Raw genomic sequence first — 72,089 nt, forward strand, 5'->3', positions numbered from 1 at the left:
TGAAGAAAAGAAGGTAAAATTAGCTTCATTTCAGTTTTCTGACTATGCTACTATTTAGTGGGAAGATTTGCAGCTTAAGAGACGCCTTAAGGGAAAAGATCCCCCTCATACGTGGGAGAAGCTAAAGAAACTCATGCGCAAGAAGTATGTTCCTAGTTTCTACTATCGAGAGCTTAATAGAAAGTTACGACTATTTAGCCAAGACTCTATGACAGTAGAAGAGTATGTACATGAGCTTGATCTTCTTAAGATGCGTGCTAGAGTACAAGAAGATGAAGAATCAAGCATGAGTAGAATTATTGATGGTCTGAGACATGAAATTAGAGACAAAGTTGAGATGTACATTTTTGTTGATAAGGAGGAGTTGGTGCACAAAGCCATCAAAGTTGAAAAACGGTTTAAAGAGAAACACTCCAAACCCTCATCCTATGGCTGGAGGGACTCTAAACCAACCTCCAAGTGGAAGGATTCCAAGGCTAAGGAGCATGGACAACATCTACAAATCTTGTTAGGCATGTTGCAAGAAAAGTAATTATATGCTGAGTAAATGTGAATTTTGGTTGAATAACATAAAGTTCTTGGGTCACGTTATTACCCAAGATGGAGTAGCTGTAGACCTAAGTAAAGTAGAAGTCGTGTTGAATTGGGAACGGCCCAAGATGGTAACTAAAGTGAGAAGCTTTCTGGGACGGCAGGGTAATATCAGAGGTTTATTTGGGATTTCTCTAGGATTGTCCTACCGCTGACTAAGCTCACCCGAAAGAATCAACTGTTCAACTAAGATGCTAAGTGTGAGGATACTTCCAAGAGTTGAAGCAGAATTTAACCTTGATGCCTGTGCTGATAATCCCTGATCCTACATTTCCATACATGGTGTATGCAGACGCAAGCAAGCAAGGATTGGGATGCGTGCTGATACAGCAGAGTCGAGTGGTTGCTTATGTCTCACGATAGTTAAAGACTCATGAGGAAAATTATTCCACGGCCTTGAGCTAGCAGTGATTGCATATGCCTTAAAGATCTGGAGGCACTGAGCCTGCTTGGCTAAGCATTTGGAGGCAAATTGATAACATACCTGATGGAGGAGCATGGTGTGATCAAGAGCACGAGCAAGGAGCCCAAACAAAGAAGTCCAACATTCAAAAAGATCCACTACAAGGCATTGGAGGCCCAATGACAAGAGCAAGGACTAAAGCTATGAAGGAGGCCCTAAATTGTCTAATAAGAGAGCTAAAAGAGCTGGAGCCCATTTATTTGGAAGAAGCACATTTTAATGAGCCTAAAAAGTCAAAAAAATGGTGATCACATTTCTAGAAGCCCAACAAGATGATGTACAAGGCCCATGTGAGGTTCAGATTGAAGAATTCACTAAAAATACCATGTGACAAGCATGTGCTTTGGACAAGGATCATAAGTGAAGCCCAAGAATCTTCAAGAAGGCATCATTATGAATTGATTTAAATTCATTTTTTTTTGGATCAAGGAGTGTTCTAGAAGATCATGTTTTGATCTACTTTCCTATTTTTAAATAGCAGATTTGTTCTTGAAGTTTAAATTATTTCCTTTTATTTCTATGTAATAAATGGTGCCTTCCATAGTCAAATAATCATTAATGAGGTATCATCCCTAGCATTTATGTCTTAGGATGCTAATTCTAGAGTGTTCTATTGTTGCCTATATATAGGCTATGTTTTTGTAATTGAAGGCAGATTTAGATGAATGAGAATTGAGTTTATTTCTCTAAGTGTGAGCTTTGCTTGCATCCTTGTATTCTCATGAGAATACTCGACAGTATCAAGGGATTGATCAATCTTGCGGTGTCTTCATGGCTAGGGTTGTAAGAGACAGGTTCTCTTAAAGTCCTACCTAAATCAACTGTCTATTTGTTACTTGATTCTAACCGGTTCGTACATCCCCTCATATTAAGTGGTATCAAAGCTAAGGTTTGCTAGATTTCAAGTTCTATCTTTTGGTGTTTTAATTTTTTTTCTTTCTCTATTGCTTCTATTTTCCTTTCGTTTCCATTTTCCTTATTCTATCTTCCTCCTTTCTTCCTTATTTCCATCCCTTTTTTTTTCTTTTCCTTTTCATCTCCTTTCCACCCTTTTTTTTTCTTTTCCTTTTCATCTCCTTTCCACCCTTTTTCTTTTGTTCATTTGACTTGCTTTGTTCTTTTGAGTAGCAAAAAAAAATTCATGAAAAAAAGAGAAAAAAAGGTGCTGTTGTGCTGGAAAAAAAAAAAAAAAGGCTGCAGAATTGCTGAAAAAAAAGGGAAAGAGTTTCATATTTTGGAGATTACAGCATAAGAGGCAAGTTTCCTAATTTGAAAGAGTTTCCATTGCAAGTCACAATTAATTTCCTAAATCTTGATACTTGGGTGGTAAGATTCCTACTTTCCTATTTCTACTTTCCTTTGTTTTATCTAGTTTTCTATTTTGAATTCCTTTCCTTTTCATATTACTTTCCTATTTTCTTTCTTCAAGTTTCCTTCTTTCTTTTGTTTCCTATTCCTTTTCCTTCCTTTTCATACTACTTGCTTAATTTCAGTTCTTTTCTTGCAAGGCACTCATTTTTCTAAAGTTTTCTCAAGGTACTACCTTTTCTAATTACTTTGTTTCCTATTTTCCTTTACTTTCACAACCTTATTTTCATTTTGCAATTTCTGCCTCCCTTTTCCACGTTTTTTTTCTATCCATTTTTTTCATCATAAACTTCTTCTCTCCTCATTTTTTCCCCTCCTTTCATTCCATCCTCACGTTTGGCCTATCCTTCTTCTTTCGTCTCTTATCTTTTCCCCTCTTTCACATAATTGCTGGATCTTACAATTTCTGCTTTCTAATGTTGTCTCTTGGTTTTTGTTGAGTTTCAATCAAGAATACTATAGGAGACAAGCTTGAGTGGTAAAAGGCAAGAGTGTTTTACTTCAATATAAAAGCCAAAGTTGAGAGAAACACGAGTGGCACCAAATTGATTGAGTGGAACACGTGAGCAGAGTGGTGAGGTCCTTTATTTCTATTTCTTTTCTCTTTGCTTCAACTAACATCTCAGGTTAAAATGAGCTGGAAAGAATCCAATAATGAAGAATTCAACATAGATATCAAAGTATTCATGAGGGCTATGAGAGATGAATTTCTCAGAACTCAAGATGGAAATGGAAGAGTTAAAGATATCCAAAGCAGATAGTAGTGATGACGGGTGATTAGATCTGGTTCGTCAACTTCAAAGAGCAAGAGCAAACATTCCAAAAATGACACGGCCATAATTGATCCTCAGATCAAGTATCCTACTTTCAAGGGTAATACCGATCCACATAAATATCTTGATTGGGAGATGAAGTTTGAGCAGATTTTCAGATTGAATGATTGACTTGAAGAAAAGAAGGTAAAATTAGCTTCATTTCAGTTTTCTGACTATGCTACTATTTGTGGGAAGATTTGCAGCTTAAGAGACGCCTTAAGGGAAAGATCCCCCTCGTACGTGGGAGAAGCTAAAGAAACTCATGCGCAAGAAGTATGTTCCTAGTTTCTACTATCGAGAGCTTAATAGAAAGTTGCGACTGTTTAGCCAAGACTCTATGACAGTAGAAGAGTATGTACATCAGCTTGATCTTCTTAAGATGCGTGCTGGAGTACAAGAAGATGAAGAATCAAGCATGAGCAGAATTATTGATGGTCTGAGACCTGAAATTAGAACAAAGTTGAGATGTACACTTTTGTTGATAAGGAGGAGTTGGTGCACAAAGCCATCAAAGTTGAAAAATGGTTTAAAGAGAAACACTCCAAATCCTCATCCTATAACTAGAGGGACTCTAAACCACCCTCCAAGTGGAAGGATTCCAAGGCTAAGATGCAGCAAGATTCACCCCTAAGGCCAAGGAGGAATCAAAGCCCAAGGGTATGGTGGTAAGAAACTTGACTCTAAAACTTCTTCTACTGATAAAACCTCTTCTCTTCAATGTTTTAGATGTCATGAAAAGGGCATATTGCTTCCAAATGTCCCAATAAGAGAGCCATCATTATCAAAGACAATGGTGAGCATAACAATGAACATACTAGTAATGATGACATGCCCTCTTTGGTGACTGACTCTGAATTGGAAATTGATGAAGCTGAACCTGTTACGAGAGAAGCATTGGTGGTTAGAAGATCCCTAAATATTCATGTAAAGGAAGATAATGAGAAAGAACAGCAGAGCTTATCTTCCACACTAGGTGTTTCATAAAGAATAAGGTATGCAGCATGGTTATTGATAGTGGTAGTGTTACAATGTTGCTAGTACCTTACTTGTTGAAAAGCTGGACTTGCCTACTATGAAGCATCCTAAACCTTATAAATTGCAATGGTTGAATGATAGTATTGAGGCTAAAGTCACTAAGCAGGTTTTGGTTTCTTTTTCTATTGGGAACTATCATACTGAAGTTCTATGTGATGTGATTCCAATGCTTGCTGGACATCTCTTACTCAGAAGGCCATGACAATTTGATAGCAAAGCTCACTATGATTGCTGCAAAAATTGTTATTCTATACCATTCCATGGAAAAATCATTGTATTGAAGCCTCTTAGGCCAAAAGAAGCTTATGAGGACCAAGTGAGGATTGAGCAGGATTGCAAAAGAATGAATGAGTTGAAAGAAAAGGAGAGAGTGGAAAAGAAAGAAACTAAAGAGAGAGAGAAAAGAAAAAGAAAGAACATGAGAAAAGTGAAAAAAGATAGAGAGTTTAATTTCTGGAAAAAGTGAGGTTAAGAGAGTACTGTTGAGTGAGCAAGTCTTGGTGCTTGTGTGTAAGGATGCTTATTTTTCCACTAACGATCTTAACCCCTCTTTGCCCTCTAGCATTGTGTCTTTGTTGCAGGAATTTGGTTATTCATTCCCAGATGAGATACCTGATGGGCTTCCTCCTTTAAGAGGAATTGAGCATAAGATTGATTTTATTCCTGGAGCTTCTCTACCTAATAGACCTGCTTATAGAGCCAATCCTGAGGAAACTAAAGAAATTCAATGCCAAATAGATGAGCTTATGAGGAAAGGCTTTGTGAGAGAAAGCTTGAGCCCATGTGCTGTTCCAGTACTCTTAGTGCCTAAGAAAGATGGTTCGTGACGAATGTGCGTTGATTGTAGAGCCATAAACAAAATAACAGTTAAGTATTACTACCCCATTCCTAGATTAGATGACATGTTGGATGAGTTGCATGGTGCTACTTTATTCTCTAAAATTGATCTTAGGAGTGGTTATCATCAAATTCGCATGAAAGAGGAAGATGAATGGAAAACAGCATTTAAAACTAAATTTGGATTGTATGAATGGTTAGTTATGCCTTTTGGGTTAACTAATGCACCTAGTACTTTGATGAGCTTGATGAATCATGTTTTTTGTTCATTTATTGGGAAGTTTGTGGTTGTCTACTTTGATGATATTCTTATCTATAGTAGAACAATAGATGACCATGTTATTCACTTGCGTGAGGTGTTTCAAACTCTTAGGAAGAATAGCTTATATGCTAATTTTCAAAAATACTCTTTTTGCACGGATTCTGTTGTGTTTCTTGGTTTTGTTGCAGGTGCTCAAGGGATCCGTGTGGATGAGGAAAAGGTGAAAGCTATAAGAAATTGGCCAACCCCAAAGAATGCCAATGAAGTCAGGAGTTTCCATGGACTAGCAAGTTTCTATAAGAGGTTTGTCAAATATTTTTCAACTATTACTGCGCCTCTAAAAGAGCTTGTTAAGAAGCATGTGACATTTAAATGGGGTGAAACACAAGAAACAGCTTTTAATACCTTGAAACAGTTTACCTGATTTTAATAAAGTTTTTGAAGTTGAATGTGATGCTTCCGGGATTGGTATTGGTGCTATTCTAATGCAAGAGTCTAGGACTATTGCTTACTTCAGTGAGAAATTAAGTGGAGTTTCTTTGAATTACTCTACTTATGATAAGGAACTCTATGCTTTAAAACGAATTTTAGAAACATGGCAGCATTATATATGGCCCAAGGAGTTCATTATTCACTCTAATCATGAAAGTTTGAAGTTTCTAAAGTCTCAAGGTAAGCTTAACAAGAGGTATGCTCACTGGTTGGAGTTCATAGAGACGTTTCCTTATGTGATCAAGCATAAGCAAGGTAAAGAGAATGTTGTTGCTGATGCTCTTTCTAGAAGGTATTCTCTTATCACTTCTCTTCATGCTAGATTACCTGGATTTGAATTATTGAAAGGGTTGTATGACTCTGATTGTGATTTTTCCAAAATTTGGCTTTCTTGTGAAAAGCATGGGATGAATGACTCATGGTGGTGGTTAATGGGTCACTTTGGTGTTGACAAAACATTAGCTATTTTATATGAACACTTTTATTGGCCTCATATGAGGAAAGATGTCATTTCTATTTATATCAAATGTGTCACATGTAAGCACGCAAAGTCTAAGGTTCAACCTCATGGCTTGTATTCCCCTTTACCTGTGCCTTCCCAACCTTGGGTAGATATTTCTATGGATTTTGTGTTGTGTTTGCCTAGGTCTCAATCTGGAAAGGATAGTGTCTTTGTTGTGGTTGATAGATTTAGTAAAATGGCTCATTTTATTGCATGTTCTAAAACAAATGCTGTAGTCGATATTGCTGACTTGTTTTTCAAGGAAATTGTTAGGTTGCATGGATTGCCCAAAACCATTATGAGTGACAGGGATGTGAAGTTTCTTAGCCATTTTTGGAGGACTTTATGGAGTAAGCTAGGAACAAAGTTGTCATTTTCTACTGTGGCACATCCCCAAACTGATGGGCAAACTGAGGTAGTCAACAGAACACTTACTACCTTGTTGCGTGCAATAATCCAAAAGAACTTAAAGAATTGGGTTAATTGTCTGCCTCATATTGAGTTTACATATAACAGAGCTGTTCACTCGTCTACCTCCTTCTCTCCATTTGAGGTTGTCTATAGCTTTAATCCTTTGTCTCCTTTAGATGTATTGCCATTGCCTTCTAATGAGCAAGCAAATCTTGATGGCAAGAAAAAGGCTGAGTTTGTGCAGGGATTACATGCTAAGGTGAGAGCCAAGATAGAGAGGAAGAATGAGCAATATGCTAGGCAAGCTAACAAAGGTCATCAGAGGATTGTCTTTGAGCCTGGAGATTGGGTTTGGGTACAGTTGCGGAAGGAGAGATTTCCCGATCAATGCAAATCTAAGTTACATCTAAGAGGAGATGGCCCTTTCCAAGTCTTAGAGAGGATCAATGACAATGCTTATAAAATAGATTTGCCTAGTTCCTATGGTAATGTTAGTGCTACTTTTAATGTTGCTGATTTGAGGACGAATCCTTTCGAGCAGGGAGGGAATGATGGAGGAGCATGGTGTGATCAAAAGCACGGGCAAGGAGCCCAAACAAAGAAGTCCAACATTCCAAAAGATATGAAGGAGGCCCTAAATTGTCTAATAAGAGAGCTAAAAGAGCTGGAGCCCATTTATTTGGAAGAAGCACTTTTTAATGAGCCTAAAAGGAGTCAAAAAATGTTGATCACATTGCTAGAAGCCTAACAAGATGATGTGCAAGGCCCATGTGGGGTTCAGATTGAAGAATTCATTTAAAATACCATGTGACAAGCATGTGCCTTGGACAAGGATCATAAGTGATGCCCAAGAATCTTCAAGAAGGCATCATTATGAATTGATTATGATTTAAATTCGTTTTTTTGGATCAAGGAGTGTTCTAGAAGATCATGTTTTGATCTACTTTCCTATTTTTAAATAGCAGACTTGTTCTTGAAGTTTAAGTTATTTCCTTTTATTTCTATGTAATAAATGGTGCCTCTCATAGTCAAATAATCATTAATGAGCTATCATCCCTAGTATTTATGTCTTAGGATACTGATTCTAGAGTGTTCTATTGTTGACTATATATAGGCTACGTTTTTGTAATTGAAGGCAGATTTAGATGAATTAGAATTGAGTTTATTTCTCTCAGTGTGAGCTTTGCTTGCATCCTTGTATTCTCGTGAGAATACTCGACAGTATCAAGGGATTGATCAACCTTGTAGTGTCTTCATGGCTAGGGTTGTAAGAGACAGGTTCTCTTAAGGTCCTACCTAGATCAACCGTCCATTTGTTACTTGATTCTAGCTGGTCCGTACGTCCCCTCATATCAATACCGAGAAGTACTCAATATGGAGGTCTTAAAACCTAAGAAATGCTCATCCAGTTAGTGGCCCAACTAGCCATCCAAATTGTTCAAAGAATTTATAGCTTCAGAATGCTTATGTAGAGGAAGACATGGATTATTGGTTGGATGATGATGTGGACATATGCAGAGCTTAATGTGACATATGGAAGGCCACCCTAAAAGCCACCATGGCATATAAGTCATTGGAGTATGAACACTTAGACCCTGAGGAAGACAAGAACACATTCTAAGAGCCCAAAAGGAGCATTTGAAGTCAATTCCTATGTTATTAAAAGCCCAACACAATTATATGTGCCAAAAGGATTCCATTGAAGATATAATCTTTTAAATTGGGGCCCAAATGCATTGTGTTATGGACCATAGGAGTTCCAGAACGTGATTCAATCATATTCATGCCCAAATGGATGTCAAAAAGATCCATACATGCTTATGGACGTGAATAGCATTTATGAAGATCCATTTGGAAGGTCTAAGAAGATTCAAGAAGCATCAAGAGTGATCTTACATGACATTAATTAGGATTCTGTTTGTTTCAATTAGTTTCCTATTTTGTATTGATTGCTTCTTGAACGTAAAGACTTACCTATTTTGTATTTCATTAATTAGCAAAGAGTCAAATAAGATCCTCGTCATTAATAATGGCATTCTCTTAGGTCGTGAGTGATCTAAATTATTCTATCTTGACTAGCAACTTAGGGTATCCTAGATGGTCTTTTGATTTTCCTATTTTTTATTGTATTTTCGCATCTATTTTTTATGCATTCTATTTAGTTAGTGGGCTTTTAGGGCTTAGGTTGTCAATTAGGGTTTTCATTTTAGGGTTTTCAAGGGTCTTAGTCTATAAATAATTCAGTATGTACTAAGGGGAAGAGATGATTTTGAATAATATGAGAATTTTATTTCTCTTTGTGTGTGAGCCTTGCTTGCATCCTCGTGTTCTCGTGAGAATACTCAATAATATCAAGGGAGTGATCAACCTTGTGTTATCTCCATGGCTAGGGTTGTAAGAGAAGGCTCTTAAGGTCCTATTTCGATCATTCGTTTGGTTTTTTTCATTGGGGTTATAAGAGGTAGGTTCTCTTAGGGTCTTATCCCATCCTAACTTGTTTCTAGCCGGTCCATACGTCCCCCTCATATCAATAAACGAACCGACTATAGTCAAGTATAGGATGGAATGAGACCCCAAAGCCCAAACAAAAGAAATCGAACAGAGGATCGAGATAGGACCTTAAGAGAACCTATCTCTTACAACCATAGCTGTGAAGACACCACAAGGTTGATCACTCTCTTGATACTATCAAGTATTCTCACGAGAATACGAGGATGTAAGCAAACCTCACACAAAGAGAAATAAAATTATCATATTATTCAAAATCATCTCCTCTAAAAAGAGTACACACTGAATTATTCATAGACTAAGACTCTTGAAACCCCTAAATGATAACCCAAGCCTAATATAAGTTTTTAGAGCCTAAAACACTAACTAAATAAAATGCATCAAAAATAGATGCGAAAATGCAACAAAATTAGGAAAATCAAAAGAATTTCTAGAATATTCCAAGTTGCTAGTCAAGATAGAATAATCTAGATCACACGCTACCTAGCAGGATCCCTTCATTAGTGAGAAGGATCTTATTTGACTCTCTACTAATTAATGCAATACAAAATAAGTAAATAATACAAATAAAAAACTGTAAAATAGGAAACTAATTAAAACAATTACCAGGTGAAAATGCTAGATTTATTTGCCTATAAATACCCCCCAAAATACAAGAAAATGATAAAAAATTAGAATATAGGGGGAGGTTCTGTCACTTTGATTCCAGCACTAACCAACCGAAATTCTTGAAGAGTTTGGACAAGAAATCATCTAGCTTTTGTCAAGGAAACATCAAGGTATGTTTGTCACATCCCAAAAAATTTTACCTAGATATAGGGAATTAAAAATTAGAATGAGGGTCAATGTAGAAAATAGACGGGGAGATGAAACAACTTTTGATATGAAACTTGATAAGGTCCGGGCTGGCATTTTCGTAATTATCAGTCTAGGAAGGGCAAAATAGGAAAATTTGAGAAAAATTCTAGAAAATTCCCAAAAATGGAAAAAAAAAGTATAAATTAGAGGTTTTCAAAACTCAGTTGAGGCCCGAAAGATGGAATTATGTTAAAAATAAATTATTACAGAATTTCTCGTAAACGGAGGTTTTTCAGAAAAATATTAGAAAATCAGAGGAAACTAATTATTTTAATTAGTTAGAGGCCTCAATAAATTTGAAAAAAGATGGATAAATCATATAAATATTTATTTGAATTTATAAAATTGGTTTTAGGTCTTGGAAGCTCAGGAATTAATTTTAGGGAATTTATGTTCTTGCAATGACATCTTTTTCAAACAATGTTCTCATATTAAAAGGTAAATTACTATAGAGAGAAATGAATTTTTGAAGGTTGGAAAAATTATGGAATGTTATTAGTGAATAGTTACCGATAAAGTTTCAAATTGGTTTGAGATTTTATTTTGGATTGTGGGCCATCTTTTTGGACCAGCCCAAGCCATTTGTGGGGCCCACATTGAGCTCAATAAGGGCCTAATTTCGTTGCCTTGCTCCCTACTCCAGAAATTAATTAAAATAAATACAAAATTAACGGATAAATACTTGGAAAAATCTAGAAATTAGCCACTTGTTCAAATCTGATTTCTTCTAGCATTTGATGACTGCCACATAACCCCCCATAAGGTGGCAAATTTCAGCCCAATAGGGAAAGGGAAGGCAGATCAGATTTTTCTATATATACCCCTTTGGAAAATTGGAAAAATAAGGGGAGACTTTGCCACTATAGCTTAAGTGTTTTAGGAAAGGAATCATCCAACTTACACCAAGAAAACATTAAGGTACGCTTAAGCCCTCTTGTTCCTAAGTTTCAAGCTTGATTAGTAAGAGTTTTTGGCTTGAAAAATTGAGGGTATATGCTGCCAAATTTTTGGTCCATTCATGTGATGTTAAGGAAGGACAGGACCTTAAATACCAAGTGGAATAAGTATATATAAGTGGTGTATAGATTGATTTTTAGAAGAAACCAAGTTAGGGTTTTAGAGCTTCATTTCGGCCTAGCACTGTTCATGCAGAAGCAAATTGTTTTGGCTTGATTTAATGATTCCAATGGGTTTAGAATGTGCTTTTGTGTAGGGATATGTTGTTGGAAAGTGTTTAAAATCATTAGAATTAAAAATGGAATTTTTGGAAATAAATACCCCCTATTCGGCCAGCTACTATTCATGGGGAAGGAGTTTGATTTTTGAAAATCTGATTCCATATTTGAATTCCTCATGAAAAATTATGTAGCAATGAGTCATGAGGTTATTGATTTTAAAGGAGGAATCATTTTATGAAAAATCAAATAAAAAAGGGGAAAATGTTAAGTTAAGGTTAAAGTTTTGTGTTGTGTTGTTTAAGGGTTAATGTGGCCTACGTTTATGCTTGATTTAATAGGCTTTGTGAGGAGAAGTTAAGGAGGATATTTATCCCTCAAGGAGACAAAGTTATGCAAGTGATAAAAGGTAGCTTTGAATTATAATTTGATTGTTTATCTTACTTGTTTAATGTGATTTGTTGTTGCTTGGATTAGAGGAACTTGTGTTGTGATTTTGGTTGATTGAATAACCTTGATGTATGATTTGGCCAAATGCATTGAATTGTGTTAATGTGGAAGTGTTGATATTCCTCTCCTAGAATGAGAGTCAGCATGATTTTATGTGACTTGAAGATGTCTTGAAGTTCTATAACATGTCACATTGTAACTTGCTTGATTTGCATGATAATTGTAATTCAATTGCTACTAAGATTTCTATGAAATCTCATTCTTCCTATGTTAAATTATGTCTCAAATAGGGAATGGCTCATCCATGGATCAAGGCAAGGAATTTGTGCTAGGATGAAAGAGTATTGTGAATATTATGTTGACTTGGATTATTATGTAATGTGTTATCAAACTTTATGTTAAGTTTGTAATGAATTATGAAGGATAATATGATGTAAATTAGTTCTATATGACATACCCTAATATTGAAAATTTGAATGGTATAATGCCAAGAGGATATGGAAAGAGGAGAAAAGGAAATAAATTCAACAAAATGGAGTTAGGGGATAAAAATACCCTAAAAGAGGCTAAACTTGTAACACATAAAATAATAAGCAATTGTTGGAATTTGGTATGAAATTTTACACACTTATAAATCTCATTTTTAGTTTTAAAATAAGTGGTAAACTATTAAAATTGGAGTTTTGTGCTAAGAGTTATGCCCTTCCAAAGTTGGGCTAAAATACTGCAAATTCGAAAATTGATCATATGAACAGTGCACCTTGTCGAATTTTCTGATACTGTTCTGGATGGAATTCGATCCAATGAGTATTTTTTTCTCTATAGAAATCTTAGAAGCTTTGAGTAAAAATTAGAACCACCTCGCTTTGATTTTTTTACAATTAGTTATGAATTTTCAAAGTTGGTCCAATTTCGAATGAATAGTGTACGGACAGAATTAAATGTGAAATTTTGAAGTTGAAAATTTTCATCCAAAAACATTGGGAACACTTATAATAGTTCCAATTAATGTATAATAGGGTAATAAAGGAGGTGTTATACTTTTTGGTGTTAGAGCAAAGGTTTTGGTTTTGTTCTCATGCACTATGTTTACTATTATGTATTGTGCACAATAACTGATTATTGTTGATTGATTGTGAATGTGATTGTCATTATTGATCATGAATTATGATTGTTTGATTGAATGCTTTTATTTGGGATTATACCTTGTAGTGCATTGGTATATTATAGATTGAGTTGAATATAGGAACATTATGGCCTGCTGTAATGATGATTCCGGGGAAACGATAAACTAGAGAATGTCGAGGGAATTGTACCTAGATTGGTACTATCCGCATGTTTCTGACCTTGATGATTTGACTCCACCACCCGGATATTACCAGCTCCTTAGTGAGATAGAGGACACATTCTCTGTGGAAGACTCTAACGATATCATAAAGCTGGAAAAAGGTGATGCCCAGAGTACTACAAGACCTCAGCCACACCTTGATGAGGCAGGCCCAGTGCTATCATGGCAGTACCTATTCAGACTGTGAAGCCAGAGCAAATCAACACCCAAGATCTGCCAATCAAGAAGAGACTGTTGTTAGTAAAGAAGAATTTAAAGATCATAATAGTCTCTTCAAGGAATTCATTGAGCTGGGTAGACATATAGATCCAACCCAGAACCAGTATGCTATGATCTACCTGGACTACTTCTATTACTTGAGGTTACTACATAATGAAGTAGTCGAGGAAGGTCAGCATGTGGATGACGTGTTATGGTGTCGTGTGCTATTAGAGACACTACCTACTACCTAAGTTTAGCAGACACAGATCCGGCAGCTCTACAGATCCTCAATGCCAATTGACTTCGATCAGCTACTAGATGACTTAAAACTTTTTATAGCCACTTTATTTCCCTCTTCCTCTGCTGGGTTGTAAATATAGGATGACTGTATGCTATGCTAACTGTGGTGGGTTGTGGCCCTATATTTTGTTGACTGTGCCTAATGTATATATTAACTAAAAAGTAATATAAATATCATTTATGTAAATTAATGATTCTATTCCTCTTGTAGTTAAGACGAAAACAACAAAATGATAAGAGGAAGACGAGGATTAAAAGGTGGGGGAGCCAGTACAAGGGAAGAGTCATCAAGGCTCCCTATTAATCCAATAGAAAGAATAATGTAAAGATTGGAGGAACAACAGAGAACGATGACTAAGATACAAGCCACACAAGCTAGGCAGGAACAAGAGAGGGATGTTGCTATAGCTATAGCAGTAACAATAGTACTGACACAGTTATAGCAACCCAGGCAAAGAATAGCTGGGATAGCCCAACCATATCACCACATCAACCACATGGCACAGCTCCTGGAGACCCCAACCCGCTACAGAACCTGATACACTATAGCGGTGGATTGTTAAGTTCAGCAAGCACAACCCTTTTGCTTTTGAGGGAAACTTTGATGTGCAAGTAGTCGAGGACTGGATAACCTGATTAGAAAAGATTTTTGCTATTTTGGAATGTCTATCTGAGAGAAAGGCTCAGATAGCGATATACAAGCTAGAAGGAGAAGCAGATAGATGGTGGAAAAACACCAAGCTGGTCTTTTAGGCCAACAAAACCGTAGTCACATAGGAAGTGTTCAAGGACTAGTTTTTCCTAAAATACTTTCCTTGATCTGTCAGGGACGAGAAAGAAGTAGAGTTTCTCACCATAAAGCAAGGTACATTAAGTTATCCAGGTCCTCTACTTCTCTAGCACATGAATGTTGAACGCTGGTTCAGGGAGAAGATGATTAGGGGGTTGAAGCCTGAGTTGAGAGAAAAAGTGGCCCTAAGACAACTGGAAGTTTTCAATAAGGCAGTAGAAGTCTGCCGTATCACTGAGAATAGCCAAAATCATGTTGAGTTGGCTAGAGCAACCCCACGAGCCGAGAAGCCTGGGGCAAGAACGAGACAGGAAGGTACTTTCTTTAGTGGTAGCCAGAAAAGGAAGAGATTTAATTGGAGCAGGAAGTCGAGGTGAGGAGCTTGATGAGGAGGTACAGAGAATATCTATCGGGGAGTAGAGACTGTTCGCCAAGAAAGAGAATGCGAGCTTTGTGGCCACGATCACGGAGATAGGCTATACATGATGGGTCAGAGCATGTGCTTCAGGTGTGGACGACCCGGACACTTTGCTAGGGAGTGCTTGCAAGGTGCCAACAGCATAGGGAGACCTCAGTCTCAGGGCAAGGTGTTTGCCCTAAATCAGGAAGAGGCTCGTAAGTCATCCGAGATGATCCAAGGTACGGTTACTGTGAATTGTTACCTTGTGGATGCTTTGTTTGACTTGGGTATATCCTATGATTGCGCTAGGCGGTTAGGTCTTGCTGTCGACACATTGCTGTATGATTTGTGTGTTTCCACTCCTGTCGAAGTGAAAATTTTAACTTCTGCTGTTTGTTTAAACTATATTGTTCAATATGCCCACTGTTGCACTACGTTAGACCTGATATGCATGCTTCTTTGTGATATTGATGTTATCCTTGGTTCAAACTGGTTATCCTCCTAAAATGTCCTTCTTAATTGTAAAAACAAAATATTGATCCTTCCTACCTGAGAGTTAACCCCTATGACAGAAGTGAAGTTAATCATGATTTCAGTGGCTCAAGCAGATAGATGGTTGAAGCAGGTTTGCCAGGGTTATATGGTGTTCTTCTCGGTGAAGGCTTCACAGAAGAAGGAATTTTAGATATTCTTGTGGTTTGGGAATTCCCTAAGATATTTTCGACGGAGACTAGCGGATTACCCCCTAAAAGGGAGATTGAATTTTCTATTGATTTGGTGCTTGGAACGAATCTGATTTCAAAGGCTCCATATAGGATGCCCCAAATGAAATGGCAGAACTAAAGAAGCAGCTAGAGGAGCTATTGGAGAAAGGGTTCATACGCCCTAGTGTATCTCCATGTGGTGCACTAGTATTGTTTGTGAAGAAAAAGACAATAGCTTGAGATTGTGTATAGACTACGGTGAGTTGAACAAGGTAACAATCAAGAATAAGTACTCGTTACCACAGATTGACGACTTGCTAGATCAGTTGGTAGGAGCTACTGTATTCTCAAGTATTGACTTGAGGTCGGGATACCATCAATTGAGGATTAAGACCAAAGATATTGATGGAGGAGCATGGTGTGATCAAGAACATGGGCAAGGAGCCCAAACAAAGAAGTCTAACATTTCAAAAGATCCATTACAATGCATTAGAGGCCCAATGACAAGAGCAAGGACTAAAGCTATGAAGGAGGCCCTAAATTGTCTAATGAGAGAGCTAAAAGAGTTAGAGCCCATTTATTTGGAAGAAGCACATTTTAATGAGCCTAAAAGCAGTCCAAAAATAGTGATCACATTGCTAGAAGCCCAACAAGATGATGTATAAGGCCCATGTGGGGTTCAGATTGAAGACTTCAGTTAAAATACCATGTAACAAGTATGTGCCTTGGACAGGGATCATAAGTGACGTCCAAGAATCTTCAACAAGGCATCATTATGAATTGATTATGATTTAAATTTGTTTTTTGGTCAAGGGGTGTTCTAGAAGATCATGTTTTGATCTATTTTCTTATTTTTAAATAGCGGACTTGTTCTTGAAGTTTAAATTATTTCCTTTTATTTCTATGTAATAAATGGTGCCTCCCATAGTCAAATAATCATTAATGAGGCATCATCCCTAGCAATTATGTCTTAGGATATTGATTCTAGAGTGTTCTATTGTTGCCTATATATAGGTTATGTTTTTTTGTAATGGAATTCAGACTTAGATGAATGAGAATTAGGTTTATTTTTCTCTGTGTGAGCTTTGCTTACATCCTTGTATTCTCGTGAGAATACTTGATAGTATCAAGGGATTGATCAACCTTGTAGTGTTTTCATGGTTAGGATTGTAAGAGACAGGTTCTCTTAAGGTCCTACCTCGATCAATCATTTGTCCGTTACTTGATTCTAGCTGGTCCGTTAATTCCTTCCATATCAAGTAGCATCAGAGCTAAGGTTTGCTGGATTTCAAGTTCTATCTTTTTGGTGTTTTAATTTTTTTTCTCTGTTGCTTCTATTTTCCTTTCTTCCTTATTTCCATCCCTTTTTTTTCCCTTTTCATCTCCTTCCCACCTTTTTTTTTTGTTCATTTGAGTTGCTTTGTTCTTTTGAGTAGCATATAAAAAAATTCATTAAAAAAAAGGAAAAAAAAAAGAGTGCTGTTGTGTTGAAACAAAAGAAAAAAAAAGGCTCTAGAATTGCTGGAAAAAAATAAATTAAAAAAAAAAGAGAAAGAGTTTCAGGTTTTGGAGATTGCAACATAAGAGATAAGTTTCCTAATTTGAAAGAGCTTCCATTGCAAGTCACAATTAATTTCCTAAATTTTTATGCTTGGGTGGTAAGACTCCTACTTTTCTAGTTCTACTTTCCTTTGTTTTATCTAGTTTCCTATCTTGAATTCTTTTCCTTTTCATACTACTTTCCTATTCTCTTTCTTCAAGTTTCCATCTTTCATTTGTTTCCTATTCCTTTTTCTTCCTTTTCATATTACTTGCCTAATTTCAGTTCTTTTCTTACAAGGTACTTACTTTCCTAAAGTTCTCTCAAGGTAGTACCTTTCCTAATTACTTTGTTTCTTATTTTCCTTTACTTTCACAATCTTATTTTCATTTTGCACTTCCTGCCTCCCTTTTCCATTTTTTTTCTATCTATTTTTTTTTCATCATAAACGTCTCTGCTCATTTTTTTCCCTCCTTTCATTCCATCCTTATGTTTTGTCTATCCTTCTTCTTTCATCTCTTATCTTTTCCCCTCTTTCACATAGTTGTTGGCTCTTCCAATTTCTGGTTGTGAAGATTACCACTTTGTAATATTGTCTCTTGGTTTTTGTTGAGTTTCAATAAAGAATACTATAGGAGATAAGCTAGAGTAGTTAAAGTCAAAAGTGTTTTACTTCAATATAAAAGCCAAAGTTAAGAGAAACATGAGTGGCACCAAATTGATTGAGCAGAACACGCGAGCAGAGTGGTGAGGTCCTTTATTTCTATTTCTTTTTCTCTTTGCTTCAACTAACATCTCAGGTTAAAGATGAGCGGGAAATAATCCAATAATGAAAATTCAACACAGATATCAAAGTATTCATGAGGGTTATGAGAGATGAGTTTCTCAAACTCAAGATGGAAATGGAAGAGTTAAAGATATCTAAAGCAGATAGTAGTAATGATGAGGTGACTAGATCTGGTTCATCAACTTCAAAGAGCAAGAGCAAACATCCCAAAAATGACATGGCCATAACTTTCAAGGGTAATACCAATCCAGATAAAATCTTGATTGGGAGATGAAGTTCGAGCATATTTTCATATTGAATGATTGGCCTGAAGAAAAGAAGGTAAAATTAGCTTCATTTTAGTTTTCTGACTATGCTACTATTTGATGGGAACATTTATAGCTTAAGAGATACGTTCCCCCTCGTACATGGGAGAAGCTAAAGAAACTCATGCACAAGAAGTATGTTCCTAGTTTCTACTATCGAGAGCTTAATAGATAGTTATGACTGTTTAGCCAAGACTCTATGATAGTAGAAGAGTATGTACATGAGCTTGATCTTCTTCAGATGTGTGCTGGAGTATAAGAAGATGAAGAATCAAGCATGAGCAGAATTATTGATGGTCTGAGACCTAAAATTAGAGACAAAGTTGAGATGTACACTTTTGTTGATAAGGAGGAGTTGGTGCACAAAGCCATCAAAGTTGAAAAACGATTTAAAGAGAAACACTCCAAATCCTCATCCTATAACTGGAGGGACTCTAAACCACCCTCCAAGTGGAAGGATTCCAAGGCTAAGGATACAGCAAGATTCACCCCTAAAGCCAAAGAGGAATCAAAGCCCAAGGGTGATGGTGGTAAGAAACTTAACTCTAAAACTTCTTCCACTAATAAAACCTCTTCTCTTTAATGTTTTAGATGTCATGGAAAGGGGCATATTGCTTCCAAATGTCCCAATAAGGGAGTCATCATTATCAAAGACAATGGTGAGTATGACAGTGAATATTCTAGTGATAAAAGTGATGATAACATGCCCTCTTTAGTGACTGACTCTGAATTGGAGATTGATGAAGCTGAACCTGTTACGGGAGAAGCATTAGTGGCTAGAAGAGCCCTAAATATTCATGTAAAGGAAGATGATGAGAAAGACCAACGAGAGCTTATCTTCCACACTAGGTGTTTCATAAAGAATAAGGTATGCAGCATGGTTATTGATAGTGGTAGTGTTACCAATGTTGCTAGTACCTTACTTGTTGAAAAGTTGAACTTGCCTACTACGAAGTATCCTAAACCTTATAAATTGCAATGGTTGAATGATACTGCTGAGGCTAAAGTCACTAAGTAGGTTTTGGTTTCTTTTTCTATTGGAACTATCATACTGAAGTTTTATGTGATGTGGTTCCAATGCTTGCTGGACATCTTTACTCGAAAGGCCATGACAATTTGATAGTAAGGCTCACCATGATTGTTACAAAAAATTGTTATTCTATACCATTCAATGAAAAAATCATTGTATTAAAGCCTCTTAGGCCAAAGGAAGCTTACGAGGACCAAGTGAGGATTGAGTAGGATTACAAAAGAATGAACGAGTTGAAAGAAAAGGAGAGAGTAGAAAAGAAAGAAACTAGAGAGAGAGAAAAGAAAAAGAAAGAACATGAGAAAAGTGAAAAAAAAAAGATAGGGTTTAATTTCTAGAAAAAGCAAGGTTAAGAGAGCACTGTTGAGTGAGCAAGTCTTGGTACTTGTATATAAGGATGCTTATTTTTCAACTAACAATCTTAAACCCTCTTTGCCATCTAGTGTTGTGTCTTTGTTACAGGAATTTCGTGATTTATTCACAGATGAGATACCTAATGGGCTTCTTCTCTTAAGAGGAATTGAGCATAGGACTGATTTTATTCCCAGAGCTTCTCTACCTAATAGACCTGCTTATAGAGCCAACCTTGAGGAAACTAAAGAAATTCAAGGCCAAGTAGATGAGCTTATAAGGAAAGTGATATGAGAGGAAACAAACGGACCAACTAGAATCAAGTGTAGGAATGGAATGAGACTCTAATAGAACCTGCCTCTTGTAACCCTAAACACAAGGAATCGGACGGATGATCGAGGTAGAACCTTAAGAGAACCCGTCTCTTACAACCCTAGCCATGAAGACACCACAAGGTTGATCAATCTCTTGATACTGTCGAGTATTCTCATGATAATACGATGATGCAAGCAAGGCTCACACAAAGAGAAGTAAAATTCTCATTTTATTAATTATTCAAAATCATCTCGTTGAAAAGAATACATACTGAATTATTTATAGACTAAGACTCTTGAAAACCCTAATATGAAAATCCTAATTGATAACCTAAGCCCTAAAAGCCCAATATAGGTTTTTAGAGCCTAAGACACTAACTAAATAAAATGCATAAAAAATAGATGCGAAATACAACAAAATTAGCAAAATCAAAAGACTTTCTAGAATACTCTAACTGGCTAGTCAAGATAGAATAATCTAGATCACACACCACCTAGCAAGATCCCTTCATTAATGAGAAGGATATTATTTGACTCTCTACTAATTAATGCAATACAAAATAAGCAAGTCTTTGCCTTCAAGAAGAAATCAATACAAAATAGGAAACTGTAAAAGAGAAAACTAATTAAAACAAATAGAATCCTATTTAATATCATATAATATCACTCCTGATGCTTCTTGAATCTTCTTAGACCTTCCAAATGGGTCTTCATAATTACTATTCACGTGCATAAGCATGTATGGGCCTTTTAGACACCCATTTGGGCTTGAATATGGTTGAATCACGTTCTGGAACTCCTTTGGTCATAACACAATGCATTTGGGCCCCAATTTAAAAGATTATAGCTCTAATGGACTCCTCCAAGCACATATGATTGTGTTGGGCCTTTAATTACATAGGAATTGGCTTCAAATATCCTTTTAGGCTATTAGAACGCGCTTTTGTCTTTCTTATGGTCCAAGTGTTTACACTCTAATGACTCACATGCCATGGTGGCTTTCGGGGTGGCCTTCCATATGTCACGTCAAGCTCCGCATGTCATGTCATGGATATCATCCTCCATGTAAGCATTCTGAAGCTATAAATCCTTTGAGCGCTTTGGAGGGCTGGTTGGGCCTTTAATTGGATGAGCATTTCTCGGGCTTCAAGACCTTCATATTGAACATGATGTAAGGTACGGATACGGATCGGCTAGAAACAAGTTAGGAAACTAGACGAACGATCAAAGGTAGGACCTTAAGAGAACCTGTCTCTTACAACCCTAACCATAGAGACACCACAAGGATGATCAGTCCTTGATATAGTCGAGTATTCCCACGAGAATACGAGGCGGCAAGCAAAGCTCACTCAAGAGAAATAAAATTCTCTAAAATTCATTCATTCAAATCTCCCCCCCAATTACCAAAAACGTAGCCTTATATAGGCAGCAAAAGAACAATCTAGAATCAAAAAACCCTAGGTCATAAATGCCATAAATGTGCCTTAATGATGATTGACTATGTTGGTTGGCACCAATTAAGGCTAAAGGAAATAGGAAATTACCTTTTCTTGAAGAAAAAGGCTGCTACCTAAAAATAGGAAACTAACCTAAAATATTCTTATGCAATCTTTGACCAAAAGGCCTTATTTAATGCAAATAAAAATGGAAACTTAAAAAAACGAAATTAAACCATAACTAATACATAAAGACGCCTTCTTGATGCTTCTTGAATATTCTTGGACGTCACTTATGCTCCTCCTCCAAGGCACATGCTTGTCACATGGTATTTTGAGTGAATTCTTCAATCTGGACTGCACATGGGCCTTGTACATCATCTTGTTTGGCTTCTAGCAATGTAATCACCATGTTTGGACCCTTGATGGGCTGATTGAGGGATGCTTCTTCCAAATAAATGGGCTCTAACTCTTTAAGATCTTTTATCAAACAATTCAGCGCCTCTTTCATAGATTTGGTCCTTGCTCTTGTCATTGGGCCTGCAATGCCTTGTAATGGGTCTTTTAGAATATTGGACTTCCATCTTTTAGCTTGGGCTCCACGCTCCGTGTTTTGGTCTTCCTTTGATGCTTGATCATGCCATGCTCCTCTATCAGAACACTTCTTGGTATGCTATCAGAAAGGCTTTATGAGAGAAAGCTTGAGCCCATATGCTGTTCCAGTACTCTTAGTGCCTAAGAAAGATGGTTCGTGGCGAATGTGTGTTGATTGTAGAGCCATAAATAAAATAACAGTTAAGTATCACTACCCTATTCCTAGATTAGATGACATTTTGGATGAGTTGCATGGTGCTACTTTATTCTTTAAAATTGATCTTAGGAGTGGTTATCATCAAATTTGCATGAAAGGAGGAGATAAATGGAAAACAGCATTTAAAACTAAATTTGGATTATATGAATGGTTAGTTATGCCTTTTGGGTTAACTAATACACCTAGTACTTTCATGAGCTTGATGAATCATGTTTTTCGTTCATTTATTAGGAATTTTGTGGTTGTCTACTTTGATGATATTCTTGTCAATAGTAGAACAATAGATGATCATGTTATTCACTTGCATGAGGTGTTTTAAACTCTTAGGGGGAATAGCTTATATGCTGATTTTAAAAAATGCTCCTTTTGCATGGATTCTGTTGTGTTTTTTGGTTTTGTTGTAGATTCTCAAGGGATCCGTATGGATGAGAAAAAGGTGAAAGCTATAATAGACTGGCCAACTCCAATATTGCCAATGAAGTCAGGAGCTTTCGTGGACTAGCAAGTTTCTATAAGAGGTCCATCAAAGGTTTTTCAACTATTACTACGCCTCTAAATGAGCTTGTTAAGAAGCATGTGACGTTTAAAAGGAGTGAAACACACGAAACAGCTTTTAATACCTTGAAAGAGACATTAACAAATGCACCACTTTTGTGTTTACCTAATTTTAATAAAGTTTTTAGAGTTGAATGTGATGCTTCTGGAATTGGTATTGGTGCTATGCTAATACAAGAGTCTAGGCCTATTGCTTACTTTAGTGAGAAATTAAGTGAAGCTTCTTTGAATTACTTTACTTATGATAAGAAACTCTGTTTTAAAAAGAACTTTAGAAACGTGGCAGTATTATTTATGGCCCAATGAGTTCATTATTTACTTTGATTGTAACATCCTGACTTTTGGGCCTAGAAGTACCAAAATTAGCTTGAAATGGGTAGGTTACCAAACCTTTTTTGGTAGAGATCCCAGAGATTTCCTGAAAGGACAGACAGATTCCCAGGGACTAAATCGCAAAGTAAGAGTTTTCTGGGACTGAGAAAAGAGAAAGTTAGAGACTCTAGTGAAGTCTTAAAGCCCAAAAATGAAAAATAGAAATGAATGGAGACCAATAGTTATATTAGAGGCCCCAATGAGATGAATGTAGGCCAATAGTTATGTTGGAGGCCTCAATGAAGTGAATTTTGAAGTTAAGCCAAACTAGGGGCAAAATCGTAATTTTGCAAAGTTTCGGGCTAGTAAGGACAAATATAGAAATTATGCCCAAAATTTCCAAAAATGGAAAGAGGCCAAATAAGAGGTTTTTGAGGCCCATATGATGTTTTGGGAGTGAAAATGGCCCAAAATAAATTATAGTGAAATTTTCCCGAAAATAATTATTTTTGGGAAAAATAGTGAAAATTGAGGAAAAATAATTATTTTAATTATGTAAGGGCCTCAATAATTCAATAAAAAAATATGGATAAATTCCTTAAGAATATATATATATATATATATATGAATTTCTAAAATTGTATCCAAGCATTAGAAATGAAGGAATAATTTATGGGGAATTTACTTCTGAAATTTTATCGGTAAAGAGCCCAATTTCGGGAAAAAATGTGAAATAAATACCTAGAGGTCTTGAAAAATTGCCAAAACTTCCAGATCACACTTTTGTAATAAATAGGGATTTATCATGAAAAAAATAGAATTTTTGAAGCCCTTAGCTATTTTTCCTAATAGGGGGCAAGAAATTGGGGATTATGTAACCAAATGGTTGTTTTAAAGTACCCTAACCAATTCCATTACTTCCTAATCAGTTTTTACGATTTAGTTAGCATTGAGCAAGGTCCAAATTCGTGCTCATCATGACTAGAACAGCTGGCTTATGTGCTGGGCAAATTTTCAACCATTGATGAAAAATGACTTGGAAAGCAAGATGCAAGTGGATGGCTAGGATTTACTGAAGGCTTGACTTTAATTTTAGGCCATGTTTGGCACTTGACAATGCTTACCAAAGGGAGAAGAACCAGCAGAAATTGTGGCCCGTAAATACCCCCATAATTCTCCCAAAATTCGTGTAAAAATTGGGAAAAATAGGGGGGTTCTGCACAAATTTTTCTTGACTTCTAAACACTTTCAAAACCACTTCCAATCCAAGGGTAATCATCAAGCTTTGATCAAGGACTCCTTAAGGTATGTTTAGGTTTTAATTTGGTGCATTTCCAATGGCTAAATCATGAGTTCTTGGTAAGGAAAATTGCTGGAAAATTCTGGTTGTGCTGGAAATCTTAGGAAATGGATAGCAACTTGTTTAATGACATTGAATCATGATGTTTGGTTGAGTTTTGGATAGTTGAAAACCTAGGCCAAGGTTCTGCGCAAATTTGATTGGGTTAGGATGTTAGGGAATTGTTTAGGGGTTTGAGAACAACAAGAATCAAGTGGTTTTGAGTTGTTTTTGCAAGAAATCCAACTTCCCCTTAACTTGTGTAATATTTTGGTTCTGACTTAGTCTGGGTGTTAGGATTGGATTTTGATGATTTTGATGCTTTCAATGAGTTTAAATGATGATTTTGTGTAGGGATATATGGAGAGAACGTGTTTGAAAGCATTAGAATTGAAAATAAAAATTTTGGATTCCTAACCCATAGTGTTTAGCCAAATCTATTTAAGGAGGAAGGAGTTGGATTTTGATTGTTTTGAGCTTGAAAATAGATTCTACATGCAAAATTATGTGAGAATAGCATGTGGAAATGATTTTAGAAAGATTGGAATTGAAACTTAAAAGTTAAGTTTAAAGTATGTCCAAGAAAGAACCAAGTAAGGGTAGGTTGGTGTCTCAGTTTAAATGTTTTGTGTAATGTATTAATTGGTTTAGGACCTTGAGACATCCAAGAGGATTTTTGGGGACACTAACCTAAGGCTCATGTGTTTGAAAGAATAAGGGAGTTAAAAGAAAAGCAAGAGGAAAGCCATGTTGCAAGGTAGTAAACTTAGCCATGCTTGCATGATGTGTTGTGTTATCATAATGTGACTAAGCTATGATCAAATGTTTGCAAAGTTATGTTGCAAGTTTATGTTATGCTTTGCCTTGGCAATATGTTATCAAAGCATGAAATGCTTTAGCTTACTTTCCATGATATTCATATGTTAATGTTTGCTACTGAGATTCTCTCGAATCTCATCCTCCCTTAACAACCCGTACTAGGTGCAATAAACATGGAGAAGAATCCAAGAAGTAGAGGTGGAAGATTGATGGAAATAATCAAGAATCATTGTGTGATCATAACATGTTATGTTATGTAATCCATTATGTTAATTGATGTTCTATTATGCTATGTATCTTGTATTTAATTGTAATGTTTATAGTATGAATAGAAATGTATGAGAATGAATGGGAAAAAGTAAGTCCAAATTATGTATGCCAAAGAAATAAAAAGAATTAAAGTAAAGAGTAGTTAAGGGATAAAACGTAGGTCATAGGGCAGTGAGTTTTTAGCTCTAGTTTGACCTATCAAATGAATGATTTAAGCCATGAAATTAGACGTGTTGTTCACATCCCAAGCTTTAAAATGAGAGGTAGAACACCTCAATTGGATGTGTACATAAGGAGATATGAATTTCTAAATTTAAGGCACAGAATCTGGAAGTTCCAGATTTTACCAAATGAATAGTAATTTTTATTGATTAAATTGTATGAATTGGGCAAGGATAAGTCCAATTGGATAGTTTTCTCTTAAACATCTTTCAAAGAGCTTTTCATAGCATTTTAGAGCACATCAATATGATTTTTTAAAGTTGGACTTGAAATCTAAAATTTAAACAGTGAATAATAACCCGAGAACCAATTGCAAAATTTCAATCTTCGGGCTTGTTTCATGAATCACTTGAACCATAACACTTCAAAACACGTACTCTAAGGGTTTAAAGGTAGGATGTTTCACTGATAATGAAAGTTTGAAGTTTCTAAAGTCTCAAGATAAGCTTAACAAGAGGCATGCTTGCTGGTTGGAGTTCATAGAGATATTTCCATATGCGATCAAGCATAAGCAAGGTAAGGAGAATGTTGTTGCTGATGCTCTTTCTAGCAGGTATTCTCTTATCACTTCTCTTCATGCTAGATTACTTGGATTTACATTATTGAAAGGGTTGTATGATTCTAATTGTGATTTTTTGAAAATTTGGCTTTCTTGTGAAAAGCATGTGGTGAATGACTTTTATAGATCTAATGGGTTTCTTTTTAAGAAAGATAAATTGTGCATTTCTAATTGCTCTATACATGAGCTGCTTGTAAAAGAAACTCATGGTGGTGGTTTGATGGGTCACTTTGGTGTTGATAAAATTTTAGCTCTTTTGCATGAACACTTTTATTGGCCTCATATGAGGAAAGATGTCATTTCTGTTTGTCTCAAATGTGTCACATGTAAGCATGCAAAGTCTACAGTTCAGCCTCATGGTTTGTATTCCCCCTTTACCTGTGCCTTCCCAACCTTGGGTAGATATTTCTATAGATTTTGTGTTGAGTTTGCCTAGGTCTCAGTCTGGAAAGGATAGTATCTTTGTTGTGGTTGATAGATTTAGTAAAATGGCTCATTTTATTGCATGTTCTAAAACAAATGATGCAATCCATATTGCTGACTTGTTTTTCAAGAAAATTGTTAGGTTGCATGGATTGCCCAAAACCATTGTGAGTGACAAGGATGTGAAGTTCCTTAGCCATTTTTGGAGGACTTTATGGAGTAAGCTAGGAGGAACTAAGTTGTTGTTTTCTACTATGGCACATCCCCAAATTTATGGGCAAACTGAGGTAGTCAACAAAACACTAACTACCTTGTTGCGTGCGATAATCTAAACGAACTTGAAGAATTGGGTTAATTGTCTGTCTCATATTGAGTTTGTATATAACAAAGCTGTTCATTCTTCTACTTCCTTCTCTCTATTTGAGGTTGTTTATGGCTTTAATCCTTTGTCTTCTTTAGATGTATTACCATTGCCTTCTAATGAGCAAGCAAATCTTGATGGCAAGAAAAAGGCTGAGTTTGTGCAGGGATTACATGCTAAGGTGAGAGCCAACATAGAGAGGAAGAATGAGCAATATGCTAGGCAAGCTAACAAAGGTCGTCAGAGGATTGTCTTTGAGCCTAGAGATTGGGTTTGGGCATACCTACGGAAGGAGAGATTTCCCAAACAACGCAAATCTAAGTTACATCCAAGAGGAGATAGCCCTTTCCAAGTCATAGAGCGGATCAATGACAATACTTATAAAATAGACTTGCTTAGTTCCTATGGTAATGTTAGTGCTACTTTTAATCTTGCTAATTTATCTCTCTTTGATGTTGCAGATTCGAGGATGAATCCTTTCGAGCAGGGAGGGAATGATGGAGGAGCATGGTGTGATCAAGAGTATAGGCAAGGAGCCCAAACAAAGAAGTCCAACATTTTGAAAGATCTATTACAAGGTATTGGAGGCCCAATGACAAGAGCAAGGACCAAAGCTATGAAGGAGGCCCTAAATTGTCTAATAAGAGGGCTAAAAGAGTTGGAGCCTATTTATGTGGAAGAAGCACATTTTGATGAGCCTAAAAGGAGTCCAAAAATGGTGATCACATTGCTACAAGCCCAATAAGATGATGTACAAGGCCCATGTGGGATTTAGATTGAAGAATTCACTTAAAATACCATGTGACAAGCATGTGCCTTGGACAAAGATCATAAATGACGCAAGAATCTTCAATAAGGCATCATTATGGATTGATTATGATTTAAATTCATTTTTTTTGTCAAGGAGTGTTCTAGAAAATCATGTTTTGATCTACTTTTCTATTTTTAAATAGTAGACTTGTTCTTGAAGTTTAAGTTATTTCTTTTTATCTCTATGTAATAAATGGTGCCTCCCATAGTCAAATAATCATTAATAAGGCATCATCCCTAGCATTTATGTCTTAGGATGTTGATTCTAGAGTGTTCTATTGTTGCCTATATATAGGCTACGTTTTCTGTAATTGGATTCAGATTTAGATGAATGAGAATTCAGTTTATTCTCTCTGTGTGAGTTTTGCTTGCATCCTTGTATTCTCGTGAGAATACTCGATAGTATCAATAGATTAATCAACCTCGTGATGTCTTCATGGCTAGGGTTGTAAGAGACAGGTTCTCTTAAGGTCTTACCTAGATCAACTGTCTGTTTGTTACTTGGTTCTAGCTGGTCTATACGTCCCCTCATATTAAAGACTCAAGCTAGAGGATGTGGACTCCATAGCAGCAATAGTGATGGTTGGGATGTGGGAGATCTGGACGAGGGATTTACAGAGAACTAAAAAATAGAGATGATGATGGAAAAACTAAAAACTCCTCTCCCAAATGCTTCACTTCCTCATAACTAACGCCTCCTAACTGAAAATTAGTTTACGATCTGTGTGCTAACCAAAATGGAGCTCTAAGATCTGTCACGTGTTTTCTGGTTCAGATTGCTAATTTCTGTCATTCGATGCGACAACTTTGATCATCAGCCGCGATGCATTTCCAAAACGGCATCATCTGAATTAGTGCTGCAAAGCTTCTGTTACCATGGTGCTTCTTCAAATTTGTCGCTGCGCCTTTTACAGAAAGTCTGCCACTTTTGCATACCAAGTCCCTAAATGTTTGTTTCTTTGATTTTTAGACCTGAATTCATATGAAATTACAAAAGATCCCTTCTAAACAATTATTAGTATTTTATCACAATTAATTCCAAAATTAAACATATAATTTCATAAAAATCATGCTAGAATCAATAACATATAGAGAAATATCAAATTCCCCCACACTAGCACTTTACACTCTGGGTAAAGGATTATCAATTCATTCCCCAAAACACATTCAACAAAGAAATCAATCCAAGTGCAATCAAAATCAAAATCCATACACTAGTTGTATCATCCCTTGAGCAAGCCAACCCATTAAACTTTTAATCAATGATAAGAAAATTGATGCTAAACATAGCTTGATTATTACAATTGAAACAAGAGACTCTCAGATTAAAGTGTTTCTCTCTACTCACCAAGGGTTAGATTTTCTCTCCTCTCTACTAGTCTATGTCCTACCATAGGCTTGTCAAAATTCTCAACAGCTCCACCACCGTACCATATGAGTTTAATGCATCAAGAGGTCTTTCTTAAGGTTGTAATGTTGGAAAAGGCTAAGATGGAATGAATGAACTAACAAGTGAAATGCATGAGTATCAAAGTATCAACTCAAAGTGAGCTTTATAATCGTGAAAAGACACCAGTGTGCAGATTTAAACTTTTGGAACAATAACCCTTGCTCCTCAAACCACCACGGAACGCCTTATTTCAAATTTCATTCTTTTGTTGCAACTTATTTTCTCTTTCTATGACTTTTTCTATACATTTTCTCCTCTTTATTGCTGTTTCTGTCACTTTTTTTTTTGGTATTGGCATCCAACCCCAAGAAGGCAAAAATATAGATATTATTGATGTATTTTTCACAATGAAAGACCATTTGTAACTATAACTCATGCAAATCACTTACTAAAAGCCAAAGAATGGAATGAAATTGAAGGCTCAAAGGAGTGAACAACGGTTAAATATGAAACGGTTTGTGTTTAGGTCAGAATAGGTTTAGAATAAAATGCCTTTATTATTTGTATCTTTCTCATATCAAAATGTAGTCTCAATGAAGAATTAGGACAAGTTCTAGGGGAATATAGGACTAAAGAGAGTGTGCACACAAATTTAGAACATATAGGCTCAATTTCGTTCCATGTGGGTTTTCTCTCATCCACTTGCTTTAATTGAACCATATCTAGTCACTAACTTAATTGCCGCCAAAATCAGTCCAACAGAAGAGGTTTGTAACAAGAATAACATCAACCAAGCATAGATTTTGACATGATTGCAAAATGGATTTCAAGCTTGTGAAAATATATCATGGGTTATGAATTGATTTTCAAAAAAGTTTTTAAACCAATGACAAAGTGTTAGGTGAACAAATTCAATTTCCTCTCCTTAAAAAGATTCTAAACCAGCACAACAAAAATAGTTGGCAGCATTTAATATCAGAAAGGAGGTGTTTACCTTTATTTAGGGATAGGCACTGTGGTGCATTTCGAAACAGGCCACAGCGGTTGTTACAAAATTGACTCTTTATTTAGCACTGCGACAGATTACTCAAAGGGCCAGGATGCTTTTCACAGAACTGCATTTTCCAACAAAAATTATCATTCAAATTCTAACAAATATAGCTTTAAATCACAAGAACATGGAATGCATCATCATTAAGAACCAAAAACCTTTGAATTAAATCACATGCTCAGCTGCAAAACATGGCTCAATTACTTCAATCACGACTCAAATATCAATACAATCATTATCTAATTAAGCCATCAGAAAATACTTATTTCCCCTACACTGATAAGCCATTCAAACAAGGAAGAACCAATTAAAAGAAGACAAACAAAAAAAAAATTTCCTAAGCTAAAAGAAAAGGGTTTCCCCCATGCTTATTCTTCAAACAATTTCAAATATGCAGATAAAAGCACATGAGAATATAAGGTGGAAGAAACAACCTGCAGCCTCATGGGGTATGGAAGTTCTCATAATACAACTTGAGTAAGTGACCATTAACTTTTAGACTTTGGCCATTTTTTTCATCTATTAATTTAACCATTCCCAAGGGGTGTACTTTGGTGACTAGATACGGCCCATCCCACTAGGTTTTTAGTTTTTCATGTTTAAACTTAAACTTTAAAAAGCAGAACTTTATCGCCCTCATGAAATTATTTCCTTAAAATTCCTTTGTCATGAATGATTTTAGTCTTCTCCTTGTAGGCTCTAGAGCTCTCATATGCCCATTTGAATTTCTTCTAGCTCTTGCATTTGCAATTTCCTTTCCATTGCAGTAGCTTCAAAATCCAAATTACATACTTTAATTGCCCAGTAAGCCTTGTGCTCTAGTTCAATCGGGAGATGACAAGCTTTTCCATAGACTACCTTATAGAGTGACATTCCTATGGGTGTCTTGTATGCAGTCTTATTGGCCCACAAAGCTTCTTCCAATTTAATGCTCCAATCCTTTCTTCATGGTTTAACTATCTTCTCTAAAATCTATTTAATCTCTCTATTAGAAACCTCTATTTGACCATTAGTCTAAGAGTGATAAACTATGGACATTTTGTAACCCCGAACTTAGAGAACAACCCATTTAGTAGCTTGTTGCAAAAGTGAGTCCCACGGTCACTTATCATAGCTTTAGGGATTCCAAACCGTATGAAGATATGTGACTTTATGAATTTTGAAACTGTGACTGCATCATCTTTCTTTGTGGGAATAGCTTTAATCCATCTTAAAACATAATCCACAACTAAGAGAATATAATAATGATTTCCAAAAAAAGGTGGAAATGGACCCATGAAATATATACACCATACATCAAAGATTTCACAAAAGAGAATAGGATATTGAGGCATCTCATTCTGATGGAGGAGCATGGTGTGATCAGGAGCACAGGTAAGGAGCCCAAACAAAGAAGTCCAACATTCCAAAAAATCCACTACAAGGCATTGGAGGCCCAATGACAAGAGCAAGGACCAAAGCTATGAAGGAGGCCCTAAATTGTCTAATAAGAGAGCTAAAAGAGCTGGAGCCCATTTATTTCGAAGAAGAAGCATTTAATGAGCCTAAAAGGAGTCCAAAAATGGTGATCACATTGCTAGAAGCCCAACAAGATGATGTACAAGGCCCATATGGGGTTCAGATTGAAGAATTCACTTAAAATACCATGTGACAAGCATGTGCCTTGGACAAGGGTCATAAGTGACGTCCAAGAATCTTCAAGAAGGATCAAGAAGGCCTCATTATGAATTGATTATGATTTAAATTCGTTTTTTTGGTCAAGGAGTGTTCTAGAAGATCATGTTTTGATCTACTTTCCTATTTTTAAATATCAGACTTGTTCTTGAAGTTTAAGTTATTTCCTTTTATTTCCATGTAATAAATGGTGCCTCCCATAGTCAAATAAATTATTAATGAGGCATCATTCCTAGCATTTATGTCTTAGGATGTTGATTCTAGAGTGTTCTATTGTTGCCTATATATAGGCTACGTTTTTTGTAATTGAATTCAGATTTAGATGAATGAGAATTGAGTTTATCTCTCTCAGTGTGAGCTTTGCTTGCAACAGTATCAAGGGATTGATCAACCTTGTGGTGTCTTCATGGCTAGGGTTGTAAGAGACAGATTCTCTTAAAGTCCTACCTAGATCAACCGTCTGTCCGTTACTTGATTCTAGCCTGTCCATACGTCCCCTCATATCACATTCCTTTTAGTATTACCTCCAAACCTTTGGCACTTGTCACAACTCTTACAAAACTCATAAGCATCCTTAAAGAAGGGAGGCCAATAAAATCCAAATTTCAAAATCTTCCTTGAAGTCTTAGCATTAAAATGGCCTCCACAAGCATGAGAACCTCCAAGATGCCTTGAATTTCTTCATTTAGGACACAGCGCCTCATCAATTGGTTATTGCGTATTCACCATAAGTGAGGTGGTTCCCACATGTAATACTTGGCTTCACTTTTGAGCTTTTGAGTCTGAAAATGAGACAATATAGCAAGGAAATTGACCGTGTTAGCAAACCATGGGTCGTGAGAAGCTATAGAACAAAGAATAGCAGTTGGAAATTCATCACAAATCAGATTAGGGTCAGAAACTCCCTTAGTTCCTATTGGCAAGCAACTCAAATAGTATACAACATGGTTTTCAGTTCCACTTTGGTCTTTAATCTCTATGTCAAACTCTTAGAGAAGCAAAACGCATCTTAAAAGTCTAGGCTTAGTGTATGGTTTGCTAAACAATAACTTGACAGCAGCACAATCAGTATAGACAACCACTTTTGATGCAAGAAGATAAGGTCTACACTTGTCTAAAGCAAATACAATAGCATAAGTGTCCTTTTCAGTGGTTGTGTAATTAATTTGTGTATTGTCAAGGGTTTTGGATGCATATGCAATGACTTGAGACAACTTATTCACCTTTTGGCCTCGTATAGCACTAATGGAAGTATGAGATGCATCACAATCAAGTTTAAAATCCAAGTTCCAATCAGGGGCAAAAAGTATAGGTGGAGAAATGATGCAATACAGCAAGCTAACTCCTCAACTTCCAATGATCCATTGCAAATCCCAACTGGACCAATCACAAGAGCAAGAGCTAAAAGAATTAAGGAAGCTTTGAGTGGACTAGTGCAAAACACCTTGACAAAGCAAATGGCATTTGTTGGAGCATCAAATCTAGATAAAAATGCTGAGGACGTTACGAATGTCACTTGGGCTGAAAATAGAGCTACTGATATCTTGGGCTTGGAAACTTCAATTTAAGGAGCTTGGATCAAGTACAACACATGAGAAGACTCATTTGGGCCTAATTAATCATATTTTGGGCTTGATATGCTGATTATATTTCATTAAATGCATTTGAGTGAAAATTCATAATTAGTTGGCAGATTTGACTTTTGAATTTCCAAGTTACCTAAGTCAAGTCCTTATGAATTTATTATATTTTGATTTTCTAGATTGCATGTAATGCTTTTTAGGTCAGATTTCTGAATGTATCCTCTATAAGATATTGTAACCCTTATTTTGGAGCAGATTTGGAATTTGAATGAAAAACTCACATTTTACAATTTCTGACTTGAGAGGGGTTCTCTCTAGGGTTTTTCATTGAACTAACAGACTTATCAAGGCTTGATCAACCTTGTGGTATCTTTCAACATTTCGGGTCCTTGTTTTCCTGTGTTCAAGGTTCAAGTGGATCACCAGACCTTTGTTTATGTTCTGGGGGTGCATATATTTAGATCGGTTGTGGGTTCGTGGGATTTTTCCCTTGTGGGTTCTCACCAAGAAATAAGCACGCTTTTTAATGACTCAAAAGCTTTTTTGCAAGCATCATCAAAAACAAATTCCACATTCTTTTGCAAGAGCTAAGATAGAGGGTTTGCTATTTTGCTGAAATCTTTCACAAATCTTCTATAGAAACCAACATGTTCAAGGAATGACCCAAGTTCCTTCAAGTTAGTTGGATAAGGCAAAGAAGCAATAACCTTAATTTTAGCTCTGTCTACTTCAATTCTTTTCCTAGAGACATCACCCAAGACAATTCCATCATCAACCATAAAATGGCATTTTTCAAAATTCAGGATTAAGTTCCTATCAATACACCTAGAAAAAACCTTATATAGACTTTCTAAACATTCATCAAATGTGTCACCATGCATAGTAAAATCATCCATAAACACTTCCATAAATGAGCCTAAAAATTTACTAAAAATGGACGTCATAGCCCTTTGAAAGGTACCCAGGGCATTGCATAGCCCAAAAGGCATCCTCCTATAGATAAATGTCCTAAATGGACAAGTGAATGTGGTCTTGTCCTGATCTTCAGGAGTGACAGAAATCTAGAAATAACTTGAAAAACCATCTAGAAAGTAGTAGTTAGTTCTTCCAGCCAATCTCTCAAGTATTTGATTAATTAAAGGTAGAGGAAAGTGATCTTTACGTGTGGCATCATTCAATTTTCTATAATCAATGCATACCCTTTATGGGTTTGGACCCTTGTTAGAATTAATTCATTCTTAACAACAGTGATACTGATATGAGAGGGACGTAAGACCGGCTAGAATCAAGTAACGAATAGATCATTGATATAGGTAGGACCATAAGAGAACCTATCTCTTACAACCTTAGCCATAAAGATACCACAAGCTTGATCAATCCCTTGATACTATCGAGTATTCTTACGAGAATACAAGGATGCAAACAAAGCTCACATGAGAGAAATAAAGTCAATTCTCATTCATCTAAGTCTTTATTTTAAGTAAAAAAATGTAGCCTATATATAGTGGTGAGAACCCACAAGAAAAAAAAATCCCACGAACCCACAGCCGATCTGAATATACGCACCCCAAGAACGTAAACAAAGGTCTGGTGATCCACTTGAACCCCTGAACACGGGAGAACAAGACCCGAAGTGCTGAAAGACGCCACAAGGTTGATCAAGCCTTGATAAGTCTGTTAGTTCAATGAAGAACCCTAGAGAGAACCCCTCTCAAGTCAGAAATTGCAAAATGCAAGTTTTTCATTCAAATTCCAAATCTCCTCCCAAAATGAGGGTTACAATATCTTATAGAGGATACATTCAAGATCTGACCTAAAAAGCATTAAATGCAATCTAGAAAATCAAAATATAATAAATTCATAAGGACTTGATTTAGGTAACTTGGAAATTCAAAAGTCAAATCTGCCAACTAATTATGAATTTTCGCTCAAATGCATTTAATGAAATATAATCAGCATATCAAGCCCAAAATATGATTAATTAGGCCCAAATGAGTCTTCTCATGTGTTGTACTTGATCCAAGCTCCTTAAATTGAAGTTTCCAAGCCCAAGATATGATCAGTAGTTCCATTTTCAGCCCAAATGACATTAGTGACGTCCTCAGCATTTTTATCCAGATTTGATACTCCAACAAATGCCATTTGCTTTATCAAGGTGTCTTGCACTAGCCCACTCAAAGCTTCCTTAATTCTTTTAGCTCTTGCTCTTGTGATTGGTCCAGTTGGGATTTGCAATGGATCATTGAAAGTTGAGGAGTTAGCTTGCTGTATCGCATCATATAGGTAATCATAGAACACTCTAGAATCAACATCTTAAGACATAAATACTAGGGATGATGCCTCTCATTAATGATTATTTGACTATGGGTGACATCATTTATTACATAGAAATAAAAGAAAATAGCTTAAACTTCAAGAACAAATCTGCTATTTAAAAATAGGAAATTAATTAAAACAAATAGAATCCTAATTAATGTTAATAATATCACTCTTGATACTTCTTGAATCTTCTTGGACCTTCCAAATGGACCTTTATTGCTATTCACATCCAACAGCATAAATGGGCCTTTTAGACATCCATTTGGACCTGAGTGTGGTTGAATCACATCCTGGAACTCCCATGGTCTATAGCACAATGCATTTGGGCCCCATTTAAAAGATTATAGCTCCAATAGACTCCTCCATGCATATATAATTGTATTGGGCCTTCAACAACATGAAAATTGGCTTCAAATGCTACTTTTGGTCTCTTAGAACGTGCTCTTATCTTTCTCAAGGTTCAAGTGTTCATACTTCAATGACTTATATGCCATGGTGGTTTTCAGGGTGGCCTTCCATATGTCACGTTAAACTCCGTATGTATCCATGTCATTATCCAAGGAATGATCCATGTCCTTATCCATGCAAGTATTCTCGAGCTATAAATCCCTTGAACACTCTGGAGGGCTTGTTGGGCTTCTAACTGAAGGAGTGCTATTTGGGCTTCATGACCTCCATATTCAACACCTCCTGGTACTATCAATCCCTTGAATCTTGACCTCGATCAAAAGGGAAGAAGTTAGAATTTGCAAAAACAATTTGAAAATAATACTTACCAAGTAGAAGAGTCATGTAAGATCTTGAAAAGGATCTTGAATCCTTGAAGTCACATGAAAATACTCTAATATTGGAAGCTGGTGAAAATTGCTTCGGGTTAGAAATCTTTTGTTTCTCACATGTACCCAAATATAAATAATCATATGCATTCCTCGTGCACCTACAAAATAACCCAAAGCAACAACAATATCCAAGTAACAAGAAAGCCTCTTAACCACAATATACATACGATAAGAATCTTGAAAAACAAAAATCATGTTACAATTAAAATCCAATGTGTGAAGTTCAAGGCATCTTAAAGACAACAAGTCATCAGGAATAACAAGATTTAGATCATCAGAATGTGTTTTAATATTGTTTAAATGAAATGAGAATCCATCATATGGCTCTTCAGGCATCAAATTGACTACTTGTAACACACTAGAATCACAAGGCAAATAATGATTAAGATGGTTAGTAACCAAAGAAATATCCTTGCAATCACTCTTAATCTCTTTTTTCTCAAAATTCCTTTCATCTTTCTTTTCACTCAGATCAACACTCTCATTTTTCTTCTCATTATTTTGACAATATTGAGATACTTCACTTGTTTCTTTACTCAAGCTCTCTTCTTTTTCATAGTCATCCACAACATTAGAGTCAATGTCATTTGAATTGTATGTGAAGATGACATATTTCTCTTGATCATTCTTCTTTGAAAAGGAGCATTGTCTTTTCTTGAGTTCTTTTTCATGCTTGCTACGTTGAGGAACCAAATCTTCAATCTCCATAAAACTGCACATTTCTGCAACGTGGGCTAATCTAGGATTAAGCCCACATATAAAACGATGTTTAATAGCTTCTGGAGTCTCTTTCACACTAGCCCTAATCATAGCTAACTCCATCTCGTTGTAATAATTCTCAACATTTAAGGAGCCTTGTTTCAACTCCTGTAACCTTCTATATAAATCTCTTTTAATCTTGCAGTTGTGTTTAGACTTCAACTGGTCTACTTTAGCATTTAGTTGTTGAACTTCTTTTAGGAAAGATTTGAGATCTTTCCCAAGCTCTTTGTGACTATACATTTTTTTGGTGCCTGAAAGATTAGAAACAAAGAGAAAATAGACCTTACCACTCTCTACTCACATGTATCACTCAAAATAATTTATGCCACTTGTGTTTCACTCAAATTTGGCTATTAAATTGATGTATAACACTCTTGCCTTTTACTACTCAAGCTTGCCTCCTGTAATATTCTTGATTGAAACTCAATAAAATCAAGAGACAATGTTAGTTTGTGGCAATCTTCACACCCAGAATTACTAAGAAACTATGGGAGAAAAAGTAAAGGAATATGAGATAAAAAAGTAGGGGATAAAGAAAAACTAAAAAAAAAAGTATATGATGAAGAAAAAATATGGATAGTTATAGGAAAGGAAAAAAACATATAGAAAAGGGACAGAAAAATTATAGACACAAATATGTGTGTGGAAAGAAAGGAAAGTAGGAACAAAGTATCTAGGAAAGGTACTAACTTGAGATAAATTTAGGAAATTGCGTACTTTGTAAGAAAAGAACTCAAATTAGGCAAGTAGTATGAAAATGAAGGAGAAGGAAAAGGAATAGGAAACAAAAAAAAAAAGGAAACTTGAAGAAAGAAAATAGGATAGTATGAAAAGGAAAGGAATTCAAAAACAGGAAACTAGATTAAAAAAAACAGAAAGTAGAAATGAGAAAGTAGGAGTCTTAACACCCAAGTATAAAGATTTAGGAAATTAACTGTGACTTGTAATAGAAGCTCTTTCAAATTAGGAAACTTGTCTTTTATTTTGCAATCTCCAAAACCTGAAACTCTTTCCTTTTTTTCTTTTTTTAATTTTCCAATTTATTTCTTTTTTCAGCAATTTTGTAGTCTTTTTTTTGGGACACAACTGCACCTTTTTTCTCTTTTTTTTTTGGCATGATTTTCTCTTTTTTCTTTTATTTGCTACTGGAAAAAAAACAAAGCAAGTCAAATGAATACAAACAATGGGTAGGAAGAAGATGAAAAGGGAATAAGGAAGAAAGGATAAAGATAGAATAAAGAGAATGGAAACAAAAGGGAATAAGGAAGAAAGGATAAAGATAGAATAAAGAGAATGGAAACAAAAGGAAAACGGAAGCAACAAAAAAAGAAAAATAAATCAAAACACAAAAGGATAGAAATTGAAATCTAGCAAACCTTAGCTCTGATGCCACTTGATATGAGGGGACGTATAGACCGGCTAGAATCAAGTAACGAACAGACAGTTGATCTAAGCAGAACCTTAAGAGAACCAGTCTCTTACAATCCTAGCCATAAAGACACCACAAGGTTCATCAATCCCTTGATACTGTCGAGTATTCTTATGAGAATACAGGGATGCAAGCAAAACTCACATAGAGAGAAATAAACTCAATTCTCATTCATCCAAGTCTTTGTTTTAAGTACAAAAACTTAGCTTATATATAGGCAACCATAGAACACTATAGAATCAGCATTTTAAGACATAAATACTAGGGATGATGCCTCATTAATGATTATTTAACTATGGCAGACATAATTTATTACATAGAACTAAAAGGAAATAACTTAAACTTCAAGAACAAGTCTGCTATTTGAAAATAGGAAACTAATCAAAACAAATAGAATTCTAATTAATGTCAATAATATCACTTTTGATGCTTCTTGAATCTTCTTAGACCTTCCAAATGGACCTTCATTGCTATTCACGTCCAAAAGTATAAATGGGCCTTTTAGACATCTATTTGGACTTGAGTGTAGTTGAATCACGTTCTAGAACTCCCATGGTCCATAGGACAATACATTTGGGCCCCAATTTAAAAGATTATAGCTCCAATGGACTCCTCCATACATATATAATTGTGTTGGGCCTTCAACAACATGAAAATTGGCTTCAGATGCTGCTTTTGGCCTCTTAGAATGCTCTTATCTTTCTCAAGGTCCAATTATTCATACTTCGATGACTTATATGCAATGGTGGTTTTCAGGGCGACCTTTCATATGTCACGTTAAGCTCCGTATGTATCCATGTCATTATCCATGTCCTCCTACACATAGTATTCTTGAGCTATAAATCCTTTGACAATCTGGAGGGCTTGTTGGGCTTCTAACTGAAGGAGTGCTATTTGGGCTTCATGACCTCCATATTCAACGCCTCCTAGTATGCTATCGGATACCACTTTTCTTTGGTACTATTTGCACAGGACTAACCCACTCACTATTTGAAATTAGATATATAATTCTAGCGTTCAAAAGTTTAGTCACTTCCTTTTTCACAATATCTAAGATGAGTGGATTAAGTCTACACTATGGTTTCTCACTGGTTTTGCTCCTTTATGAAGTAAAATTTTATGTGCGTAGATAGAGGAAGTGTCACATCCTGCCAGATTTAGCATTGATAGAAGAGATGGAAAATTTGGTTGAGGACTAGTAGGGAAAGAAGATTGTGATAGAGGAGCATGGTGTGATCAAGAGCACGGGCAAGGAGCCCAAACAAAGAAGTCTAACATTCCAAAAGATCCATTACAAGGCATTGGAGGCCTAATGACAAGAGCAAGGACCAAAGCTATGAAGGAGGCCCTAAATTGTCTAATAGGAGAGCTAAAAGAGTTAGAGCCCATTTATTTGGAAGAAGCACATTTTAATGAGCCTAAAAGGAGTCCAAAAATGGTGATCACATTGCTATAAGCCAAACAAGATGATGTACAAGGCCCATGTGGGGTTCAGATTGAAGAATTCACTTAAAATACCATGTGACAAGCATGTGCCTTGGACAAGGATCATAAGTGACGTCCAAGAATCTTCAAGAAGGATCACGAAGGGATCATTATGAATTGATTATGATTTAAATTCGTTTTTTTAGGTCAAGAAGTGTTCTAGAAGATAATGTTTTGATCTACTTTCCTATTTTAAATAGCAGACTTGTTCTTGAAGTTTAAGTTATTTCCTTTTATTTCTATGTAATAAATGGTGCCTCCCATAGTCAAATAATCATTAATGAGGCATCATCCCTAGCATTTATGTCTTAGGATACTGATTCTAGAGTGTTCTATTGTTGCCTATATATAGGCTACGTTTTTTTGTAATTGAATTCAGATTTAGATGAATGAGAATTGAGTTTATTTCTCTCAGTGTGAGCTTTGCTTGCATCCTTGTATTCTCGTGAGAATACTCGACAGTATCAAGGGATTGATCAACCTTGTGATGTCTTCATGGCTAGGGTTGTAAGAGACAGGTTCTCTTAAAGTCCTATCTAGATCAACCGTCCGTCCGTTACTTGATTCTAGTCGGTTCGTACCCTCGCATATCAGATTGGCTAAGAAAACTAACCATGGTGTGAAACCCAAAAAGGGTCAAGACCGGCATTTTCAAAATTATTGGTTTAGGAAGGGCAAAACGAGAAATTTTGAGAAAAATTCTAGAAAATTCCCTAAAATAGAAAATTGGTGAATTAGAGGTTTTGAAACCTCTATGGAGGTCCTGAAGGTGAAAATTATGGAAAAAGAAATTTTTATGGAATTTCCCGAATACGAATGTTTTTCAGGAAACAGCAAAAAATTGGGGAAAAATAATTACTTTAAATAGCTAGAGCCTCAATAAAACTAGAAAAGATATGGAAAAACCATCTAAATACTTGTTTGAATTTATAAAATTGGTTTTCGGCCTTTGAAACTCAAGAATTTATTTTCCCGCAGTGATACCGATAAAGGTCTAATTGGAGAAAATTCAAAATAAATACCTAGAGGTGGCCAAAAATTTTGAAAATTTTCAGATCATATTCACATATTAAGGGGTGAATTATAGTGAATAATAACTGATAAAGTTTCACATTGGTTTGGGACTTTGATTTTGATTGTGGGCCATCTTTTTGGACCAGCCCAAACCATTTGTGGGCCTGACATTGGGCCCAATTTCGTGCAGCTTCCAGACCCCACTAAAATTAATTAAGTAAAATGCAAAATTAAAGGATAATTGTTGGAAAATTCTAGAGTTGGGACACATGGTTTAATTTGAAGGTATGAGGCATTTGATGGCTGCCAACTCACCCTCTTATCTGTCATTTTGGATGTCCAACTAAGGGGAGGAAGAGAAGCTTCATTTTTCTATAAATATCCCCTCCTAAAATACAAAAAAAATGTTGGAAAAATTGGAAAAGAGGGGAGGTGCTGCCATTTTCATTTTAGACCAAGGGAGACTGATTTTTGAAGGGTTTTAGACAAGGAATCACTCAACTTACGCCAAGAAAACATTAAGGTTTAAGCATCCCTATTCCTAAGTTTCAAGCTTGGTTAGTAAGGGTTTTGGCTTCAATATTTCAAGTGTGATGCTGTCAAATTTCGGTCTGTTCATGGAAGGTTTAGAAAAGGATAGAAACCTTGAATATCAAGTGGAATAAGCAAGATTAAGTAGTGTATGGATTGGTTTTTGGAAGAAAATCTACTTAGGGTTATATATGTGCATTTCGGCCTAACACTATTCATGCAGAAGCAAATTGTTTTTGCTTGATTTGATAATTCTAATGAGTTTCAAACATGTTTTTCTGTAGGGATATACTATTGGAAAGTGTTTAAAATTATTGGAATCAAAAATAGAATTTTTAGAAGTATGTACCCCCTATTCGGCCAACTCAACTTGAAGGGAAAGGAGTTTGATTTCTATAAATCTAATTTGATATTTGGATTCTATATGAAAAATTGTGTAGGAATAGGCCACGAGATGAATGGAAACAAAAAGGAAATAATTATGTTAAAAATCAAGGTAAATAGGGTTTACTTGAGTTTAATGTCAAGCACTGTTTATGCTTAAATCATTGATAAATTGGAATGTGTTTATGCATGAATCAATAGGCATTATGCAAGAGAACAAGAAGAAACTCAAAGGAATTGAAGAGGCTGAATTGGTTTAACTATAAAAGAGGTAGCTTTGAATCTAATTTTATTGTTTTTCTTGCTTACTTAATGTGAATATGTTGCTTGCTTTATGTTTCTATGCATTGATTGATTTATATTATGGTATGGAATGCTTTTTGATATTTGATATGCTTTGGCCAAATACACATTGATATGAAATGTGAAATAATGTGCTATTCATGGTCTTGAAATCGATTATTATGCATTGTAACATGTCATATTTTGTAGAGTTTAATTTACATGATAATTATGATTTATTGCTACTGAGATTTCTATGAAAGCTCACCCCCCCTACACAATATAGAACCTGTTGTTGCCAAGGGCAAGGAGAAAAGTGTTGGAAGTCATATTGGAAGAAGTTTAAGCTAAATGTCATTAAAGTTATGAGTTGTTATGTATCATTATAAACGATGCTGAAATATTGTATTGATGATTAAGGATACTCTATTTATGGACAATTGACTAAGGAATTATGTCTATGCATGTGTTACATGTAACACTTACGTTTATACCAATTAACTTGCCTTGTGAAAGCATTTGGAATCACTTTTGAAGATTAAAAGTTATGAAAAATCAAGTTTGGAAATTTTCTTTTTCAGATAACTATTCATTGTAACCCTAAAATGTGACAAACTTTGAAAATTCATAAATAATTGTAGAAAAATCAAATTGAGTGATTCCAAGTTCTATGGAAAGCTCTTTGGATAAACTTTTGAGGAAAATAGTTTCTAGACTGATTGCCTTGAAATTTGAGCCCAGTTTTTTTTTGAAAGTTTTGCTGTTCATTTGGTCATTTTTAGATTTTTACTTTATCTTTGCCTAACTTTGGAAAGACATAACTTTTTGCTCAGTTATTAGAATCAGGCAAACTACCTCTCATTTTAAATAGAAAAATCAGATCTCTTTGCTTGTCAAATTTCATAACCTAAGTCACTTGTTTACTCAAATGGTCATTGGTCAAACTTTGATCCATTTTAGTTGACTTTTTATCTTTTTGGAAGGGTAACTTAATTGACCATTTACTATCATAAAATACTCTCATTAGCTATACTAGCTATTTCGAACATGCTTAGATTATTCTAATCATGCTCGTATACTTCTAACCTTAATCATACTGTTGGCAACTTAAAGCATGGTTATTATTACATTCTTCCAAAATAGAAAGGTTCAAAGCCATATAAAGTCACTATGGCTTACTACTCTTCAAATAAAAGCTAACTCCCTTACTTTGCCCTTGGGTGTTGAAGGCCCTAGGATTTGCTTAAATATTGGGGTAAGATTCTTGGGGAATCTTAGTAGCAATTGTATACATTATCAAGGTCACACAATACATTGTAAATCAAGCTACATGCATGCATACTTTAACTTATGTTCATGCTATGGCAAGGACATATCATCATAAACATTCATGACACTCAATATAACATAAGCCAAGGCATAAATTGCATGGAGACGACATCATATAACATAACATTCTCATCCACCTTGTAGCATAACAAGTTAGTAAAACAGACAGCCATAATCATACAAAATAAAGTGACACTCTAATATAATGGATTGCAAAGCTACCTTGAATGCTTTCCTTCCTCTTGAACTCTTTCCTCTTAACTAGATCTTTTCCCTTTTGTTGTGTGTAGCCTATTAAGCAACCAATGACACAACATTAAGCATTATTACAACTCCATAACTTAACATGACCCCCTAAACCCCTTTTTCCTGATTTTTTTTCTTTTAGGGTTTATTTTTCTAGCTTTGATTCTTGAACTTTATTAGGCCTTTTGATATAAGGTACGGATACGGATCGGCTAGAAACAAGTTAGGAAACTAGACGAACGATCGAAGGTAGGACCTTAAGAGAACCTATCTCTTACAACCCTAGCCATGGAGACACCACAAGGATGATCAGTCCTTGATACAGTCGAGTATTCCCACGAGAATACGAGGCGGCAAGCAAAGCTCACTCAAGAGAAATAAAGTTCTCTAAAATTCATTCATTCAAATCTGATCCCCAATTACAAAAAACGTAGCCTTATATAGGCAGCAAAAGAACAATCTAGAATCAAAAACCCTAGGTCATAAATGCCATAAATGTGCCTTAATGATGATTGACTATCTTGGTTGGCACCAATTAAGGCTAAAGGAAATAGGAAATTACCTTTTCTTGAAGAAAAAGGCTGCTACCTAAAAATAGGAAACTAACCTAAAATATTCTTATGCAATCTTTGACCAAAAGGCCTTATTTAATGCAAATAAAAATGGAAACTTAAAAAAAAGAAATTAAACCATAACTAATACATAAAGACGCCTTCTTGATGCTTCTTGAATATTCTTGGACGTCACTTATGCTCCTCCTCCAAGGCACATGCTTGTCACATGGTATTTTGAGTGAATTCTTCAATCTGGACTACACATGGGCCTTGTACATCATCTTGTTTGGCTTCTAGCAATGTAATCACCATGTTTGGACCCTTGATGGGCTGATTGAGGGATGCTTCTTCCAAATAAATGGGCTCTAACTCTTTAAGATCTTTTATCAAACAATTCAGCGCCTCTTTCATAGATTTGGTCCTTGCTCTTGTCATTGGGCCTACAATGCCTTGTAATGGGTCTTTTAGAATATTGGACTTCCATCTTTTAGCTTGGGCTCCACGCTCCGTGTTTTGGTCTTCCTTTGATGCTTGATCATGCCATGCTCCTCTATCATTCCCTCCCTGCTCAAAAGGATTCGTCCTCGAATCTGCAACATCAAAGAGAGATAAATCAGTCACATTAAATGTAGCACTTACATTACCGTAGGAGCTAGGCAAATCTATTTTATAAGCATTATCATTGATTCGCTCCAAGACTTGGAAAGGGCCATCTCCTCTTGGCTACAACTTAGACTTTCGTTGTTCTGGAAACCTCTCCTTTCGCAAGTGTACCCAAACCCAGTCTCTAGGCTCAAAGACAACCTTCCTACGACCTTTGTTAGCTTGCTTTGTATATTGCTCATTCTTTCTCTCGATGTTGGCCCTCACCTTAGCATGTAATTCTTGCACAAACTCAGCCTTTTTCTTGCCATCAAGGTTAGCTCGTTCACTAGAAGGCAAAGGCAGAATATCCAAAGGAGATAGAGGATTAAAGCCATAAACAATCTCAGATGGAGAGAAAGAAGTGGAAGAGTGAATAGCCCTGTTATATGCAAATTCAATATGAGGCAAGCAGTTGACCCAATTCTTCAAGTTCTTTTGAATTATTGCACGTAACAAGGTAGTGAGTGTTCTATTGACGACCTCAGTTTGCCCATCCGTTTGGGGATGTGCCACAGTAGAAAACAGCAACTTAGTTCCAAGCTTACTCCACAAGGTCCTCCAAAAATGGCTAAGAAACTTTACATCCCTATCACTCACAATAGTTTTAGGCAATCCATGCAATCTAACAATTTCTTTGAAGAACAAGTCAGCAATATGCACAGCATCATTTGTTTTAGAACAAGCAATAAAATGAGCCATTTTACTAAATCTATCCACTACAACAAAGATGCTATCTTTCCCAGATTGAGACCTAGGCAAGCCCAACACAAAATCCATAGAAATATCTACCCAAGGTTAGGAAGGCACAGGTAGAGGGGAATATAAACCATGAGGTTGAACCTTAGACTTTGCATGCCTACATGTCACACATTTAGCACAAACAGACAGAACATCTTTGCGCATACCAGGCCAATAAAAGTGTTCATGCAAAAGAGCTAATGTTTTGTCAACACCAAAGTGACCCATCAAACCACCACCATGAGTTTCTTTTACAAGCAGCTCACGCATAGAGCAATTGGGAATGCACAATTTATCTTTCTTAAAAAGAAACCTATCAGATCTATAAAAGTTATTCACCCCATGCTTTTCACAAGAAAGCCAAATTTTGAAAAAATCACAATCAGAGTCATACAACCCTTTCAATAATTCAAATCCAAGTAATCTAGCATGAAGAGAAGTGATAAGAGAATACCTCCTAGAAAGAGCATCAGCAACAACATTCTCTTTACCTTGCTTATGCTTGATCACATAAGGAAACGTCTCTATGAATTCCAACCAGCGAGCATGCCTCTTGTTAAGCTTACCTTGAGACTTTAGAAACTTCAAACTTTCATGATCAGAGTGAATAATGAACCCTTGGGCCATAAATAATGCTGCCATGTTTCTAAAGTTCGTTTTAAAGCATAGAGTTCCTTATCATAAGTAGAGTAATTCAAAGAAGCTCCACTTAATTTCTCACTGAAGTAGGCAATAGGCCTAGACTCTTGCATTAGAACAGCACCAATACCAATCCCAGAAGCATCACATTCAACTTCAAAAACTTTATTAAAATCAGGTAAACACAATAGTGGTGCATTAGTTAATTTCTCCTTTAGGATGTTAAAAGCCTTTTCTTGTGATTCACCCCATTTAAAAATAACATGCTTCTTAACAAGTTCATTCAAAGGTGCAGCAATAGATGAAAAATCTTTAACAAACCTCCTATAGAAACTTGCTAATCCATGGAAACTCCTTACTTCATTAGCATTTGTTGGGGTTGGCCAATCCCTGATAGCTTTTACCTTCTCTTCATCCACACGGATCCCTTGAGCACCTACAACAAAACCAAGAAACACAACAGAATCCATGCAAAAAGAACATTTTTGAAAATTAGCATACAAGCTATTTTCTCTAAGAGTTTTAAACACCTCACACAAGTGCATAACATGATCATCTAAAGTTCTGCTGTAAACAAGAATATCATCAAAGTAGACAACCACAAATTTTCTAATAAATGAACGAAAAACATGATTCATTAAGCTCATGAATGTACTAGGTGCATTGGTCAACCCAAAGGGCATAACCAACCATTCATACAATCCAAATTTAGTTTTAAAAGCTGTTTTCCATTCATCTCTCTCTTTCATGCAAATTTGATGATAACCACTCCTTAGGTCAATTTTAGAAAATAATGCAGCACCATGTAACTCATCTAACATGTCATCTAATCTAGGAATAGGATAACAATACTTAACTGTTATTTTGTTGATGGCTCTACAATCAATGCACATTTGCCATGAACCATCTTTCTTGGGCACTAGAAGTACTGGAACAGCACATGGGCTCAAACTTTCCCTTACAAAGCCTTTCCTCATGAGTTCATCAACTTGGCGTTGGATCTCTTTAGTTTCTTCGGGATTGGCTCTATAAGCTGGTCTATTAGGTATAGAAGCTCCAGGGATGAAATCAATCCTATGCTCAATTCCTCTTAAGAGAGGAAGCCCATCGGGAACTTCATCAGGGAATAGGTCACCAAATTCCTGCAACAAAGCCACAACACTAGAAGGCAAAGAGGGGTTAAGTTGGTTAGTAGAAAAATAAGCATCCTTGCACACAAGCACCAAGACTCGCTCACTCAATAATGCTCTCTTAACCTCGCTTTTTCTAGCAAATAGACTCTCTTTCTTTTGTTCATTTTTCTGATATTCATTCCTTTTCTTTTCTTTTTTCTGTACTCTCTCTTTTTCACTCCACTCACTTATTTTTTTGCATTCTTTCTCAATCCTCAATTGGTCATCATAAGCTTCTTTAAGCCTAAGAGGCTTCAATACAATGATTTTCTCATTGAAAGGTACAGAATAACAATTTTTGTAACCATCATGATGAGCTCTACTATCAAACTGCCATGGTCTTCCAAGCAAAAGATGTCCAGCAAGCATTGGGACTACATCACATAAAACTTCAGCATGGTAGTTGCCAACAGAAAAAGAAACCAAAACTTGCTTAGTGACCTTAGCTTCAGCACTATCATTCAACCATTGCAATTTATAAGGCTTAGGATGCTTCATAGTAGGTAAATCCAACTTTTCAACAAGTAAGGTACTAGCAACATTGGTAACACTACCACTATCAATAACCATGCTACATACCTTATTCTTTATGAAGCACCTAGTGTGGAAGATGAGCTCTCGCTGCTCTTGCTCTTTATCTTCCTTTGGTTGCATGTTTAGGGCTCTTCTAGCCACTAATGCTTCTCCCTTAATAGGTTCAGCTTCATCAATCTGCAATTCAGAATCAGTCAGCAAAGAAGGCATGTCATCATCACTTTCATCGCTAGAATGCACACTGTCATACTCGCCATTATCTTTGAGAATCATAGCCCTCTTATTGGGACATTGGGAAGCAATATGCCTTTTCCATGACATCTAAAACATTAAAGAGAAAAGGTTCTATTAGTAGAAGAAGTTTTAGAGTCAAGTTTCTTACCGCCATCAATCTTGGGCTTGGATTCCTCCTTGGCTTTTGGTGTGAATTTTGCAACATCTTTAGCCTTAGAATCCTTCCACTTGGATGCTGATCTAGAGTCCCTCCAACCATGAGATGAGGATTTGGAGTGTTTTTCTTTATACTGCTTCTCAACTTTGATGGCTTTATGCACTAGCTCTTCTTTATCAACAAAAGTGTACATCTCAACTTTGTCTCTAATTTCATGCCTTAACCCATCAATGATTCTGGTCATGCTTGCTTCTTGTCCTTCTTGTACTCCAGCTCGCATTTTAAGAAGGTCAAGTTCATGCACATATTCATCTACAGTCATAGAGCCTTGGCCAAACAGTCGTAACTTTCTATTTAGCTCTCGGTAGTAGTAACTAGGGACATACTTGTTGCGCATGAGTTTCTTTAGCTTTGACCATGTATGAGGTGGTCCTTTGCCCTTAAGGCGCCTTTTAAGCTGTAAATCTTCCCACCAAACAATAGCATAGTCAAAAAATTGATATGAAGCAAATTTTACCTTCTTTTCTTCTGGCCAGTCATTCATTCTGAAGATTTGCTCAAACTTCATCTCCCAATCAAGGTATGCATCTGGATTTATATTACCCTTGAAGGTAGGGTACTTGATCTTTGGGTTATAGGTGTCCAAATCACGTTTTTCAGGTCCGCTCCTATTCTTTGAGGATGAAGAACCAGATCTAATCACCTCCTCGTCACCACTACTTGCTTTGGATGCTTTTAGCTCCGCTAGCTCCAACTTGAGTTTGAGAAATTCATCTCTCATGACTCTCATGAATAGCTTAGGATCTGTGTTGAATTCTTCCATATTGGCTTCTTTGTCACTCATCTTGAAATTGAAACGTTAGTGTGATCAAAGAGAAATGAAATAGTAAGAAGGGACCTTACCACTCTACTCGTGTGTTTCACTCAAGAAATTGTAGTGTTACTCGTGTTTAACTCAAATCTGGCTTTTAAATTGATGTAATAACACTCTCACCTTTTACCACTCAAACTTGCCTCCTATAGTATTCTTGATTGAAACTCAACAAAATCAAGAGACAATGTTAGTAAATGGTACTCTCCACAACTAGAATTGCAAGAACCAGAAAATATAAGAGATAAGAAAGGAATATGTGATAAAAGAAGAAGGATAGGTACCAAAAACGTAAAAGGAAGGAAAAGAGGAGGGGAAAAAAACGTAAACAGGAAAAAAAAGAAAAGAAAGGAGAATATGGAAAGCTATGAATTAGAAAAGAAAGGAAAAAAAAGGAAGAAAATATTTAGGAAAGGTGCTACTTTGAAAATAATTTAGGAAATTGGGCACCTTGCAAGAAAAGCAAATCAAGTTAGGAAGGAAGCAAATAGGAAACTTGAAGGAAAAGGAAAGAAGCTCAAATTAAGCAATGAAAAAAAAAAGGAAAGGAAAACAAAAAAATAGGAAACAAGAAGAAATTAGGAAACATGCAAAGAGAGGAAATAAGAACTCTTACCACCCAAGTTTAACGATTTAGGAAACTAGCTGTGACTTGTAATGGAAGCTCTTCTCAATTTTAGGAAACTCATCTTTAACTTTGCAATTCTCAAATCTGCAGCTTCTCCTCTCTTTTTTTTTTTTTTGAATTTTCGGATTTTTTTTCTTTTTTTTTTAGCACTCCTTTTTTTTTTCACAACACAACACTTTTTTTTTTTGCTTTTTTTTTCTGGTACACGAATTTTTTCTCTCTTTTTTTTTTTTGCTGCTCAAAGGAACACAGAAAGTCACAAAAAAAAAACACAAATAGAAGGTGGAAAGGCGAAGAAACAAATTGATGGAAGCAAGGGATGAAGAACGAATGATAGAATTAAGAAGATGAAACAAGAAAACAGAAATAATAGATAAAAGGATAGAACTTGAATTCTAGCAAACCTTAGCTCTGATACCAAATGATATATGGTACGGATACAGATCGGCTAGAAACAAGTTAGGAAACTAGACGAACGATCGAAGGTAGGACCTTAAGAGAACTTGTCTCTTACAACCCTAGCCATGGAGACACCACAAGGATGATCAGTCCTTGATACAGTCGAGTATTCCCACGAGAATACGAGGCGGCAAGCAAAGCTCACTCAAGAGAAATAAAGTTCTCTAAAATTCATTCATTCAAACCTGATCCCCAATTACAAAAAACGTAGCCTTATATAGGCAGCAAAAGAACAATCTAGAATCAAAAACCCTAGGTCATAAATGCCATAAATGTGCCTTAATGATGATTGACTATCTTGGTTGGCACCAATTAAGGCTAAAGGAAATAGGAAATTACCTTTTCTTGAAGAAAACGGCTGCTACCTAAAAATAAGAAACTAACCTAAAATATTCTTATGCAATCTTTGACCAAAAGGCCTTATTTAATGCAAATAAAAATGGAAACTTAAAAAAAAGAAATTAAACCATAACTAATACATAAAGACGCCTTCTTGATGCTTCTTGAATATTCTTGGACGTCACTTATGCTCCTCCTCCAAGGCACATGCTTGTCACATAGTATTTTGAGTGAATTCTTCAATCTGGACTACACATGGGCCTTGTACATCATTTGTTTGGCTTCTAGCAATGTAATCACCATGTTTGGACCCTTGATGGGCTGATTGAGGGATGCTTCTTCCAAATAAATGGGCTCTAACTCTTTAAGATCTTTTATCAAACAATTCAGCGCCTCTTTCATAGATTTGGTCCTTGCTCTTGTCATTGGGCCTACAATGCCTTGTAATGGGTCTTTTAGAATATTGGACTTCCATCTTTTAGCTTGGGCTCCACGCTCCATGTTCTGGTCTTCCTTTGATGCTTGATCATGACATGCTCCTCTATCACCTTTCCTGGGCCTTTCCTACATAATTGTTCATGTAGAATCCATTTATCATATTAGTTTTATGAAAATCCAATCCCTTCCCATTGAACTTGACTTGGCCAAACACTATATATAATTATAGGGAAAAGGATTTTCAACAAAACTAACACGTAATCACTTAATCCTTAACCTTTAACCATGCTTAATCTTAATAATACATAACTAAACCCTTCCTATCTATTTTGATGAAATTCGGGCAACACTTTCCCCTTATGAAAATGACTTTTCATCATAATCAAAATAGCATAAAACCAACATATCACCATTATTACTTGAAATAGAAGAGTTGTAGAAGCTTACCTTGCTTTCAAGTGACCTCCTCTCACTAGAACTCTCCTCTTTCTCTCTCTAAATGAAATTTTGCAAGAGTTTCCCTACTTGAATGGCCTTGCACGAAATGAACATGTGGAGGGGTATTTATAGGCTTCATATTTTCATTAATTCTACACATGCCCTTCTTACATAAGACTTGATCTTGGCCTTCCAATTTTTTACCTATCTTTTATCTCACATGGCCTTGGTCAATCCTACTTCCTTTATTAATCATGTTAAAGATATCAGGGTGTGACATATTTTTCTATTTCTGGGTTAGAAATTTTGGGATGTTACATTTCTACCCCCTTAAAATAAATTTCATCCACAAAATTTTTAACACATACCGCAAGTGAAGTGCTCTGGATACTTACTCCTCATCTTGTCTTCCATTTCCCACGGGGCCTCTTCTTGATTTAGATCTTTCCAAATCACCTTGACTAAAGGAATTCCTTTGTTCCTCAGCTGCTTGACTCTCTGGTCCACTATTTATTCTGGTCTTGCTTCAAATGTCACATCGTTCTTCAGCTCAATCTGATCATATTCTAGCACATGCTCTGGATCCAGATTGTACTTCTTCAATTGAGAAACATAGAAGACGTTGTGCAACTGACTCAAATTCAGGGGCAAGGCCAGTCAATAGGCTACTAGTCCTACTTTTGAGAGAATTTAGAATGGTCCCACATATTTAGGCATCAACTTTCTTGCCTTAATGGATCATCCTACTCTAGTAGTTGGAGATACTTTCAGGAATATATGGTCCTCAACCTCAAACTCTAACGGCTTTCCTCTGTTGTCAGCATAACTCTTCTGTCTGATCTGTTTAATCTGTTCAAAGGTACAATCCACTATGTCTAGACCCCAAACTTTTCTCTCTCTGAGTTTTGTCCAGCAAAGCTGGGATCTACACTTCCTCCCATATAATGCCTCGTATGGTGCCATTTGGATACTGGAATGGTAACTGTTGTTGTACGCGAGCTCTAACAAAGGCAGATATTCATCCCAGCTCCCTTTGAAATCTAGAACGCACACTCTCAGCATATCTTCTAGTGTCTGTATCGTTCATTTTGTTTGTCTGTCTATTTGCGGATAGTAAGCTGTACTGAAACTCAGTATCATGCCCATGGCTTCTTGCACCGCTTTCCAGAATCTCGACATGAATCTTGGATCTCTGTCTAATACAATGTACTCTGGAACCCCATGTAACCTTACGATCTCTTTAATGTACAATCTGTTAACTTCTCTGGCAAATATTTAACTTTAATTGCCAAGAAATGGGCCGACTTTGTTAGTCTGTCAACTATAACCCATATTGCATTGTACCCTGATAACGTACGAGATAGTCCTACTATGAAGTCCATAGAGATACTATCACATTTCCATTCAGGAATATTAATGGGGTTGTAAGGATCCTGAAAGCTTCTGGTGTTTTTATCTTCACTTTCTGGCACATAAGGCACTTTGTCGCGTACTTAGTGACATCTTGTTTCATACCAGGCCACTAAAACAATAACTTGATGTCTTGATACATCTTGGTCATTCCTGGATGAATCGTATACTTGCTTTTATGTGCCTCATTTAGAATCTGATATATGGAACGGATACGGATCGGCTAGAAACAAGTTAGGAAACTAGACGAACGATCAAAGGTAGGACCTTAAGAGAACCTGTCTCTTACAACCCTAGCCATGGAGACACCACAAGGATGGTTAGTCCTTGATACAGTCGAGTATTCCCACGAGAATACGAGGCGGCAAGCAAAGCTCACTCAAGAGAAATAAAATTCTCTAAAATTCATTCATTCAAATCTTCATTTTAAGTACAAAAACGTAGCCTATATATAGGCAACCATAGCACCCTCTAGAATCAGCATCTTAAGACATAAATGCTAGGGATGATGCCTCATTAATGATTATTTGACTATGGGAGGCATCATTTCTTACATAGAAATAAAAGGAAATAACTTAAACTTCAAGAATAAATCTGCTATTTGAAAATAGGAAACTGTAAAATAGGAAACTAATTATAACAAACAGAATCCTAATTAATGTCAATAATATCACTCTTGATGCTTCTTGAATCTTCTTAGACCGTCCAAACGGACCTTCATTGCTATTCACGTCCAGAACCATGAATGGGCCTTTTAGACATCCATTTGGGCTTGAATGGTTGAATCACGTTCTGGAATTCCCATGGTCCATAGCATAATGCATTTGGGCTCCAATTTAAAAGATTATAGCTCCAATGGACTCCTCCATGCATATATAATTGTGTTGGGCCTTCAACAACATGAAAACTGGCTTTAAATGCTCGTTTTGGGCTCTTAGAACGTGTTCTTATTTTTCTCAAGGTCCAAGTGTTCATACTCCAATGACTTATATGCAATGATGGTTTTCAGGGTGGCCTTCCATATGTCACGTTAAGCTCCGCATGTATCCGTGTCATCATCCAAGGAATGATCCATGTCCTCCTCTATGTAAGCATTCTAGAGCTATAAATCCCTTGAACATTCTGGAGGGCTTGCTGGGTTTCTAACTAAGGGAGTGTTATTTGGGCTTCATGACCTTCATATTCAACACCTCCTCGTATGCTATCAGAATCTGCTTTCTGAGATCATTTAGGGGAGGGACATACAATCTTCCTCTGAATTCTATCACTCCCTCTATTAAGATCTTGAAATCTCTTATCTCGTTGCCCAAGACTTTAGCTTGAAGGGTCTTTGCCAAATGATCCCCTCTTTGAACTTCTTTAATTTGTTTCATCATATCAGCATTTGTGCTCTGTACTAATGGCTCATTAGCCACATCAGTTGCCGTCAACTGCATATGATAAATAGGACCCCAGTCTCATATATCTTCTAACAGATCACCCTCTTTGATCATGAGGGTTGCTGCCTGTACTACCTTTCTACTTAAGGTGACAGCCACTACATTGGCCTTTCCTGGATGATACTTGATCTGGTAGTCATAATCTTTTAACAACTCCATCCATCTCTTCTGTCTCATGTTAAGTTCTTTCTAATTTTGCAGGTACTTAGACTCTTGTGATCACAGAACAATTCTATGGTCGCCCCATAAAGATAATGCCTCCATATCTTCAAGGCATACACTATCGCTGCAAGCTCCAGGTCATGAGTAGGATAATTTTCCTCGTGAGACTTTGATTGGCGTGAGGCATCGGCAACAACTCTCCCTTACTGCATCAGTACACATCCTAATCCCTATTTGCTAGCATCTATGTACACTACATATGATAGTGTCAGATCGGGGAAAACTAGTACTGGGTCAGAGGTCAGCCTTTACTTCAACTCCTAAAATCTTACCTCACGTTTCTCATCCCACAAGAACTACTGCTTCTTCCTGGTCAGCTTCTTTAGTGCTTGGGCAATTCTAGAGAAGTCCTGGATAAATCTCCTATAGTAACTTGCCAGCCCTAAGAAACTTCATATCTCTGTCACTATCTTAGGCTGCTCCTAGTTCAATACTGCTTCAACTTTACTGGGATCTATGGCCATACCTTCATGGTTAATCACATAGCCTAGGAATTTAACTTCTTTTAACCAAAACTCACATCTACTGAGCTTGGCATAGAGTTGTTTCTCCCTCAATGTACTTAGCACAATTCTCAAGTGCTGCTCATGCTCCTCTTAAGTTTTGGAGTACACTAGTATGTCATTGATAAAACTACTACAAACAGATCTAAGTATGGTATGAAAATCTAGTTCATGTAGTCCATGAAAATAGAAGGCACATTCGTCAATCCAAATGGCATTACTAGGAACTCATAGTGTCTGTATCGGGTCCTAAACGCAGTCTTCAAAACATCTCCTATCTTTATCCTCAATTGATGGTATCTCAATCATAGATCGATCTTTGAGAATACCAGTGCTCTTGCCAGTTGATCTGACAGATCATTGATCTGCGACAAAATATATTTGTTCTTTATCATCACCTTGTTTAGCTCTCGATAGTCGATGCATAGCCTTAGACTACTGTCTTTCTTTTTCACAAAGAGTACTGGAGCACCCTAGAGAGATACACTTAGTCTTATAAAACCCTTCTCTAACAATTCCTCGGTTTGCCTCTTTAGCTCTACCATTTCATTGGGAGGCATTCGATATGGAGCTTTGGATATCGGTCTTATCCCCAGTACAAGGTCAATCGCGAACTCCACTTCTCACTCTGGCAGAATTCCACTGATCGATGTTGGAAATACTTCTAGAAAGTCTTTCACCACCAGTATCTCTTTGATTCCTTCTTCTACCTCTGCTTGAATCAAGAAGAATACAAAATATCCCTGCCATCCATGCCATAAACATCTACTAGCTTCGGCTTCAGTTATGTAATTTAAGCTTACTTCTTTTCTAGGGATTAGTTCCTTAGAGGGCAATACTAATGTTCTCTTACTACAATCTAGAAGTATGTTGTTGGCAGACAACCAATTCAAACTAATTATCACATCAATATCACAGAAAGGCATGCATATCATATCAATGGCAGTGCAACAATGCTCATAACAGACCACACAATTCAGGCATGTTTTAGAAGTCATAACTTTAGGACTAATAGGAGTGGAAACAACAATATCATATGGCAAGGTATCAACAGTCAAACCCAATCGCCCAGCACAGTCATGTGATATAAAGGAATGGCTAGCACCCGAGTCAAACATGGCATACACAAGGCAATCATTGATAGTGATCATACCTTGGATCATGTCAAGTGACTTATGAGCCTCCACCTGTGTAAGGGCAAACACTTTGCCTTGGGTTTGCTGCCTTGCCCCTTTCGCCCCTTGCAGCATTCCCTTGAAAAGTTTCCCAGCTTTCCACATCTATAGCACACATTTTAGCCCAATAAACATGGCCTGTCGCCATGGTTCTTGCTGCATTTCTCACATTCCTTGACCTTTTGTGTGATATCAAACCCCTCATGGACGTCTGTTCCCTTTTTCTCATCTTTCTGCTAAAGCGAGGCCTCCTCCTCTTCTTATTCTCATTTTAGCCCAATAAGAGGTTCCTTCTTCACTTGGCCTCAGTGGGGGTCTCTCAGTTCTCAAAGCTACTGGCATCATCCCTCGATGATTCTGACTCGACTCAGTAATATGGCAATTTTCCACTGCCTTATTGAAACTCTCTATCTGTTGAGGTGCCACAAACTCCCTCAGTGCAGGCTTTAATCCTCTAACCAACTTCTCCGTATTCTATCGTTCATCATTAAGACGTTTCAGATAAGCAGAATAATGGGACAAATGAATGCGCTTTGCTAGGTAGTCATCAAAGGTTTCATTATTCCCCTGTTGCAACACTAGAAACTTAGCTTCCATTTTATGTTGATCTGATTGGGGAAAGTACTTTTGGTAGAACCCACGTTATTGGAGTATTGTTGGCTTGTAGTACCAACTCAATGTTGTTCCGCCACGGATCAACTTTTTTCTCCAGCTTATAGACTCAGCCTTGACCTCGGATGAACATCCCATCATCTGAAAGATCTTCTCCAGTTGGGTAATCCAATCTTCAGCTATTTGTGGTTCCAGTGAACCATTAAACTCTGGTGGATTGTGCTTGTAGAATTTCGCAATCCACTGCTGGATATCTCCTTAGTTCTCAGCGAGTCCTGCTTGCTCTTTAGGTACTTACTGTTGGACTTGTGGAGCTGCTTTAGTTTGTGTTTGCTTAGGTTGTTGTAATTGAGCAATCACTGCTGCTATAATCACGTCTCTCTCTTCTTGTTGATGTAACTGCATCTCTTGTACTTGTTGTATGACTCATTGTTGTTCATCCAGCCTATTCATTACTTGCTGGATAGGATCCATATGTGGTTCCCCAGGAGTGTTTCTCACTCCTCTCCGTGTTCTCACCATTTTGTTGGTTCTTTAGTTAACTATGGGTGAATAAAGGAACTTCTCAATCACTTATTGTAAAAACATACTTCTTATATTTATATAATTAGCATTCGTAGAGCAACAAAAGGAATATGCAGGGTTTTTAGCAGTTAACTATCTTGCATACAGCCCAAAAGTATTTATACTATGTATAATGTAAGTCTAATACTAGTCGTGACCAGCTCACAAAAAAGTAGACCATACAAAGGTCTAAATGGCCCTGACCATCTCTAGGAAGGTATATATGGGTAGGTGATCACATATCTCTTTGACTCCATCATCCCATCTCCATGTCCTGGGAATTACATGATACAGGGCTAGGATCCAATCATTATCCCCTAGGGTATGATCCTCCCTAGTCACCCAATAATAAAAGCTCTTAATATCCTCTAAGAACCTCAAGTACACATCCTCCTGGTGCTCATAGGGCATAATGAAATAGCTCCTACACATCAGCCTCAAGTACACAATGGAATTCTTTCTTAATTTCAGGTATAGGGATCTGACTTGGACCCGCTCCATTATTATTGGGCATCCCAATAATTACCGGTACATCATTAGAGACAATTATGGCTATGTCTCTCTCCAGAGCCTTCCCCTTAAGACCAAAGTAATCTATATGGACAGTTGAGGAATTGGTGCTAAGCTCTCTATACCTCTTAATATCCTCATACCACCACATCTTGTCATACTACCATGGATGTTGCTCACTAGGCATGACCTTGCTAATGGTCTCTCCTGATTTTTCACTTTTACCATCACAGATAGCCATCACCTAAACTTTCTGCAATCTAAATGACCAGATAAACTCATTAATGAACAGTATAAAATGTTTTCCTCAAAATTCAGAGTAGAGAACTTTAAGTTTAAAATTTAGGTTAAGGTGCGGATTTAACAACCATGTTTTACAAAAAGGAAAATTGGCACCATTTACTTTTGAAGGGTGCTAAAGTAGACACAAACATTAAAAAAGAGTGCTTTTTAACCACAGTCGTTGAAAGGCCTAACGTTGACGGTTACAAGGATGGGGGTGAGAAAAATTTGACCTAAAATGATGAAGTGGTAGGGAGTAAATAGTGACGTGGCAGAAAGAAAATGGTGATGTGGCTGAGACTAAGGTGATGTGGTTGAGACCTAAAAATTGGATTAAGTGTGAGGCGCGAAATCAGACATTAAGAGTAGGAGGCAAAGCGTCGATGGGGTAAGGAGAGAACGAGAAAGCTGAGAATTGAGATTCTTGTAGGGTTCTGAATTGGGAAACTGAAAACATGAGAAATCGAGATAGAGGGTTAGCAAGTATGGTCCATCGAAGAGTATGTGATCGAAGATTCTTGAAGGATTACGGATGAGGGAACAGCAGATTCTTCATAGGTAAGCATCGATTTAGACAAAAAGTTGTTGTATTTTTAAGTTGAATAGTGAAATGGCATCGAAGCCCTTAATAAATTTGGGGATTTACTTGTTGCAGTGCGAATGCCAACAAACAAGGGTGATAATGTTCCTGTCGAACCGGGCAATGTTGACGCAAATGGAGGAGACGACACGGAGGCCAAGAAGTACGAGACATTGGAAGAGAAGCATGCGAGGCTACTTAAAAAGCTGAGTCAAATGTTTGATTTGGCAAAAACGAAGTGTGCAAAGGATGAAGGAAAAATTGAGTGAGGGGCATGGAAGCATAGGTGAGTGGGTAAGAAGAAGTAGGGAAAATGAGAGATGGGTCTGGGCCAATCAAGATGAGAGACAGGTAGGGGGCAATGAAAATGACAAAGAGGAACAGGGCAATGAAAATGACAGAGATCCAGAACAAGAGGTGATTGAGTGTGTAGATGTAGATGGTTTAGAAGAGATAGATGATGATGGAATTGAAGATTTACCTGAACATTGGGAGGAAGGGGGAGATAGTGAGGATGACGTTGCTAGAGAAATTGACAAAGGGAAAAGAGTATTGGTTATGGATGAGGATGAGGATAAAAGTGAGGAAGGGGGAGATAGTGAGGATGAAGAAGGTTCTGATAGCGAGGATTCGAATTATGTTGGAAATAGTGCCAGCTCTGACACTGAGGAGAGTTTGGTGGATGATTTTGAAGTATCTGAAAATAGTGAAGAGAAAGATAAGGATATGGGCCTTAATGAAGATTGTGAGCCTCCAGATGAAAGAGTTGGGCTTAGCACTTGGAGGGCTTGGGAGACCGGCCTTTCTTTATGTTAGGCATGACTTTCTTAGACCTAAATGAGCTCAGGAGCGCCATAGATAGCTATGCTATTTCGAAAGGGGTACATAATGTGAGAAAAGGTTATTAAAGGCAATATGTGAAGAGGGCTGCCCATTCACCTTATATGCATCGAGAGATGGGAATAATGTGGGCTACAAGGTGAAGACATTGTGCAATGAGCACAGGTGTGGTAGGGTTTTCAAGAACCCTAGGGCAAGTGTGAAGTGGCTAGCCGAACACTTCAAGGAGAAAATACAGGAGAGACCTAATTACAGCATATGTGAAATGAAGAATGATGTTGAGCGTGAGTTGAAGGTCCACGTGAGCTTACATAAGTGCAAGAGGGCAAAGAGGAGAATAGTACAACACATGGATGGGAGCTTCGTAGATGAATTCTCCAAGTTAGAAGCTTACTGCAATGAACTGAAAGTGTCAAATCCTGGGTCAGATATTAGTGTGGAGATAAGTATCAAGGGATTGATCAACCTTGTGGTGTCTTCATGGCTAGGGTTGTAAGAGACAGGTTCTCTTAAGGTCCTACTTAGATTAACCATCTGTTCGTTACTTGATTCTGGCCGGTCCGTGCATCCTGCCATATCAGTGAAGAAAGAGTTTAAAGATCACAACTGTCTTTTCAAGGAATTCATTGAGCTAGGTAGACATATAGATCAAACCCAGAATCAATATGCTATGATCTACCTGGACTACTTCTATTACTTGAGGTTACTGCATAATGAAGTAGTTGAGAAAGGTTAGTATGTGGATGATGCATTATGGTGTCAGGTGTTATTAAAGACGCTACCTACTACCCGGGTTTGGCAAACACAGATCCGGCAGCTCTATAAATCCTTTGTGCCTACTAACTTTAAGTAGCTGCTGGATGACTTAGAACTTTTTGTAACTACTTTGTTTCCCTCTTCTGCCTCGGGACTATAAATATAGGATGATTGTATGCTATGCTAACTATGGTGGGCTGTGGCCTTATATTTTACTGACTGTGCCTGATGTATATATAAAGTAAAAAGTAATATAAATATCATTATGTAAATTAATGATTCTGCTCCTCTTGTAGTTAAGACGAAAACAACAATATGGTAAGAGGAAGGAGAGCTAGTACAAGGGGAGAGTCATCAAGACCCCTTATTGACTGATTGAAAGGATAATAGAAAGATTAGAGGAGCAGCAGAGAACTATGGCTGAGATATAAGCTACTCAAGCTAGGCAAGAACAAGAGAGAGATGCTACTATAGCTACAGCAGTAGCGGTAGCATTAGCACAGTTTTAGCAGCTTGGGCAAGACAACCCAGCCTGTACCACCACCAGAACAACCATAGGAAACTGCTCTTGTGAGACCTCAACCTGCTGCAGAGCCTGATACACTGCAGTAGTGGATTGTTAAATTTAGGAAACACAACCCTCCTCCTTTCGAGGGAACCTTTGACGTGCAAGTAGTCGAGGATTGGATAACTTGGCTAAAAAAGATCTTTGCCATTCTGGAGTTTCCGTCTAAGAGAAAGGCTTAGATGGTGATTTATAAGTTAGAAGGGGAAGCAGATAGAAGGTGGAAGAACACTAAGTTGGTCCTCCAGGCCAATGAAACCCTAGTCACGTGGGAAGTATTTAAGGACAAGTTTTTCTTAAAATATTTTTCCCAATCTATGAGGGACGAGAAGGAAGCAGGGTTCCTCACTATAAAGCAAGTTGCGAATAAACCTTTTGATAAGTACTTGGCAAGGTACATTAAATTATCCAGGTACTCTACTTATCTCTAACATATGAATGACAAGCAGTGGTTTACGAAAAAGATGATCAAGGGGCTAAAGCCAGAATTGAGAGAGAAGGTGGCCGCGAGACAACTGGAATTTTTCAATAAGGTAGTAGAAGTCTGTTGTATCACTAAGAATAGCCAGAATCATGCTGAGCTAGCCAGAGCAACCCCATAAGCTGAGAAGCCAGAGGCAAGAATAGGACAGGAAGGTTCCTCCTTTGGTGGTAGCTGAAAAAGGAAGAGATTTAATTGGAGCAGAAAGTTAAGGCGAGGAGCCCAATAAGAGGAATGGAGAATGTCCGTCAGGGAGCAGAGAATGTTCACTAAGGAAAGGAATGCGAATGTTGTGGCCATAATAACGGAGATAGGCCGTACACAATGGGTCAAGAGCATGTGCTTCAGATACAGACGACTTGGGCAGTTTGCTAGGGAGCCCTCACAAGGTGCCAACAGCATGGGTAGACCTTAGGCTCAAGACAGGGTGTTTGTCCTCAATCGAGAAGAGGCTTATAAGTTGACCAAAATGATCCAAAGTATGGTTACTATGAATGGCTACCGTGTGGATGCTTTGTTTGACTCAGGTACCAGCCACTCCTTTATATCATATGATTGTGCTAGGTACTTGGGTCTTGCTGTCGACACATTACTGTATGATTTGTGTGTTTCCACTCCTATCGAAATAAAAATTTTAACTTTGGTTGTTTGTTTAAATTGTGTTGTCCAGTATGCCCACTATTGCTCTATGTTAGACCTAATATGCATGCCTTTCTGTGATATTCATATTGTCCTTGGTTTGAACTGGTTGTCCTCCCAAAATGTCCTCCTTGATTATCAAAACAAAACATTGATCCTTCCTACTTGAGAGTTAACCCCTACGGCAAAAGTGAAATTGAATGTGATTTCGGTGGCTCAAACTGATGGGTGGTTGAGACAGGGTTGCCAGGGTTGTATATGGTGTTCTTCTTAGTGAAGGCAGAGACAGAAGAAGGAATTTTGGACATCCCGGTGGTCTAGGAATTCCTCGAGGTATTTCTGACAGAAATTAGTGGATTACCCCCTAAAAGGGAAATAGAATTCACTATTAACCTGGTGCCCGAAACAAACCCAATTTCAAAGGCTCTATATCGGATGGCTCTGAATAAGATGATAGAACAGAAGAGACAACTAGAGGAGCTCTTGGAGAAAGGCTTCATACACCCCAGTGTATCATTGTGGGGTGCACCAGTATTGTTTGTAAAGAAGAAAGACAGTAGCCTAAGGCTATGTATAGACTATAGCAAGCTGAATAAAGTAATGATCAAGAACAACTATCCGTTATCGCAGATTGATGATTTGCTAGATCAGTTGGCAAGAGCCACTATATTCTCGAGGATTGATTTAAGATCAAGGTACCATCAATTGACAAGGTATAGGTATTATAAGTTTATAGTGATGCCATTTGGTTTGACGAACGCACCTGCTATATTCATGGACTACATGAATAGGATCTTCTGGCCATATCTAGATTAGTTTGTAGTGGTATTCATTGATGACATCCTGGTATATTCTAAATCCCTAGAGGAACACGAACGGCATCTACAGATTGTATTAGGCACATTGCGGGAAAAGCAACTGTATGCTAAATTGAGCAAATGTGAGTTCTAGCTAAATGAAGTAAAGTTCTTGGGTCATGTGATTACCCGAGACAGAGTAGTGATGGACCTAAGTAAGGTAGAAACCATGTTGAATTGGAAACAGCCCAAGATGGTAACTAAGCTGAGAAGTTTTCTGGGACTGGCAAGGTACTATATGAGGTTTATACGTCATTTTTCTAGAATTGCCTTACTACTGACCAAGCTCACTCAGAAAAATCAACTATTCAATTGGGATGCCAAGTATATGGCGAGCTTCCAGGAGTTAAAGCACAAATTGACCTCGACTCCCGTGCTGATAATCCTTGATCCTACATTGCCATGTATGGTGTATACAGATGTGAGTAAGCAAGGACTGGGATGTGTGCTGATGCAATAGGGTCGAGTGGTTGCTTAGCCTCACAACAGTTAAAGACTCATGAGAACTATCCCACACACGATCTTGAGCATGTAGCGATTGTTTATGCCTTGAAGATCTAGAGGCATTATCTATATGGGGCAACCATTGAATTGTATTGTGATCATAAGAGCCTCAAGTACCTGCAAGACCAGAAAAAACTCGATATGAGACAGAGGAGATGGATATAATTGCTCAAGGATTACAATTATCAAATTAAATAGCATCTAGGGAAAGCAAACGTGGTAGCAGATGCATTAAGTTGGAAGACGGTGCAATTGGTGTTGTTGGTGATAAAGGAACACGAGTTGGTTGAAAATATTTGAGATTGGGATCTCACCGGCCAGATACGACTGATGACAGGTTAGCATTCCAAAAGTGGAAGCTCAAATTATTGAACAAATCAATAAAGCCCAACAGAGAGATCAACTGGTCGACATTTTTAAAGCCAAAGTGCTAAGAAATGAGATGAGGGATTTTAAGATAACTCAGGAAGGGATCTTGAAATATAAGGAAAGAACTTACATTCCCCCCAAACTCAAAAGTTAAGGGGCGAATCTTGGAGGAGGCACGTAATATTCCATACACCATACACCCAGGCATGACCAAAATGTATCGAGTTCTTAAAAGATCCTTCTAGTGGTGTGGTATAAAGAAAGATGTGACGGACTACATGTTATGTGTCAAAGTGCCTCACTTGTCAAAAAATAAAAGTTGATCATCAGAAACCCTCAGGACCCCTACAACCTTTGAGTACCTCAGAATGGAAATGGGATAGTATTTCTATGGATTTTGTAATGGGATTACCTTGTACATCGTCAGGTTATAATGCGATATGGGTGATTGTGGATCGCCTAACGAAGTCAGCTCATTTCTTGGCCATTAAGAAAAAGTACCAACCAGAGAAATTGGCACGAGTATACATTCAGGAAATTATGAGGTTACATGGAGTACCCAAAATAATCATATTCGATAGGGACCCACGGTTTCTCTCTAGATTTTGGAAGGCACTACAGGAAGCCATGGGCACCAAACTAAGCTTTAGTACGGCTTATCATCCTTAAACGGATGGGCAAACAGAACGCACTATTTAGACGTTAGAGGATATGCTAAGAGCTTGTGCCCTAGATTTCAAGGGGAGCTGGGATAAGTACTTACCATTGGCTGAGTTTGCTTATAACAATAGTTACCATTCTAGTATCCAGATGGCTCCTTATGAAGCATTATACGGAAGGAAGTGTAGATCTCTGTTGTGCTGAACAAAATTGGGAGAAAAGAAGGTGTTTGGTGTCGACTTGGTGGAGTAAACCTCACAACAAATCAAAATGATTCGGCAGAGTCTACTCACGGCACAAAGTAGACAGAAGAATTATGTCGACATACAGAGCAAGCCTCTAGAGTTTGGAGTTGAAGACCACGTTTTTCTGAAAGTATCTCCATCTATTGGCATACGAAGGTCAATCAAGGCCCATAAATTGACACTGAAGTTTATTGAACCCTTCCAAATTTTGCCAAGAGTTAGCCTGATAGCTTACAGATTGGCCCTGCCCCCTAATCTAAGCTAGATTCATGACGTCTTCCATGTTTCTTAGATGAAAAAAATCAGTCGGATCCCTCACATGTCTTGAAATACGAAGACATAGAGCTGCAAGATAACCTCACCTTTGAGGTGAAACCAGTAAAATTGATAGACCGACAGAGTAAATAGTTGTGAAATAAAGCTATTCCGATGGTCAAAGTCACCTAGAGGGATCTAACTCAAGAGGAGGCTACGTGGGAGAATGAGGACAACATGGAGGCCAGATACCTAGAACTATGCAATTAAGGTATGTTTCTAAAATTCTTTTGCATTTTCTTTTGTACTATTTCTTCTTTCTATTTTTTTCCCTTCAGATTTCCTGCTGTTATTAGCTTTTGTGCAGCTTGATATGCACATTTATTTATTTTTTTTATTTTGCCTTTTTCTCTCTCTGTTTTTTTTTAATTTTTTTTTCAATCAAGCATATTAGCATTTAACATTCACCCAACAAGATTCCAATCTATCAATTCTCAACTTAATGCAGCATTAAATACAAATTGCAATTAAGAGGATGTCATCGAATATCTTGGTAAAGATAAATGTATAATGCTTGAATTGAATCATAAATGGATTAAAAGGAATAGATGGCTCAAATGGGCTCAACAAAGGATAAATGCAAGGGGTTTGTGTTTGACATAAAATAGGTTTAGAACAAGATGCCTCTGTCATATGCATTAACTTAAGGACAAGTATGTGGTTTTGAAAGGGAACAAAGACAAGTTCTAGAGAATGGATGGTACAAGTGATATTCACACAAGAAATGAAAATATGAGGCAACAAGTTCTAGAGAATGGATGGTACAATTGACGTTCACACAAGAAATGGAAATATAAGGCTCAAAGATTACTTACCAACACAGTTAATGCTGTCTAAAACAGTCCATAAAAGCTAAATAATGCTTTGTCCTAGAACTTAATACTATGAAAATTCACTTCATTAGATTAGTTTCAAGACCATGACAAACCATGTCACATCCCGAAGATTTTCACTTAGATATAGGGAATTAAAAATTAGGATGAGGGCCAATATAGAAACTAGATAGGGAGACGAAACAACTTTGGACGTGAAACCTCAATAAAGTTTGGGTTGGTATTTTCGTAATTATCTGTCTAGGAAAGGCAAAAGAGGAAAATTTGAGAAAAATTCTAGAAAATTCCCAAAAAATAGGAAAAGTATAAGATAGAGATTTTGGAAACTTGGTTGAGACCTGATAGGTGGAATTATTGTTAAAATAAATTATTATAGAATTGCTTGTAAACGGAGGTTTTTCAGAAAATTATTAGAAAATCAGAGGAAAAAACTATTTTATTTAGTTAGAGGCCTCAATAAATTTAGAAAAAATATGGATAAATTATCTAAATATTTATTTAAATTTATAAAATTGGTTCTAGGCCTTGGAAGCTCAAAAATTAATTTTAGGAAATTTACTTTCCCACAATGACACTGATAAAGGCTTAATTGGAGAAAATTCAAAATAAATACCTAGAGGTGGTGAAAAATTCTAAAAATTTTCAGATCATGTTCTCATATTAAAAGGTAAATTACCATGGAGAGAAATAAATTTTTGGAGATCTGGAAAAATTATAGAATGTTACTAGTAAATAGTAACTAATAAAGTTTCAAATTGGTTTGAGATTTTGCTTTGGGATGTGGGCCATCTTTTGGGGTGAGCCCAAGCCTAATAAAGGACCAATTTTGTTGCTTGCTGCCCACTCCACATAATTAATTAAAATAAAATATAAAATTATAGGATAATTGTTGGAAAACTCTAGAATTGGACACACAGTTTAATCTGAAGCTAAGTGGCACTTGATGGCTCTTGACTCACCCCGATTAAGTGGTGTATGGATTGATTTTTGGAAGAAAATCAACCTACGGTAAATTAATTCAGCCAGTCACTGTTCATGCTACCGGAGATTGTTTTTCATTAATTTGATAATTCCAATGGGTTTAAAATGCATTTTTATGTATGGATATACTATTAGAAAGTATTTAAAATCATTAGAATCAAAAATAGAATTTTTAGAACTATATACCCCCTATACGGCCAACTTAACTCGAAGGGAAAGAAGTTTGACTTCTACAAGTCTAATTTCATATTTGGATTTCTCATGAAAAATTGTGTGGGAAAAAGGGGGTTAAGTTAAAGTTAAAAATCATGAGGTTATTGATTCTAAAAGAAAAAGTATTTTGTTAAAAATCCAAGAAAAAGAGGGTTAAGTTAAAGTTAAAAGATCCTATTTAAGTTTTTTAGTTATTAATATAGCTTATATTTATGCTCAAATTATTAGGTTTTGAGAGGAGGAATCAAGGAGAATCATTGTCTCTTGAGGTGACCGAATTGGACAAGCAATAAAAGGTAGCTTTGAATTATAATTTGATTGTTTATCTGGCTTTTTTAATGTGATTTGTTATTGCTTGAATTGAAGAACTTTGATATGAGGGGACTGCACGGAATGGCTAGAATCAAGTGTAGGATGGAATGAGACCTCAAGAGAATCTACCTCTTGTAACCCCAAACACAGGGAATTGGACGGATAAACGAGGTAGGACCTCAAGAGAACCTACCTCTTGTAACCCCAACACAGGGAATTGGACGGATGAACGAGGTAGGACCTTAAGAGAACCTGTCTCTTATAATCCTAGCCATGAAAACGTCATAACGTTGATCAATCCCTTGATATAGTCGAGTATGCTCACGAGAATACGAGGATGCAAGCAAGGCTCACACAAAGAGAAATAAAATTCTCGTATTATTAATTATTCAAATCATCCCCTCTGAAAAGAGTACATACTGAATTATTTATAGACTAAGACTCTTGAAAACCCTAAAATGAAAACACCAAAAAGATAGAACTTAAAAGCTAGCAAACCTTAGCTCTGATGCTACTTGATATGGGGGGATGTACGGACCGGCTAGAATCAAGTAACGAACAGATGGTTGATCGAGGTAGGACCTTAAGAAAACTTGTCTCTTACAACCCTAGCCATGAAGACACCACAAGGTTGATCAATCCCTTGATATTGTCGAGTATTCTCATGAGAATATAAGGATGTAAGCAAAGCTCACACAAAGAGAAATAAAGTCAATTCTCATTCATCTAAGTCTTTATTTTAAGTACAAAAACATAAGCCTATATATAGACAACTATAGAATACTCTAGAATCAGCATCTTAAGACATAAATGCTAGGGATGATGCCTCCCATAGTCAAATAATCATTCTTGAGGCATCATCCCTAGCATTTATGTCTTAAGATGCTAATTCTAGAGTGTTCTATGGTGACCTATATATAGCCTATGTTTTTGTACTTAAAATAAAGACTTAGATGAATAAGAATTGAGTTTATTTCTATCTGTGTGAACTTTGCTTCCATCCTTGTATTCTCATGAGAATACTCAGCAGTATCAATGGCTTAATTGAGCTTAATGTTGAGTATTAGTGTTTATGCTTGGATTATTAGTGATTTGGAATGTGTTTTTACTTGGATAGATAGGTATTGTGCAAGAAAAGAAAGAGGAACACAAAACTCTTAAAGAGGCAGAATTAAATACTTGAGTAAGAGGTAGCATTGAACTCATAATTTGAATGCTTTCTTGTTTATTTAGATGTGTTTTGTGTTATTTGATTTATGTTGCCATGATGTGATTGAGCAAATTATGTGATTATGTATGAAATTTTATGTTGAATATGCCTTGACAATATATTACGAGGAATGGTATAATGGCTTGATTGGTTGCTCTCTTTCCATGGCAAATGTTAGGCACATGAAATGTTGCATAATAATGTTATTTTCATGATAAAATAGCATATTTTTACATAGCATGATAACTGTGACTCATTACTACTGAGATTTCTGTGAAATCTCATTTCTTTATATTTAAATATTTATCAACTAGGGGTTAGACCAAGCAAAGACAAAGGAAAGGAGATCATTTTGGGAGATAATTGATTGTTTTGCCTCTTGAAACAATATTTGTAATTATTATGAATTGTTATGAATTATTATAAACTATGTGGGATTAATGTATTAATGACCAGAAAGAACTCAATATGAGATAGAGGAGATAGATAGAATTGCTCAAGGATTACGATTATCAAATTAAATACCATCCAGGGAAAGTAAACGTGGTAGCATATGCATTAAGCCAGAAGACAGTATAGGTGGCGTCATTGATGATAAAGGAACAAGAGTTAATTGAAAATATCCAAGATTAGGATCTCACCGGCCAGATATGATTGATGACGGGCCAGATTGGCATTGCAAAAGCAGAAGCACAAATTATTGAACAAATCAAGAAGGCCCAACAGAGAGATCAACTGACTGACATTTTTAAAGCCAAAGTGCTGAGAAATAAGACGAAGGATTTTAAGATAACTCAGGAAAGGATCCTGAAATATAAGGGAAGAACTTACATTCCCCCGAACTCAAAAGTTAAGGGCCAAATCCTAGAAGATGCACACAAGAGTTGATACACTATACACCCAAGCATGACGAAAATGTATCAAGATCTTAAAAGATCCTTCTGGTGGCCTAGTATGAAGAAAGATGTGATGGATTACGTGTCAAAGTGCTTCACTTGTCAAAAAGTAAAAGTTGAACATCAGAAACCCTCAGGACCCCTACAACCTTTAAGTATCCCAGAATAGAAATAGAATAGCATTTCCATGGATTTTGTAATGGGATTACCTCACATCGTCAGGCTACAATGTGATATGGGTGATTATGGATCGCCTGAAGAAGTTAGCTCATTTCTTGGCCATTAAGAAAGAGTACCAACTAGAGAAATTGGCACAAGTACACATTCAGGAAATTGTGAGGTTGCACGGAGTACCCGAAACGATCATATCCGACAAGGACCCACAATTTCTCTCTAGATTTTAGAAGGTACTACAGGAAGCCATGGGCACCAAACTAAGCTTCAGTATGGCTTATTATCCTCAAATGGACGGGCAAACAGAATGTACTATTTAGACATTAGAGGATATGCTAAGAGCTTATGCCCTAGATTTCAAGGGGAACTGGGATGAGTATTTACCATTGGCTAAGTTTGCTTACAACAATAGTTACCATTCCAGTATCCAGATGGCTCCTTATGAAGCATTGTATGGAAAGAAGTGTAGATCTCCATTGTGCTGGATAGAATTGGGAGAAAGGAAGGTGTTTGGTCTCGACTTGGTGGAGCAAACCTCACAACAAATCAAAATGATTCAACAGAGGCTACTCATGGCACAAAGTAGATAGAAGAATTATGCCGACATACAGAGGAAGCCTCTAGAGTTTGGAGTTGGAGACCATGTTTTTCTAAAAGTATCTCCAACTACTAGCATAGGAAGGTCAATTAAAGTCCGTAAATTGATGACGTAGTTATTAGACCCTTCCAAATTTTGTCGAAAGTTGGCCCGGTAGCTTACAGATTGGCCCTACCCCCTAATCTAAGCTAGATTCATGACATCTTCTATGTTTCTCAGTTGAAGAAATATCAACCAGATCCCTCACATGTCTTGAAATACAAAGACAGAGCTGCGAGATAACCTCAACTTTGAGGTGAGACTGGTGAAAGTGATAGATCAGCAGAGTAAACAGTTACGAAATAAAGCTATTCTAATGTTCAAAGTCATCCAGAGGGATCTAACTTAGGAGGAGGCTACGTGTGAGAAAGAGGACGACATGAAGGCCAAATACCCAGAACTATTAAATTAAGGTATGTTTCTAAATTTCAAGGATGAAATTTACATAAAAAGGGGAGGAAATGTCACATCCCGAAAATTTTCACTTGGATATAAGGAATTAAAAATTGGTATGAGAGCTAATATAGAAACCAGATGGGAGGTAAAACAACTTTTGACGTGAAACCTCGATAAGGTCTAAGCTAACATTTTCTAATTATCACTCTAGGAAGGGCAAAACAGAAAAATTTGAGAAAAATTCTAGAAAATTCTTCAAAAATGGGAAAGTGTAAGGCAGAGATTTTGGAAACTCAGTTGAGGCCTAAAAGGTGAAATTATTGTGAAAATAAATTATTAAAGAATTTTCCATAAACAGAGGTTTTTCAGGAAATTATTGAAAAATCAAAAAAAAATAATTATTTTAATTAGTTAGAGGCCTAAATAAATTTGGAAAAAAGATGGATAAATCATCTAAATAATTTATCTGAATTTATAAAATTAGTTCTAGGCTTTAGAAGCTCAGGAATTAATTTTAGAGAATTTATTTTCCCGTAGTGACATCAATAAAGGCCTAATTGGAGGAAATTCAAAATAAATACCTAGAGGTGGCAAAAATTCTAAAAATTTTTAGATCATGTTCTCATGTTAAAAGGTGAGTTATCATATATAGAAATAAATTTTTAGAGGTATGAAAAATTATAAAATATTACTAGTGAATAGTAATCGATAAAGTTTCAAATTGGTTTGAGATTTTGCTTTGGGATGTGGACCATCGTTTAGGGCGAGCCCAAGCCATTTATGGGGCCCACATTGAGCATAATAAGGGTCTAATTTTGTTGCTTGCTGTCACTCCACAAAATTAATTAAAATAAAATTCAAAATTAAAGGATAATTATTGGAAAACTCTAGAATTGGACCCATGGTTTAATCTGAAGTTAAGTGGCACTTGATGGCTGCCAACTCACCCCATTTTTCTGCCATTTAGGCATCCAAAAATTAGAGGGGAAGA

At 36.7% G+C, this 72,089-nt stretch overlaps 1 protein-coding gene across 1 annotated transcript; it reads right to left on the reverse strand.

Moving 5' to 3' along the window:
* Positions 1-48,623: 48,623 nt before the first annotated feature.
* Positions 48,624-49,589, reverse strand: LOC114754056 (uncharacterized). Its single transcript, XM_028942791.1, has 2 exons — positions 48,964-49,589; positions 48,624-48,675 (listed from the first exon to the last, which is right to left on the reverse strand). Exons 1-2 carry the CDS (start codon positions 49,587-49,589, stop codon positions 48,624-48,626), a joined length of 678 nt encoding a protein of 225 aa, XP_028798624.1.
* Positions 49,590-72,089: the final 22,500 nt, after the last annotated feature.

This window comes from Neltuma alba, unplaced genomic scaffold, assembly GCF_004799145.2.
Source record: "Neltuma alba isolate B1F8T4 unplaced genomic scaffold, ASM479914v2 tig00010056_pilon, whole genome shotgun sequence".
Lineage (NCBI taxonomy): Eukaryota > Viridiplantae > Streptophyta > Magnoliopsida > Fabales > Fabaceae > Neltuma > Neltuma alba.

Excerpts from the sequence above, each read along its gene's own strand:
- LOC114754056 (XM_028942791.1), bottom strand. The coding sequence starts at position 49,589 with ATGAGTGACAAAGAAGCCAATATGGAAGAATTCAACACAGATCCTAAG. Across the intron at positions 48,676-48,963 it reads AGAATCATTGATGGGTTAAG|ATGTCATGGAAAAGGCATAT; the intron begins GCATGAAATTAG and ends TTAATGTTTTAG.